General features: G+C 40.6%; 4 protein-coding genes across 9 annotated transcripts; 1 reads left to right on the forward strand and 3 right to left on the reverse strand.

The window, feature by feature from the left end:
* Positions 1–6,072: 6,072 nt before the first annotated feature.
* Positions 6,073–10,445, reverse strand: si:ch211-229d2.5 (zona pellucida-like domain-containing protein 1). The gene is made up of 10 exons (XM_061072527.1): positions 10,349–10,445; positions 9,734–9,954; positions 9,163–9,347; positions 8,990–9,060; positions 8,747–8,846; positions 7,590–7,670; positions 7,099–7,267; positions 6,901–7,003; positions 6,381–6,401; positions 6,073–6,209 (listed from the first exon to the last, which is right to left on the reverse strand). Exons 1-10 carry the CDS (start codon positions 10,443–10,445, stop codon positions 6,073–6,075), a joined length of 1,185 nt encoding a protein of 394 aa, XP_060928510.1.
* Positions 10,446–13,565: 3,120 nt separating this feature from the next.
* On the reverse strand, positions 13,566–19,555 carry zpld1b (zona pellucida-like domain containing 1b). Its single transcript, XM_061072528.1, has 10 exons — positions 19,450–19,555; positions 17,531–17,751; positions 17,252–17,433; positions 16,812–16,884; positions 15,457–15,554; positions 15,035–15,115; positions 14,649–14,820; positions 14,463–14,568; positions 13,957–13,986; positions 13,566–13,741 (listed from the first exon to the last, which is right to left on the reverse strand). Exons 1-10 carry the CDS (start codon positions 19,553–19,555, stop codon positions 13,566–13,568), a joined length of 1,245 nt encoding a protein of 414 aa, XP_060928511.1.
* An 8,179-nt stretch (positions 19,556–27,734) lies between these two features.
* Positions 27,735–44,725, forward strand: picalmb (phosphatidylinositol binding clathrin assembly protein b). Of its 6 annotated transcripts, XM_061072736.1 has the most exons (23): positions 27,735–28,255; positions 31,856–31,998; positions 32,159–32,234; positions 32,351–32,453; positions 32,773–32,866; positions 32,984–33,095; positions 33,214–33,320; positions 33,941–33,982; positions 35,635–35,720; positions 35,893–36,016; positions 36,113–36,246; positions 36,887–36,987; positions 37,131–37,283; positions 37,629–37,712; positions 38,943–39,035; positions 39,241–39,351; positions 39,730–39,846; positions 39,949–39,979; positions 40,083–40,182; positions 40,318–40,377; positions 41,508–41,612; positions 41,986–42,091; positions 43,246–44,725. In XM_061072736.1, exons 1-22 carry the CDS (start codon positions 28,126–28,128, stop codon positions 42,076–42,078), a joined length of 2,199 nt encoding a protein of 732 aa, XP_060928719.1. In that variant the 5' UTR covers positions 27,735–28,125; the 3' UTR covers positions 42,079–42,091; positions 43,246–44,725. The 6 variants fall into 6 exon arrangements, with proteins under 6 accessions (XP_060928719.1, XP_060928713.1, XP_060928714.1 ...); XM_061072730.1 differs by lacking the exons at positions 37,629–37,712; positions 38,943–39,035; positions 41,986–42,091 and having other exon boundaries at positions 32,773–32,878; positions 41,508–41,660; XM_061072731.1 differs by lacking the exons at positions 37,629–37,712; positions 38,943–39,035; positions 41,986–42,091 and having other exon boundaries at positions 41,508–41,660.
* Positions 44,726–66,645: 21,920 nt separating this feature from the next.
* On the reverse strand, positions 66,646–70,901 carry LOC133002940 (zona pellucida-like domain-containing protein 1). The gene is made up of 10 exons (XM_061072529.1): positions 70,852–70,901; positions 70,261–70,376; positions 69,940–70,166; positions 69,124–69,308; positions 68,958–69,030; positions 68,759–68,856; positions 68,590–68,670; positions 68,328–68,499; positions 68,122–68,230; positions 66,646–66,776 (listed from the first exon to the last, which is right to left on the reverse strand). Exons 1-10 carry the CDS (start codon positions 70,899–70,901, stop codon positions 66,646–66,648), a joined length of 1,242 nt encoding a protein of 413 aa, XP_060928512.1.
* Between the last annotated feature and the right edge of the window lie 325 nt (positions 70,902–71,226).

Below are 71,226 nucleotides of genomic sequence, written 5' to 3' on the forward strand. Positions count from 1 at the left end.
TGTCATGGGTTTAAAGGAGTCTCTGGGAAGTGACATACTGATTGACAGCTGAGGATGACTTGTGATTGGTTGGGCGGGGGGCATCAGCAGGACCTTGGTAGTGTGGCTCAAGTCCATGATCACGGCTCAGAATATGGCTATAAAATGACGTCACCAGTGTTAAATGGCTCATTTGTGACAACAGATCATTTACAGTATGGGACCAGTGTATGTGGAATTGAATTAATCAAACTGCAGTGCCCATGCTAGGGCAATTAATGTCAACCAGTACAACAGAAGGACTCGATATGCTTTTCTAATGGCTTTAGAAGAAAATTAAGCAGTAAAGCACAGAAGAATTAATTACATAAATTTGTTACAAAACACAGAAAATACATAATCTTTTCATTGTATTGGTGCAGCATGAAAAAGTGGAGAATATCAGGAGACTTATCCTTTCAGTATTTATACAGCCAATATTTCCAAACAGAAGATGACCATGAGGCTATTAGAGTCTGGTCTAGCATAAAAAAATTGTCAAAATTGTCATACAGAACGCTTTTTGATGACCTCAAAGATATTTCTAAATTAAAAGTGACTTTCAATATATTGCTCAGACAAAATCTGTGCTTTGTGTTATGACCATTTTTCTGTTACAACATTTTCCATCTCACTTTGGCAATCAGAGTTCCTGATTGCGTTCATTTAGAGCCAAAGAGCTTGTCACATTTCACATTTCAAAATCCCCGTACTTATTTTAATAATAATAATCCAAACTTTTGTCACTCTCATTCAAATGTTTCATCACAATTAATTACATTGTTGGCATTTAGCTGAACTCGCTGGGATCTGATTGGCTCCAAGTTTTATTCTCTTTAAACTAAATTTATTGCAGTCCAGTTTTTTTTCTCTTTCTGGAGTGGAATGCCTGACTCTGAATCTCCACAGCAACTGACTTATTTTAGAAAAATCTATGCTTATCACAGGATTAAGCTCTCGTACTCACACATCACAAGTTTTGCTTCAAGCCACACGCCAATCAAACTGTTTTCATGATCAGCTCAAACTGTCTTCCCTTCTTTTGAGTTGTCTGCTTCCCTTAGATTCTGCAGTGATCAATGAGTGGAAATAATCTTCCCTTGTAAGACATTCTCGGTCAAGTGGGCACCGGCACAGTTTGCTGAAACGGCCCCTGAAGGCTCAACAGTGTGTTCTGGTGTCCTACATTCACCCTTGTCCACTCCCACTTTCCACACTAATTGGTCCAACACTGCAACCCCTTCACATACACAGCGCTGATACTACACTTTGGACATATGCTGCCTTCATTCACATGCTGCGTCTACATGTAACACATAAATACCAGCTGCTGACTGAAAAGACCTTGTCAAGGCCTGATGGAATTGCCAGAATGATGAGATTGAGGACGAGAATGAAGTTGTGATTTAATCTATTTAATTTATCTTTGCAGTCCAACACTACCAAACATTTCCTCCAGGCTAGTTCATCCACGTCTGTTGTTCTTTCTTTAAAATAGACACAATACATTTCTGGTAGTTACGGTAATGTAGTGCTGATGTGACAAAAGATGTATGATTTTCGTTATTTGTGTGACCTGCACTCAGGTTTAACTTTAAAAGATGCTCAACATTTCGTATTTAAACCCGGCGACAGGCTTCTTCTAATATTCTCCATTAAAATGACACATAACCTATAATTATGACTTTATTCTCCACCAGCCTTTGAACCCCCCCCCCCCAACCATCTTTATTTCCTGTAATATTACAACTTTATTCTTGTGATATTATATCTTAACCCATACAATCTCGTTTTCCCTTTAAGTAACCAGTATACTTAATTTTAACATAGTCACTTTAAACAGGGAAATCATATCCTGGTTTTTGCTATGCTGGTGTCGTGTAGAAATGTTGGGAACATATAAGTTAAATGCCTTTTTTTTATTCAATTAATTAGTCCTGCTTGTCCCAACCTGATGCCGAATGACCCCGTCTGCACCTCCACCGCCCCCAGTGGAGATTTGTGTGTGTTAGTAGTAACTCATGTAGCCTGGAGCAATAAGCCTCAAGCAGACATGACAAGCACAGGTCTGCTAAACTCACTTCTTGGTAACTGCACACCAACAGATCTTTTACCTTTTTCAGACATGTAATCTTCCACACCTTTCTATTTACTGTCCGTGTAATGGCTGCTGACTCAAGTGACATCATATAGGGTAATTTTTTAGACAGCTAGCTTTCACATGCAGTACAAAACTGTCAACATGTGCTCTATCAATGCAGTTTTCCTTAAAATCTTAAGGTTGAACAAAAGTTGCTGATATAAAACATTCAGTTCAGCTTGCAGTCCTTATTGCTGAGTTCAAACTCAGAGTTTTTATAAAAGTCTGACTTTACACGATGAAAAGATCAACACAGTGCTCATATGTCCGTTAGCTGAAGCTAGGAGACAGTTAGGTAAAAGCTAAAAGCTAAACGCCCAATGGAAATGGAGACTGGGAGAAAACTTGCCAAACTCTGTCCAAAGGTAAGAAAATCTTCTCCCTCTGAAGCCCCACGAAAAACTTGAAGGAAAGTAAAGTTAGAATTTAGCTAGATTATTTTACTTTATCTTAGCTTAACTTCACATTAAGGGGAAATGGGGGAGCACCTAGCCTGGCTCACTCTATACCCAACTCTGACAACCAGTAGCCTACCTCTGAAACTGCCAAATAAATGTATTTAATATTTTACAGTGAGCTTAAGTTAGTATAAAGCTTAGCTTGGCATGTTTGAACATAAGTAGTAGACATGGGGAAACAGCCTGGATGAAGGGTGGCCACCCACCAGTATCTCTGAAGCCCCTTAATACAACAACAACAACAACAACATATTTGATTTCTCAAAGAGAGCTAAAGTGAGGATTTACCAAAGTTATCTTGGCTTAGTTTGGCTAAACGTAACTTAAGGAGGAGAAACCACTCGTCTGGCTGGATTTGTACAACACAGATGTCAACAAATGCCCCTTGAGTAACTAAAGGACTAATTTGCTGATTTAAAAATTCAGAAACTTTGTGTATTTACACGATTTTGTGTTCTGTGGAATGTTCAAGAAATATCCAAACACAAAATATTTGTGAGCTTTAAGTGTGTTGTATATTGGTACCTTGAGACAGAGCCAGACTATTTTCCAGCCAGACGCTCTAGTGTTCAGATTGGTTGTCAGTTCGGCTAACAGATAAGAAAGTGTCGTCAATCTTTTCATCTAAGAAACCAATATTCACAAATCCTGGGATGTGTAAAACATGTGCAAGGAGGTAACAAAGAAAAGCTGCCCTATAGGTCCCTCATTCTCCTGGCTCTGATGTGACGTGATTATGACATTACACTTTGCACAGCTTCCCAGCTACATTCATTACAGAAGGTTAATGGAACAGCTGGACCTTCCTGCATGACTTTGCCCGCTCAGCAGTCCAGCAGATTGAGTCTTACCTTTATAAAGTTTTTCACATTTGCCTGCCTTGAACCCATCCCCGGCTTGTTTGCCTTTGTATCACACTGGAACATCACATCAGCTCGTTAGCAGGACTGTCACTGTTTATTCAAAGCCGTCATATTCCAGGAGTCTTCTCATTCATATGCCCGCCCTGAATTACAGCTGGTCCATCAATTTTTCATGATTTTGCTGTCTACTAAACCGTATGTATAGCCTTAAGACAGCCTCATATGCATATTAATTAGAATGGAAATGACAGGACAATTATTCTTTCCGCTGAGGACAAAACAAAACGTTAGGCTGATAAAAAGGAAGAGCAATTTCATCCTCAGAGACAGAATTCATGTCTTCTGCCGAAAATAGTCTTAAATAAACACAGTTTCGGTGGCAGCAATACAAATGCCGCTTACAAAAACACGTCTTACGACATGACTTGATTTAAATGTGATAAGATACAATAAAATATGCATAGTCAGGAGCAGCAAGTGCAATACACAGATTTTTGACTCTGTTTTCCCCGCAGCTATTCACATTTTAGAGGGCAACACAGCTGGCTCCAAAGGTTAATGTCCACGCCATTAGAGAGCGACAGAGCGTGCGTTTATCCCTGTTTTTTAATTAAATTACAGACAACTCACAAAGGGTGATTTATCCTGAACATACAGTCACTGCAGTTCTAATGGAGCGCCAGTTCCCAGCTCAGCTGATTTATTCCCCTTATGTTTCAAAGTGGGTCGTCTTGTCATGGAGTTTGTCATGGCCTACTTAACAGAACAGGAACTCATGATTAGATCATTTGTCTGGCCAGCTGATTGCTTTGCTCGTTGTGTTTTATGGTGTACATGAGATGACATCTGGCTTTTCACCGTCCAATGACCACATAAATATGAGAGGTAGCGGCGACTTGTGAACTTTCCATCCCTTCACGGAGCTGATATATAACTGACGTTGGAAGAGAAATACGCTTGTGGTAATGTCAGAGCAAAATATTCATTTAATCCTGATTGATTCAAAACATTTAAAAATTAATAAAGGCAGTTTTTATGATAATTTCTCGATGCATAACAATCTACAGTACTAATTAAATTAATTAAGTAATGGCACTCTGCAGGTGCTTATTAGTGAAAGTCCCTGTAAATATGAAATTAAAGAAATGGTGATTAGACACCCTCTAGTGGAGGATCATTACAAAAACATGACTCCACAAACCCCAGCTCAAATTTTTCTTTTATCCTTTGGCTTCAAGGCTCAAAGGGAAGGAGCCTTGTGAAAACATGAATTTGAAATACAACTATTCATATTGAACAGCTCCCATTTTTGTACGATATTCATTCCTCCAGTCATAAAACAACACAGGGGGTTCATGTGTCAGATATTCTAACTCTTGTTAACTCAACTGAAGATGAGGAAAGTCTTCTTGTGTCTGCGTAATCGTTTCATGTGGACTGTGAAACACTCTCTGTGACATTGGCGCTCACAGCACGCACAGTTTAGAGTTTTGAGTGTCTTGTGTTAGAAGACACAACTTCTTGTTTCGTATCCTCCAAGCTTTAATAGTAATAATGCATGCGCGACAAAAACAAATGGCACAAATATACACAGCAGACATCATTGACTCTGTGGAAATGGACATAGTTTCTCAGATCAGTTGCCACAGTACATGAAACATTACTACAAGCATTACAACTAAGTAAATCCCCCATTATATTATGCAGGCTTGCTTACATCATCCAAACAAGCAATATCTGCAAATAAATAACTAATTGCGCCTTCTCATTCTGTTGTTATCGATCCTTTTGTTATGATCCCCTTTTAATTCAGCCATGCAATCTGTATGAGCAGCAGGATGCAGAGTAATGTTTCTAAAATGCAATCCATTAAACATGCATTTCCACATGCAACATGCAACATGCAACACGTCCGCTCTGGCTCGGCCAACAATAAAAAAAAAATCTATGCTGCTTGTCAAACCATCAGAAGAAGGAATGTGTAATCCACTCTCTGTGTCATTCAGCTTCAGGATTCATACACAGGCTACGTGAGTACGTGAATCAAAGAATATTTACATACTGACAATAAATCTAATTTTATGTGAGACAGAAATGTAAAGATTCACATTTTTCACCATACACATATTATATTCTTTTTCACTGCAGCTGCTAGAGGAAAAGTCAAATATGGTAAAATGTTCTTGACAAGAAGATTGATGCCTCACTCATGTCTGTTTCTTATCACTGTGCATTAAGACAGACCCTGGCTCGCCAAGTAATATCTTGTATTTCAAATTATTACTGAAAACAAATCTGAAGTCTGACAGCTTGCTGTCAATGAGGAGTTTCATATTCTCTCTTTTATTCCTGTCTCTTCTTTTCTTTTCTTCTCTTTCATCTCCGTAATGGGTGCATTATACAGACGTCACCTTCCATAACTTGTGGCAGTCTGTGAAAGGTCGGACAGAAACATTAAGTGCTCCAATCAATAGTTTGATTCAGTACATCAGAGTCCTATATACATACATTAATGCACCTCCACCAGCTTGTGAATGTCACCCTGTCAAACTCATTATGTCATTTAGCCTCTCATCAGCATCATGGGCGGCTGCTAGCTTAGCCGCTTCAACTTTTTATAAAAAGATGCTGCCATGAAACTGGCCGTCACCCCTATCACAATAATGACGGCCACGGCAATTCCCAGGCCGACCGACGCGCCCCTGCCATCGGTCAGGGCACCGGAGAGCGCTGTGCACAAATGAGAGTGATACCATTACGGGATGCTTAATTCCAGCAGGATAAAAATATAATGTTATGACTGCAGATAAGAAGTGATTTCATTTCTGGAGGAATCTAATTAGTAGACAATTTGTGAATGGCTGTTCTCATGGCAATCAGTTCCATAAATCAAATACTTACCCTCGTCTTTGGGGAGAAAGGCTGCAAGGAAGACAAAAAAAAGGTCAGCATTTCATTATGAGGGACCATTTCATTTCATATTTTTCCAAAATATTATGTTTCCCAAAGATATTTGAGAAATAAACTAATTATAGTGAGAAACAGATTAAAAACCAAGGAGAGCAGACAAACTGCACTTAGCTGAGTTTTTCAGGGTCTGGTCGATTAAAAACAGATTAAAAGCAGTAGTCAGACTTTTTTTCTATTGATTAATTTTCCCGTGAAGTAGTTCCTATGATTACTCCCCCATCTGTGTGTTAAGGTGCTCATGTTTTGGCTATGTACATGTTCACAATTTCCGACTGCCGATCATGGCCACCTGATGTTTTCCTCTCTCTAAGTGACTTGCTCTGCTTTTGGGAGTTCACTTGATGTTGTACGTGAAGTATCTCAAGGGAACTGTTTATACTGACTGTGGATCTTTTGTCTGGCTCGTTTAAGACCTAATTTGCACAGAGATAAGGACACATGGAGGACTTACAGCTCTCCGTCTTGGCCCTTATAGCCACTGTGAGCACGGACGGCTCAGTGATGCTGTCCTGGACGACCGAGGTCTCCACGCTCCTCTTCCTCCTGCTGCATCTCTGTAGATCAGAGCGGACGGACAGACTTTGAGTTAAGGAGGATCTGGCTGGAACTGGACACTTCTGCTTGAAATGCATGTGGTGCCGTCCTGTACCTTGAAGGAGCTGCAGGTACTGCGCTCACAGAGCCGGGTAATGCAGTGCAGATAGTAGCTGGAGATGGTCTGGTTCTGTTGCTCGATGAAGCGGAACGCCGGGAAGTAGAAGCGGGCCTTTTGGCTATCGCCGTTCTCTAGCACGGTGGTCAGCTGATCTACGGAGCACCTTTTAATAAAAGGTGTACCTCACAAGTGCCCAATTTGCACATCACACGGATAAATACAATCAGTGTATTAATGATAGAAAGGCAGGGAGTGGAAATCAAGAGTAGGGCTCCCATTGAATCTATGGGTAGCTGTGGTTTACTCATTACACGGACGACAGGGAAACCTGCAGGTATGTGTGAAAGGTTTAAATTTAAAGCTGGACTGCTGGACCGGGAGACAGAACTCATTATCTGGCCTTGACAGACTGGAAGAAACGTACAAGCTGCGAAGACAGCTCACACTTTTTACACAAAATGTTTTAAGGTGTTTTTGTGACTTACGAGACAAACAGATTAAAGGAGGTGTCGTTGGAGGGCAGCGGAGACACTGAGGCGTAGCACCGGTCCAGAAGCACAAAGTACCTGTGGAGAAACAAGTAGGTCCCCAGTCAGAGACTCCAGGTCACAGGTGGAATCCTCAGATTTACAGTCTATTAACACAGTCCAGTGGTTGGAGACTAGAGGAGATGGAAAACGTGTTTTTATGAAGCTATCAATCAGCTGTCAGTGCCCATGGATTAATCAAACTGCTAAGAATTACATCTTCGAATTTAGAGAAAGAATAAAGTAAAGACATTAGATTGAAAGTGCTTTTCATATTTAGCCTTACAACAACTAAAATACTATGTTGGTTAAGGGTAGCTCATAAATGACTGCAGTGCAGAAACAGCTCAGATTTTAGTGTGAATTTACAAAAAATGAAAGTTGTAAGTTATAGTTAAAGTGATATAGGATTATGGGTTAATTGTTGTGTGGGAGTGAGTCCACAAAGAACTTTTTAACTCCTGAGTTTTCTCTTTATAGAAGTTGTGGCAGAAGTGACTTTAAACTTATGATAATCTAAAAATAAGTACAAAATACTTTTACTTTGATAAGTGTATCAAAGTATAAAAATATATTACATAAATAGGTCATTAAAACTAATTCATTTTCATTTTAGAATCATATACTACTGTGACTGCTCTTGGTGGAATTTTTATGGATTTTAATAGTTGAATATCAAACTAGATTCTTTTCATTATACAACATCTGTATATATTGCTTGTTTTTAAACGTGGAGGTCGGGTCTCTTTAAATACCACAAGAAAAATCTGAGGGGTCGTGAGATGATACGTTTCTATACATTTTTCTAACTGTAATTCTTAATTTTCTCCATTTAACAAAATATGTAATGATTCGGCCTGAACCTTTTTTGTTCATGAATCCCCATGAAATGTTTCTTTTGTAGAATTGTTAACAACTGAAACACGAATTTAGTGTTTAAAACTTCTGTTTGTATGTTTATATGTTTTTAATGTAAAATCATACTCTGAAAAGCTGTAGTCCCTATGTAATTTGAATATTTGGAGTAAAAATAGCAATACTACATCAAAAGAGATTGCTCAGGTCTGAACCAGACGCAGAGCAGGCTGGTGTGATCTAATGTTAACGGATCTTACTGAGATGTCAGGTTGGATGCAACAACCTCCACATAGATGTTTGTCCTCAGTTCCAGACCCAGAGGAGGCATAGCAAGGGGCTCGGTGTAATTATCATCTTAGGAAAGGAAGAGAGGGATGATATTTAAGAAAACAAATTATAAAAGCTGTTTCATAAGATTAATCTTCTACAGTTACACATTAAACAAAAGTGTTGAGATGGGGGAATCTATAGTGTGTGAGAAGTGGTGTAAGGTGGCACCTTGTACAAGGCCATGCTCAGAGTACTGATGAAGCTCCCATTGTTGTCCTTCAGAGCCGTGGTGGAGAAAGAGCTGCGAGGTGAAGGAAAGAATGAGATCACTCTTGTCACGCAAGCGAAACCTGAGTGGTGCTAATGTATGTTTTCAACCTACACACCATCATTGTACACTTACACGTCCACCTGGGTGTTGTTGATGAGATACTCCAGAGGATAAGCACACGAGTAGTAGTACTTGAGCTCTGCGTTGTAGGTGATGGTCCCCATGGTTGGGTCGAAGGATCGCACCACCCCGCTGACATTCACCGTCTGGATGTTGGAGAAGTTGGAGAAGATTCCCGTCCCTGGCGCGCTCGTGGTCTTAGGAATAATTCAGGAGGATCTTGATTATTAAAGAAATGGTTAAAAATAAATGGTGGCCATCGTCTTACAGCACAGCATGCAGCAGTGATGAAATCACATGAAGAAAAGTGGAACAGCTTTCTAAAGTTTTTTCCTTTCCAAAGAGAGGATTGCATCCATCTTTGTTACATTAAGTCAAGAGCAGTCTGATTCATCTCCTCTGAAAATCCTCTTATTTCTCCCCTCTCTTCTCTTGCCTCCTCCTCGTGCTCGGCCCAAAACACAGCTTCCCTTTCGGTTTCCTAACTCTGCTCTAATTCTCTTTAGCTGAAGACGAACAAGCCCCATGATCACCTCCAGCATCAAGAGTTGAATTCAGGATACTTTACTGATGCAACACTCACCAAGAAATTACTTCCGCAGGCGTTTCCCTCGCTGATAGGGAAGCTAAACCTCATCACTGGAGGAGCCACCGAGGTGTCCAGCGTCCCCTTGCAGGCCACATTGTCCCGGATGCGGTTCAGGATCAGTAAGCTCCCGTTGTATCCGGTGTAGATCGCCGGGCAGATTTGAATCACTAGTTCGATGGCAGACGTGCCACACATCACCCCGATATCAGTATATTCTGATGACGATAAAAAAGCATTATCATGAAAGACTGAATTGACACGAATTTCATTAGTTTGAGTAGGACCGTACCAAAGAGGACAACTTTGCGTCTTAAAATGGAGGAAATGTGTCAAATATTTCTGAAAAATATCGTGCATACATAGGCATACGAACATTTTTTTTATAAAAGAGTAAAGTCAAAATGTATTTCAAATTTTAAGAAAAAGACACTCCACCACCAGCACAGTAAATGAAATCAGAAAAATCTAAATCTAAAATTTCTCCACCCTGTTTGTGTGCAAATAAATATTTGAACTAAAATCCTTGTTGCTTCCCTAAAGTTCTATATCTGAAAAAATCCATACTACCCCTCGTGTCTGAAACCAAAATGTGAGAACAAAGGTCTTTACCTGGTCTCCTGGCGTAAACTCCACAGTCTGATAAACTGAGGGCCTCTCGGCCCACAATACACAGGGAGGTCAGGATAAGGAAGCTGAATAAAGCCATGTCCCCACTCTGCCCTCTGTGAAAAAGCTGAGGCAAACACAACAGATGTCAGACACCGAAAATTCGAAAGAAATCATCTGTAAATCCACTGAGGTGATTGCTACAAGAAGAAAAAAACACTTTTGGATGCTTAATCCAGAACTGTCAATCAAGGAATCATAGTCAGATGTGATCTTACCTCCGCGGTCTCTTTGCTGGTTTAGGATGAGAGAGCAGTGGGCTGTTGTGATGTATAAATATGCTGAACCCGACCTTGTGTTGTCACAGCACTGTTTTAGGATTGGATGGAAACAAGGTCAATCCCACTTTGCCCGGGGTCTGCCTCAGTTTGCACGCGAACAATTCAGTTGTTGTGGCTGAGGTGCCGTAGTCCTCTCCTGGAGGCAAATGATGAAACCCAACACAGTCGCCTCCAAAGTTACATGTCTTTGTGACTTTGTGTGTGAAACGCAGCCCCTGTTTCCTTAATATGAAACTTAATAAACTGAGGGTTTGTTGTCACCTGGGACCTCACTCATAATAGACAGAGAAGGAGCTGTTGTCTTGTGAGGTGTTAATGTTAATGTCAACTCGATGACCTTTAATATAAACATTATCACCAAAAAAAATTATATGATTTTTGAAAAAAATATTCTTTCATTAGTGACATGTTGTTATCAACTAACAGTTTAGTCAGACTGACAGCATGAAGGACATTTAACATGTTTTTATTTAACTTGGACAAGTTTTTCGTTAGAATATTTGTCTTTGACGCGTCAGACTTTGAAGAAAGTAAAAAACTCACATATATTTGAGATGGAGAATTGTTTTTTATTTTGGTTGATGTTGGAGTTCAACTCAAACAAAAAACAATCGCGTGACCCTTGGAAACCCGATCCTGTCAGGTGAGCCACCTGGGAAGAGAAAACTCTGCTCGGGGTCTAGTTGGAGGATGGGTGCCTCTGTCAATCTCTTGTAACCCACGCAGACAAATGCTGGACAAATTGTTATTGTCATGACGTGTGTACTAACATGCTAAGCCTTTCTGTTTTCTCACCCACACACAAACACCCTCATGTATATTACTCACAGTGGGTCTACGTGTTCTTTGGCGTCAACATCCAAAGTGAAGTCCCAGTCTCATTTCCATCGTGGGAGGAGAGTTTAATCAATTACAACAGATAGTAAACTGAGAGAAAGAGATACGATCGCATTTATTCCTCTCCTTTCAGTTATCTGTGGTCATTGTGGACCCTGAATACATCCCAAAATGGCTGTTGAAATGAGGGATTAGGGTGATAAAGAGCAGTGAACACAGCAGAGCCGTGTGGGTCACAAAAACACCTGCAGAGTCAGACATGTGAGACGCAGCGGCCGCCCAGCAGACGTTTATATAGGTCATCGTAAAAGGAAATCAATAAAGGCAAAATTGAAAGATTAATTCTGGCGGTCATCAAATGAGCTCTGGTGTTTTGTTCGTTTCCCTGGAGATTGGACACTCACAAGGCCGTGACGCTGTAAAAGAACTTCACTGATCGTAGTCGGATAAAGCACTGAAGAAATGCCATGAAAGTTTTTACCCACATAACAAATATGTGCCATTAAAGTGCCACAAGTTCAGAGATGGTTTCTTTTAGCTGATATTCAAACGATTTGCCTAGCTGACCTTTACTGCAGCCAGCCACCAGGGGGCGATCAACATACTTAGAGGATTTTTCGACCGATCTTGATTCCTATTAAAATACCTGTTTAAAGTGAAAGTTTAAAGTGACAATTTATGATATGTGTGAGGATATTAGTTTAGCTTTGCATAGACTGAAAAAAAGAGAAAGTTAGTGAATAGGTAAAAAATAAATGTACATATTTTACACCCTTAAACATACTGGTACTGCAGCAGCAGCTGAATTGAAAAATGCAACAACACATCCACTTTCTTCATCTCAAAACACTGAATGTTTATTTGTATATTTTAATAGTATACATGGTTAGAAACGCTACACATTTTGACAGTTTACAGCTTGAATATAGAATAAGATAAAATGTCTTCACATACACACTAAATATATCTATTGTTTGTTTGATGAGGTATCAAAGGCAATAAATACACAAGACCTAAAACAATACAGTACAAATTGTATTAATATATATTGAGGAACACACACATGCAAACACATCAGTATTGTTTTGTTTAAATCAGTGGCCTCAACATACTGTCAGTACAAAGAGGGGTACGAGTTTATAATACAGTCAATGATTTACAGAGTGATTTTGTTGTATGACTAAAAACTTACTAGTTCCTAAAAATGTAGGGCAGCGGAAGAAAAGTATGGAAAAGAAAGGTAATGAATTGGGCATTTGACAGAAATAAGATATCAAGTGTTTCTGTAAATTTGGGGTACCTACAGAGTAAGACTGTAATTGGAGAAATAACGTTGGTATGGTAACAATGATATACAAACAATGAAATATAATTAAAAAGTGGTAAAAGGGTAACAGCTTCACATTGTACTGCAACCCACAGACCGTATCTTATACAAATACTTTATCAAAAACCTATATATAGTTTCTACTGTTTGTTGGGTCAAAAATAGGTAATCTTCATTACTTAGAAACTAAATAATTAAGTTAACAACATAATTCTGTTGATGGACACATTAAGAACCATTTTCTTGCCAAACATCAACATTTCCCAGCACTGTAACTCATTATCTCATACGGTTTTATTTGATTTTGATCAATTGAACATCACATCTGGTTTTATAGTTTAAACGATTTGAGCTATGTGCTGCTCTTTGTGTTTTATCCTTTAGGGATATTGAATGTACTATGGGCACAATCACACGTGTGTCTTGTGTGTGTGTCTCTTCTATGTTATGTACTTAAGGTACTTATATTGTATCTACTTTGTATGTATTCAGCCGTTTTCATATACGGGTACACACTAGGGTCCTAATGCCAGTTTTTCAATGCGACTTTTGGACCATATTGTCATGTTTCTTTAACTTAACTTACAAATAAGTACTAGTGTGAACTAACAAGTATGTTTTAAGAACCTGACATTTAATCTGATACCACAAAACCACTCTGTAAACTAGTGGCTGTATTAGAAAGTATTACTCAATAATGGGATATACAGTATATTTATTTGAAGCTGTGGTTCCAAACACCTGAGGCTGAGGTCGTTGGGAGGCGGGACTTCTGCAGGAGGCGGAGCGACAGTAGGAGGAGGCCCACGCTGACTCCACCCAGGACGACCACGCCTGAGATCAGAGCACTGGTCCCCTGGTTCATCGGCTGGGAGGAGCCTCCAGAGGCTGCTGGGTGGGAAGATGAACAAAAGCAGGAGGATGAAGGTGACGTGTTTTTGACGTGATGACCTGTCGTTCTTTTTTTATTTTTTTCAGAAAGAGAAGGTGGAACCTTTGTGTCTATGCTGTAAATCATCAATTTCCATCGGTATCTGTTATCTCCAGTCACAGGTGACTATAAAACCTTTTTTTTACATTGTGTAACATGGGATGAGGGAGCTTACCGAGCTGGGAGTTGTTGACAGGAGTCTCATCTGAAAAATGATTTTCAAAGTGTTTATCAGAGTCATTTTTACAGATTATTTAATCTCCACTGTGGATTCACTGATTTATCTAAATACTAATACATATCGGCTCTATTGCTGAGAGCTGAACGATGAGATAGATGTCACTTTCATCTTTGTCTGTTAAATTTGTAGCTGCAGCAACCTGCTGGTTAGCTTAGCTTAACATAAAGACTTGAAATACAGGGGAGGAGTTGGTGGGGCTGTCTCTTAAGACAAGAAAATCCTGTTACTATTTGTAAAGCTTATTAACATATTCAAAATAATTGGTTTAATCCTTAGAACAGATTTAAGTGCAGCAATTTCAATGTTACTGTACCTGCCATTCACACAGGTAGAGGCTGTTGAAATGTGTGACTAGTTTTAATGTGTCAGATTTTGTGCCTCTGCATTCCTAACCAAGGCTTTCGAGTCTAATCTACTAAGAGACACTGTTTTCTTTATACCACTCCTGGTGATGATCGGTCCAGCAGTGATGACTGCGTTCCCAGACGCTGATGGTAGGGAATCATGACTCTCCTCTGCATCCCGCCTCCGCCGACGCCCACAGATCTGCCAATCACATCATCAGATTCCATTTCTCATGGGGGTCAGGGCACACACGAACTGAGATGCTTGGCTTTTACACTTACTGGCATGAGCATGATGCAGTCGTCGGCCCGGCAAAGCTTGGTGACGCAGTGCAAAAACACAGTGGACATCTTCTGGTGTGTGTGTTTAACGAAGCGGAAAACCTCGAAGGAAAACCGTCCCATCTGACTCATCCCGTTCTCGAAAACCGTCGTCTGTGGGTCTTTAGAGCAGCTGCGTCAAAGAGGACACAGATATGCACATACATGATGATATCCACTGCTTCATGCACACTGTGAACATGACAGATTCGATGTATGCTTAAGCACTTAGAGAAGAAAAAAGTAGCATTCATGAGCATGACCCATTTTGAGGACCTGAATAGGTAATGACTCTCTTTTTGTGGTTCATTAAGTCATCATCTTGAGTGGGAAAAAAGCAAGATTACCCAAAGAAAAGGTCATAGCGGAGTTCATCATTAGGATTCCCTGAGGGGGTTGTGTAACAGTAGTCCATCAAGATGTTCCACCTGCACAAGGACAAAAGTGCGAGATGGGATGAGGGATAGAGATCTAACTGCACATGGGAAAATACAACTCGGGCTTTCTCTGCTGCAGGCTGGCGCCTTCCCTTAGAATAATAACATAATGGCATAATGAATGAATGAAGGCAAAGCAAAGAAAAATACTAATTCATGGCTTCATTCAAAAAATGATGGTGGGAAAGATGTTGTGATTGACAGAAATATCATATGCGATTCACTGAAGTTGTGGTTGTTGTTCATGATAAGATATCTGCTCCTTTATAAGATTTCGGACATTTTAAAATGAGGGAATATCCAATAGTAAAAGATCGGGTATTATCTGGAACCTTTTGTCTAAGTTTGTGGCTTTCACAGCAGCAAATACTCTGGTTTTCAGAGCCAGTCCAGCCATTGGAATAGAAAGAGGTTGATTGTACGTTGAATCCTGTGAAGGAGAAAAAAAAACAGCATGACATTAGAAACAAATAAAGAAAACAGTCACATAGTGAATATATTACAAGGCTTGTGATACTCTATTTATGATGTTGTCTACAAATCCAGGGAAAGGACATAAACCAAAAATACATAGGTCCAAAACTTTCCTCTTATAAAATGTAAAAGAAAAGTTACATGTTATTTAGTAGTCACATTTTATTGTTATGTGACCTCTAGTGGCCGCTGCCAAGTCAGTGGCACTCTAAACTCATTGATTCACAGTCTGGACACAAACATTTAAAATAGGTAAAAACATTTGAAACTGTGTTGAAACTGATTTTCAAACAATCTGACTCGAATAACTCAATGTGTGTCCATAGCCAGTTAAAACTCTTCATCTAAGAAAGACAGGCGTTCCTCTAGAATCTATCTTAGGACAAAATTTTTTTTCTAAATAAATGGTTTAGTTCAGGATTAGAAAAAGCAAACATGAGCTTTTATGCAGATGACATTATTATTTATTCCATGGCCTTGTCTTTAAAAGTAGCAAAACTCAGAAGTTAGGTTTATATTTTCAATTAAAAAGGCTTTTTATTTACTGTTGGAAAAAGTCCAAATTACTATTTTGTGAGTATAAGATAATGGTGATGTAATTTATATACCTGCATCTCAATTGCTTTCTGGGACCAACCTGGTTAAATATAGGATAAATAAAAATAGCTACAAATTAAAATATGAAAATGAAGGTTCAAAAACAGTTATTAAATATTATATTCTTTTATATCTATCAGGAAACTGTCATTTTTTTGGCAAAGTTTAATCAAACATTGGAAATATTTTTTCTTATTTTGTGCTCTGGTGAGTTTTTTATGGCAGTTTTCTGGTGAGTGGCATCGAGGGTTAGCCAATGTTCATTGTAGGTTTTGAGTTTTTCATTGGATTTGTTAACAAGAAGACAAATATACCTATAATTTTAGTTTCAAGCATGAATAGGTTTTCTTTAGTTGACGGATTCATTGGAAGAAAGCACCAACATGATTCAAAGCTCATGAACTCAATCTTTAGACATTATTTGAGAGGGATATTTACAATAAGAATGCGACATCACCAGTTGTATAAAGATGGATCTATTGAAATGATGATTCAGAGATCATGAACTCAACATTCATCAAAAGTATTTCTGATACATATAATTAAAAGCTTTATGAATTACAGAAATTTTTTATTGATTGTATACAATAAAAGGTTCTTATGGCTGTGAACTCACATTATACAGGATCATACTCAACGTGCTCACGAAGGTACCGTTGCCGTCCTTGACAGAAACAGCAGCAGAGGAGCTGTGAAGAGTTCAACACCGTTATTATAATTCTATTTTTCATCTTTTTGGAGAGGCACTTAAAAAAATAACACTTTGATAGCAGATGGTGTGATGGGATTTAATCACAAAGTTAGAGTATATTTATTTATTTACATGACTGGAAGACGAAAGTTTAGAGGAACTATATTAGCATCTCAAACATTATAAGAACTGCCTCTCAAAATATTACGAGACACAAACCCATTCAGGCTTTTAAAGTGAAAGGCTTATCATTGCCACCATTAAGGAAAACACATGTCTTCATTAAATAAATAAAGTAATATCTAATCCACTCATGAGGGTCAAGCTTCTTTTGGTGCTGAAGGAGTTTTTTGGTTGCAACTTACGATGCCAGCTGTGAGTTGTTGACCAGGTACTCCAGTGGATAGCTGCAGCTGAATTTATACAACAAGCCAGGTAGGTAGCTGATTATAGCTGGCGGGTCAGGGGTGTCGATATAGCCTGAGATGTTACCAATTTGTACCAGAGACATGTTCCCATAGGCATTGGGCCCGTAGGCTGTGCTGACCTGCAGAGAGAGACAACCCACACACTTTGCTTTCTCCCAGGTCAGTAAACAGCATTATGACGTTGCCTATGCATCTTAGTGTTTGTGTATTCTTTACCACCAGGCTGTTGCCGCAGGCCTCCAGACTGCTGAGGCTGATGCTGAACAGGACCGCTGTGGGGAAGGTGTTGTTGTTGATGAAGCCACGGCACTGCATGTCACCATGGTGACCGTTCAGGGCCAAGTCTGCGTCAGTGTAGCCGGAGAAAAGCACCGGGCAGAAGTTGATCTTTAACGTGATGGTCTGGACGCCGCAGTACACGCTGACGTCCCGCTCTCCTGCAGGAACACAGAGGAAGAGGGTTCAGGAAGAAAAGGAGGAAGGAAGTTTTCGATCGTCTGCAGCCAGAGCTCGTTCACCACCACACTGATACCAACCTGGAATCTCAGGGATGAAACAGTGTCTGATTAGATGGTAGGAATCAATTCCCCATATTGAAAGGTCCATATTGATCAAACTCAGCTGCTCACCGAGTGTGAACAACGTTACCGGAGCAACTCACTGGGACTCAGAGCAACACGTTAAAGAGCAACTTTCAACTGACAACATGATTGTAACATCGATGCAAAAAGAACTATCAAAAGAATACAATCTACATCTACCATATCGTTCATTATTTATTCATTATTATTTAAAATATAATAATTTTACTGACATATATATATATATATGTGTAGGTAAAATATGTTTGTTTAGTTGTTTTTTGTATTTTTTACACCAATTAATACACATTTATGAAAATGATGTTTAATATCTGCAAATAGACACCTCTAAATGCTACACACTTGAACTGTAAAATAGTTAAAGTAGAAACAGAAGAAATTCACACTGGAGCAGTTAAGTAATTTGCCAGCTGGTTTTCATCATTAAAAAATGACTATAATTTAGTCACACACAGTCAAGATGCACAAAGAGTGATTAACACAACTAATATCAGTTTTATTAATTTGTGCTGCAGCCATCTGTGATCTGCTCCAAACCAACATAATAGCCCTAAATCTGTCTCTTTGATCTACGACTATTGTTAAATACTTAAGAGTTTAATTAAGAATAATTTATTCTGAAGTTTGTGATTAGTTAAAAAGTATTTTAATTCAATTTTTTTACTTCAGCAGTTTTTAGATAAATACAGACCCAGGCTGACACCTTTAAAACAAGACTTTACATCTGTAGTATAAAGATACTGCAAATGTGCTATGACAATCAACACTTTAAAAAGCTAAATAAGAAAACAATCATCAGGAGTTCAAAGAAGCCGAGTTAGGCACATTCAAAGAGAAGATGCATTTGACAAAAAAAGGTCATTCTCAAACATTATCTTTGTAGTAGCTGTCAACTTGATATTATACTGTATCTTCACCCGTAAGATTTTATTTTTAGTCAGGTACATGTAGCTAAAAATAATATAGTTTAGTAAAACAAGGCTGGAATTAACCCTGCCTTTATTAGGGTTGTAATGTTTAAAAAAAGAGGCTTTAATTTGATGTGCTTTTGTCTTGTATTGTGTAAAACTAAGAAATGTTTGTATGTAACGTCGGGAGACAAGATAAGATCAATTAAAAAGTAAATATATAAACAAAAAAGCCTTTCAAAAGACATGAAAGCCATAATGTAGAGATTCAAAGAAAAGTATAAAAATTATCAAAAATAGAAGAACTCAATATACACAATCTACAATGTATTGGTATATATATATATATATATATATATATGAATAACTTTGATAGGGTAAATTATTAAATACATATAAATACAGTGTCACATTTAGTGGACTTGTGTTTTGAGGTAAATAGTTGAATGCATCACATCACACAGGGAGGTGATAGAACGGCACAGTGTGTTGAGAAACACTCAATTAATTAAAAGTAGACTCGCCGAAGGAAAAAACCTCTGACAGAATCATTATCTTGTGTTCAATATCTGCAGTCGGAATCAAAGAAGGACAGAGCGCTTGAGTCTGTCTGCATTATTCTCACCAGGAAACCTGCTGTGGTGGCTGGCGTCACAGTTGTATCCGTTAAACTGCGTGGAGACTGACGCAGCGTTACTCATCAGCAGGAAAATAAAGCACATTCGTGTCATCGCAGCACCTTGGAGGGGTTCGCCCAGCGTCATCTTCAAAAGGTCAACATTGCATTAACCGCATTCCTCAGGCTCAGGTATGTGTTTTTGAAAAAAGACTACACTCAAAATTAGATGTCGAAAAACAGCACTCCCCTGTTTCCTTGACTCCTTCTCGCACTCTGACCTCTATCAAAGTAGTACAACCTTCTTTCACCAGGTCCCCTAATCCTTTTTATCCTGCTCCCTCTGACCTCTGCTGCTCATGTTGGCCGAAAAACCTCTATTACCCAACTCCTTTTAAACCGAGGTCACCCCTTCTTTCCAGCTCATTTCATCCCACTCCCCTCGCTCTACCCCCACACACCCGCTCACCTGCTTCCTGCCTTTTTCAGAGGTAATTGTTTGGAACCCCTCATCCCCCCGGATTGTGTCGAGAGAAAGGTTCAACATGTGGCATGCCGTTGAAGTTGGTGGCATTAAAGGCCCCAAACCAAACACAATGTCCATGTCGTGAGTCTGTTGTGTTTGCACAGATGAAAAAGATAGAGCGTCTCTTTATCCAAACACTTAAACAAAACCCCAGTGCAGTGCAGAACATGGGAAACTCTGTCAGATCTGAATGGCTCGGACAAATCTTTTCATATTGCCCAGAAACCTGAGCGCACTCGGAGGGTTCCCACTCATCTTTCCTCAGTCTGATCTCTGTCTGTCAGCTCGCACAAACGCTGGGCCCCAGCAGGGGGGGGGCCGGCCCGGGAATTAAGCTGTCATCGACTGCCGCTGCAGCCCACATTCACATGAACATAAAAGTCAACTCACGGTCTGATGCGGGGCTGTGTGTGGGTAATTGTGATGCACAAGGCAACACTTAGAGTGAAGGTATTTACTGGTGTATACAGATACAGTGTGCAGTGTGGCAGAAGGTAAACGTGGAGACTTGGGTCTTTTTTTCTTCTGACTGAATAAAAACTTCTTCTGCTTCTACAGTTCTTTTAAGTTCTTTGACCTTTAACGGATGTGGAACGTTAAAGATTGCTGCTGGAGCTTTAATGGATACATCTTTTACTGTCAATACACTGAGGTATCAGTTTATTAGGTACACCTTGCTAAAAATAACACAATCTAATACAGCAGTCTTGTTTAAATCTTACCGTCATGAAGGTTTAGGAGCCGCCCTGATTCTAATGTATGATTATTCCTGTGTTTTTTATATTTACCTGCAGTCATTGATATAAAAAGAGTGGACAAAATAATAGAAACACCTGTTAATATAATGTAAAAAGATTCAACAGCACCCCAAACTACATCCTCAGAAATTACATTTGATTTGAATCAGCTCTATAAAAAAGTTAGAACACAAACCTAACTATAATCTTAATTTATTATTTATCTTCAGGATTTATCACAGCGGTATGTATTAGTTCTAGCTAGGTGCAGGTTTACCTAATATTTTGAGTGTTAATCCCATAAGAAGACCAAAGTCAATCTCCTCCACTGACCCATCAATCCAAGCCCATTATTTATATGTTCACTGAATAAAACAATCTTGAAAAACAGAGCGACAAGATTAAGTTTTTTCTTTAAAAGGGAAAGAGGTTAAGAATAACAATGTTGAGGATTATTTTTATTTTCCCTAGTGTGTATTTACAGCAGCAGGGTGTCATATGTGGAACCGAGTCAAAATAAACTGCAGAGCCCATGTTCATTATAATGGAGGAACATTCAGTTCCGTGTTGGTTGTGCTCTTTTCAGCAGATTTCTTGACAGTTAGAAAAGTATGAAATATTACCAGAGGTGTGAAACTGGTTTAAAAGAATGTAACCGTATAAATCTTTATAATAAACCTTAGAAATAGGTGACAAATCTAAAGTTTATTTTTGGTATAACTATTTATAGCCTGATCTAACTTTGGGCATGTTACGGTCCACATACGTCATTGCTGACTTGTCTTTGCATTACGTAAGATGATTTAAAGAGGTCAAGGTCGATGTTAGCAGACAGAAGCTGTACTATAAGTTCTAAGCTTCCTTGGGGATGTGTGTCCCTATAAGAAACCATTCAAACTATAAGTAACAGATTATATTTTTGCCACATCAACGTCATGGAATAAATACTGTGTGCTGCTCTTTCTCTGTCATCTAAAGATCCAGCGCTGTCATTGTAAGTGCCTCAGCAGCAAACCATCTGTCTCTCATGTCTGCATTCAACCTTCCTCATCAGAACGCGTCTCCTCCATCATCTCAACAGATAACTCTGTTTTATTTCCTAAAGAAAAAGATCCAAGAACACTGTGGTTTTTGGTGTTAATACATGTGTAAATAGACTATTTCCTTTGATGCATCAGTACACATATGATGCTCCTAATATTTGCAGTATATGGAATTGTCAATTCATCACAATGAGGGAACATATCGCTCAGTGCTACAACGGGCGGCTCATTGATCCGAGTGTAGACAGAGAATCACACTAACGGTGATCAGGCTTCAGCTGCAAAGGCAATACTTCACTGTAAAATCAATTTGTGGTTTGTTGTTGATGTTTTCATGGAATTTGCTAATGTTAATACAAATGATCGTTGAAGGCACGGTGGGTTTTTTCGAGTCAAACCTGCTGTTAGAAAATAATGAGATGATTATGAGTAACACAGCCCGAAGAAATAACTGTAAACTAATCCAATTTCTGTATAATTTTTCTGGTGGTTTCGATCAATAAAAAGTCTGTGTTTCTGTTTTTTTGGGGAATAATTTCCTCTTTCTCTTGTTGTCTTCCTTTACCAGAAACACAACAGAATACCTACAGTCAATACGGCTTGTGTTCAGTCTATTTAAATGGTTCTGGAGCTTTCAGCAGTATCGCATGATATTCCGCAGCAGATGCTGTTTGCAAAGTTTAAAATGTTTCAGTGCTCAACTGTTTTCATGTATATACTGTGTAGGTCATTGTAGATTTGGAGTAAAGTGTGTATGAGTTGTTGGGGGGTGGGGAGGAGGCACAAGTGTCGGACCCTGTGCCTCCTCAGTCCGGCCCTGTGCAGCTGTCATCTTCAGTTTGAGGTTGGCTCACACACTTGACATTGCTTTTTACAGCCCCTCATATGCAAATACTTGTATTTTATAGTTTCCAGTTTTAAATCAACATTTTATAGACTGATAAATAAATGACTAAAGAACATAACTGTTAGATTTATGATAGTCAAGATCGTTATCGGTCTCAACATTACTCTTGTGATGAATTTTTACTTCCTCGCTCAAGGTTTTCTGAGTGTCCCTTGATTTCATAAAATACTACAACAAAAAGATGTAAACTCAAATAACTCAGATCTTTTGACGAGGCCTCCAGATGACCTGGTCGTTTGTGATTCATCAAATTGTTTAGAGAAGAAATTAATCATGTTTCACATCTAATTGGTGTCAACACGTTTTTCTTCACAGCACTTTACTCCTCACAAATCCCAGATAAGAACATTTAGATTTATGTTTGTTCCTCAGAGGTCTCATGTGTATTAAAACTAACCCGTGTTAACTAAACCAGGACATGCGGGAAAACATATCGTACATTTCATTGTTTGCAAATGACTTTTTGGCAAATAAAATGAATACATGCTCCTATGCTGACATACACAGTCAGTTCTTATTTGGTGTAATGACAATGCCTTATTGTCATCGCTGAATTGTTGCCTTCATCAAATGTGCAGACCTACTTTGTGGCAATGAGAAGGATTGTCTGAAAAAGTTAACTCTGCAATCATCATTATTACAGTGGTGACATCTGGAGCTTAACTTAACCTCTAACTTTATTAAACACATTCTAAACCATTGTATATCAACACATACTGTTCTTAGATTGATTCTGTCTTTCAGAAAAAAAACATCCAAAACATTTTTTACATCCAGACAACACAACGTTTCTGTGTATAAGCACATAGGAACATGATATACTGAATTGTTGCTTCCTCCTCAACCATGACACAGTTGCCATCCTCTAACTCATCTCCTGTGCTTCACACCGTTCACACTCATCCTGACCGTTGGCCTCACATGTCAGTCTCAGATCCGGGCTCCGTGCTGTGCAGGCACCCGCTGGCCCCGCAGAGCCCTGAGAAACACAGCCAGCTGCAGGTGTTTGAGATCCACTCTGCGCTCACCTGCCCCTGCTGATGAGGTAGAGCTGAAATCAAATATGAAGCTCTCACAGGCAGACAACACTCACCCGGCACAAACAGGATCAGATGAAATGTAATGAATACATATGCTGAACCCGTTTACCCTCCTGCTTGTTTTGCAAATCCCACCTAGCAAATGACCTATATAAACTCATGTGCTTGTGTTTCAGTCACATGACTTCCTTCAAAATAAGACTGGATAACACTGTTGATTTTCTTTATAATAATCTTTAGTCGACAAAGTGTGTTGATTTGGCATTAAAATGATAGAAAATGCACTTTAAGGTTCTTTATGTTACAGGAAAATACGTCTTTGTTCATATATCCCCACGATTAACTCTCTGTGCATCTCTCCAGAGCTTTGTGAAGGTTTCCCGCTGGTGGTCGTGCTCAGACTCAAAATGGCACAGGTGCAACCGCCACTCTCAGATCTGACCTGATACAGCCGACTCTATCTGATCAACCTGAAGCATCTAGACTCAACAAACACACAACTCAATCACACAATCAGGGCTGCATCACAAAACCCGTGAGAGTGCGGCTGTAATCCGACGCTCCAGTTTTAACACAGGCGGAAAAGTGAAGCTCTCTTCAAAGGCTCCTGCTGCGATTTGATCCTCACTGAGTGAAGCTGTCAAAAGTCAGAACCCTCTTTTTTTATACCACAGAGCAAATTGATAATTTATTTGGGAAAAAAATGTAAATGTTTTAATTATGTTACATTTTTGCCACATATGTTTGTAATAAAGTCTTAAAAAGGATGCGCATAAGCCTGAATTTAAAGAAAGTAGAGTATATGAGAACTTCATTATAACGCACTACTCATGCAGGTTATTAAAATGTCTCAAGGTGATTTATTCTGGAATTGAAAATAAATGAACTAGTTGTGTTTTTGTGTTTGTATATCTGCAGAGACCTGTGCCTGTGCTTGTTGTTGCGTTTGAAAACCTGTGAAATTCCCAGGTGGGAAGAGAAAACAACAGACCCGCATATTGTTTGTGTATGAAACCCAACCCTGCATTAACAGAACTGCATGTGAGGAGCACTGTCTTCCCATCCCGTGACCTTGCCAAGGATGTGACTCAGAGGAACTCACAGCTATTTTTGTTCCTGTTACTGTACTGACAAATCCAGGATTAGATACAGAATGAGGCAGATTATTTTAGTGTACACACTGATACAAACTCAAAAATCCCATCACTTTTTTTGTTTTTGTTATATGACTCGAGAATCAGACCTGAGATCTGATGTGTCGCTTCTTGAAAACCACAGATTCGGGCAAATAAGGTTCCAGGTAATACTGAGGGAAAGAAATAAGTTTGGTGTGAATCAGTAGTGAGATAAAGCCTATGATCTATGTTGTTGTGAAAAACTGTGAGGAAACAATCTGGAGTCATTCTTCAGATTCCACTTCTGATTAGAAGAAGATGTTCAGAGAAGCAAATAAAAACTTCAGCTTCTTTATAACACAGATTATCATAATGTGGTCTGATGGCAAATTCTCCTGAGACGAATGTGGTGGTTGACTTCAGGTTTGGAGATAATTGTGGCATTGTGCTGCCCCCCTGTGGTCGTTGTCCATGACTGAGACTGACTACGATTAACATAGAGTCTGACAAGTCTCCATGTTGTTTTGCTATCGAGTCATGAAGCGTTTCAACTTCCACACATATTTCAAAAAAAGATTGGGAAATATGTGAAGTAATGAGGTACATATATCTTGTTATAGTACTTAAGTCGATTTTTCAGATATCTGTACTTTACTTGAGTATTAATTTTTCTGATTTAAAACTTTTTTTACTCCCTACAGTTAAACACAAATATCTGTACTTTGTACTCCTTCAATTTTCAAAACAGGGGTATTACTTTTATTTAAATGCCTTTGAGGGGACTCAGCGAGCGCCGCCTTCCCAACATCAAGACAGATTTCAACCTCAAAGGAAAATAACACAGAAAGAGGATTCCTTGTGTTGTATCTATCAGTGCATATCAAGCTAAACATACATAACAAAGCATAAAGGTTCAGGGAAAAGAAATTATCTGAAAGGGATTTAAAAAAAAAAATCCTATTGATTCATGTGTTTCATCTAAATTGTACAACTTGTTGTTAACTTTACCCTAGAATGGGCCCTTTCTATTTAAATACTTTATATTTACATCCGGAGTGGTTCCTCTTTACGGAGGCGGCCATGTTTTTCACAGGAGCCCAAACTGGACAAACTAAACACCTTTTGAGTTTTTATGACAACCAAACATTCAAGGCTCAGATCTGGGCCTCCTTCTTTTCTCTACCTACATGTACCGCCCTCTCTTTCCAATCCCACAACAAATCAGTCACCAAAGCCGCCTTCTTCCATCTCAAAAATGGACTTCACTCCCCGACTCCGTGGCAGAAACCCTCATTCATGCCTCCATCACCTCCCAACTGGATTACTGTGATGGAGTTCTGTCCGTTGTACCAGACAAGGTCCGGAACAGACTCCAGTATGTGCAGAACTCTGCCGGCAACGGTCCTCACCCACACTAAGCCCTGGCAGCACATCACCCTGACCCTCATTCACCTCCTTCCGATCAAGGCCCGCATTCACTACAGACTCCTCCTCCTTGCCTATAAATCCCTCCACGCCCTAACCCCACCGTATCTAACTGACCTCTCCATCCCCAACAACAAACTGTGAACCTTTGGAGACAGAGCCTTCTGTGTCACAGCCCACAACCTCTGGAACTCTCTCCCGCCTCTGGCCTCAGTAAACGCTCCACCTGACATTTGTGATGTTTATTTCTATCCTATTTTGTGTGATGTGCTTTCTTTTCTTTCCACTTTTGTCCCCATGGACACATGTAAAGCGTCCTTGGGTCTCTATGATCATGATTATTATTAACTGAAGGCTACCAAAGGTTCTCCTTCATGTTTGGAAGGGAAAAGTGAGTTGAAGGGTATTCAGCTGCAACATGCAACTTCACCACTAGATGTCACTAAATTATACACACTGAACCTTTAAAAGACCTATCGAGACAAAGCAGACAAAAGATATTTATATGGATTACTCCATTAAAAACGTTATACACAGTTGTTGTTTTTAAATCTGAGTGTTTTAACCCAACTAGTGTAAACACCACTAGGATTATTTTATATTCCCTTTCTGCCAATAAATCTTAGACGCTGAACATTTAAGTTAAATTGTCTATGAACTACATTGTGACATGACTCAGTTTCCTTTGCACAGATACAGCCTGAAGAAAAATGTTTTACTGTTATACTTTAAGTACATTTCATACACTGTAGTTTTATACTATAGTAGTAGTACAGGTAGTTTATCATACCTGTAGTTTTAATCACTTTGGGAGAGGCGATGAAACTTGAAGTGGCAGAAACTTGGACTATGGGCAGAAAAGGTTCATCTCTGGTTCGACTCCACGGAGAAACAACAAAAAGACGAACCTGGATTGATCTGTCCAAAAATCCAAGAGGATTCTCCCTACCCTGTCTAGTGCCCCTGAGCAAGGCACCGTACTCCCCTAACTCCCCGGTTAAATTCCCTCCTTGCATGAGTGTGCTTGTGCATGTGTTTGGGACAAATAAATGTATCTTAATCTTAATCTTAATCAGTACTTGAGTAAAGAATGTGTGAACTTGTACCACCTCTTGTTTGACAGTGGGACACAGAGACTTTTCCTCTGTGTGTGTTTCAGGCCTGTTGGTCTCCATCCTCCACGGTAACAGGGGTGCAGGTTAGAAACCCTCCAGCTGCCGTCAGCCCGTGAGCACCTGCACCGCAGCGGCTACAGGAAGTGCATCCACCTCGGGGTCTGCTGGATTTGTTGTGTGTGTGAAATAAAACAGAGAGACCCGCCATTTCCCCTGCTCGGTGGTGATCTGCTATCTTCCATAGAAGCTTTGGCGGCGGCGGAGCACGGCAGGCGGGGAGGAGGAGGACGACTGGCGGGGAGGGGAGCACGGCAGGCGGGGAGGGGAGCACGGCAGGCGGGGAGGGGAGAGCAGGGATCCGGTGTTGCCACATCGGGAGGAGAGCGAGCCGGGGCCGGGTCGGATGAGTCAGCGAGTGGACCGAGCGGCCGCTGCAGCCCCGAAACCTGAATGAACCACACCGGAACCAGCAGAAGGAGGAAAGAAACCGAGGCTTGTTTGTGTGACTGTTGTTAGTTTCCGGTTCTTTTATTCATTCCTCCGCTGACAGACACGCAGGCTAGTCCTGATCCTACCGGGGGGGAGAAGGTGGTGGTCCGGCCAGGCTACTACTACAGCTGCTGCTGCTGCGGAGGTGGAGGAGGTAGCGGAGGAGGAGGAGGAGGTTTCTCCCGGTTTCTGGTTTCCTTCCGAGGGTCACGTTTAAAAGACTGAGGCGGGCGGGGGACACACACGGTTTTTGATTTTTAAAAAAGCTCTTTTGTTGGCACCACCAAGATGTCGGGGCAGAGCATCACGGACCGGATCACCGCAGCCCAGCACAGTGTGACGGGATCCGCCGTGTCCAAGACGGTGTGCAAGGCCACCACACACGAAATCATGGGCCCGAAGAAGAAGCATCTGGACTGTGAGTATCAGAACTATGAGACATCATTGGCTCCTTCATTGAATCACACACAACAGGCTGAGTTATGGCGACGGTGGAAGCTAGCAGGCCGCAAAGCCTCGGCACAGGCTACATGCTACATGCTAATGGCTGCTCATGTCAGGGAGATTATATCGTTTTTAACATCCAGGTCAGGCCTTGTTGACACAGCTACACGTACTGAGGAAGTTTTAAAGCACCGTACATTCATTATCAATGGTTATAGTTGTTATTTTGTGTGGTTTTCTCCCCAGTTGGGACCAAACTAGCTTGTCTAGCTGTCTGGTTTTGTCCAGTCCACCCTCTTGTCTGTCTTTCCCCCCCTCATAGCCACTCTCTGACTTCCAGCTTGACTCCTTACATGTCAGGAAACAATCACACACATGCAATGAAAAGCCTTTTTATAAGGACATTTACACCACTAGGCCCTGATCCATCAACATGTACTGGGATGCTTTCAACCCCAGTCCCCATCTTGGTGGTGCACCTGCAAGCCGGGGCAAGTGTCTGTCCCCAGCCCGGCTCCCCTGCCCCTCACTGTGGGGACAGTAACGTGATACCTGCTGCTGTTTCACCTGGAAGGGACACCATGCTCCAGAGAACACAGCCAGGGCCAAACAGAGGCAGGATTATGGGAATGAGGGTATGAAACAGCTCCATCCATACACTGACGTAAGCACGAGGGCTTAAATCCCCATCTGATGCACTCATACTGAGGGAAAGTCAGTGTCTGGCTCTACTTAGAGATGCAGTGGTGGATCTTCTTCATATCGATCCGCACTTGGAAATGCATGATGGCAGTAATGAAAACGGGTTTTATGAAGGTTCTGCACGAGTCGAGTAACGTTTCCAGGAAAACAGTTCCAGTTTACTCTGCCCTCGGGCCTGTGTTAATGGTCCGTGTGAGGGATTACAACCAACACTGTGATTTGTTCTTTTGGGGCTGCTTGTGGTGATGTTGGAGTTGCCGGCTCCGCACCTGTTGTGCTGCTCCGGTGGCTCCCCCGAGGTGAGATGAGTGGAAGCCACCCCGGCAGAGTGACACCTCCAGTTGTCTCATCCTGGGGACGGAGGTGTCTCGGCCTCCCGGCTCCCAGAGGGTGACACATGCCGGGTCCTCGGGTTTCATGTTGCAGCATCAGGGAGGCTTCCTGGCTGGAGTGACGGGCAGGAGGAGGCAGCAAGACTGTGCTTTCTAAGTTTAGCTGGAATCTTTTAGTGTTTTTTTTCTCCACGACCCATTCTGAAAGAGCAGAAGTGGTTATTTTTATATTGTTCCGTATTATCTTGCAGTATTTGTATGTATTTATAATACAGAGGACGATACTGTGAATACAGGAAGGCAGAGGGAAAGGTCAGGTGCGTCCATTTCACAAAAAGAATCAGGACTGCAACGATTTTTCATGTGGTTTTCTATAAAACCTTTTTTATTACATTAACAGAAGAAACTAATGTCCTCAAGTGTTCGTCTGTTTGAGTACAATCAGTAACACAAGAAATGTATCTAAAAATACTTCTTAGTAAAAGAAGGAACTATGAAAGTTGAGCCAACAATTACTTACTACTAGTTACTAAGTAAGTAAGTAAAGTATACGTCTTAAGACTAAAACAAACATATTCAAATTGAAAACACAGAATGATGGAGAAGTAAAACAAACTAATAAGTTTAATTTAAAACAAAACGCATCTAAAAAATACTGGAGTTGTCAAGCGAAAAACGTGAATGACAATATCATCAAACTGCAACATGTTGTCATGTTGTCTCCAAATTTAGTTTTGTGTGTTGTAATTAATCACAGTGACAAAACAACCAAAAGAAAGAAAATAAGTAACATTTTCAGAGCAAATTCTTAACTGAGGCATACACCTTAAGGATTTCCTGCTTTGAGTCACATGAGGAAATAGAGTTGTTAAACAGAAGTGCACACATGATTCATATACACACACAAGAGTTGACCTGCTGACAATGGTTTCTCCATCGTCAACACTATCATATGTTTACTGTGGCTGTTACATGATTTAACAACCCTCCTGCCCCACCCCAGCTTCTACCTCCTCTTCCTCCTCCCCCTGCTTTTGTCCTCTCCCCTCCATCGACGTCTTCCCTTGGAAGTTCAGCCACTCGTGCTGCCGCTGCTCTGGAAGGTTATCCTGTCCTACTTAGAGCCCCCCCGCCTTTTGAAAAGTCAAATATAGGACAGAAAGGGATGCCCAATTACCCCGTCTGTCTGATCACTGCTGTGAATGGCAGGGTCGTTAGGGGGCTGATGTGCTCGACCGCTTTGACGAACATCATCCGACCAGCACATGGATGAACGTATGAGCTGAGGAAGTGGGAAGAACATGAGTGGACAGCATCTTCCTGCACCTCATGTCTGGCTGTTTCAAGGATGTTTTGTTGAACATTACCAATTACAATGACCAGGATCAGTTCATGTTGATTTCAATTGATAAGTTGGATTAAGTTGTAGCTGAACTTTTTGTTCAGATGATAAAATATCGCAATCAGAAAAGATTGCCATCACGCATTCCAGAGCCAGGGCTCCAACTACCGGTGACCAATTTTTTAGGCATTGACTGTAAATATAAGTGGATGAGGTGTCTCCACTTCCTCCTGTTGAGGAAATGAAGCTAAATGATCCCGGATACAGGTGCAACCATTGTGTGCTTTTGACGTCATTTGAAACTGAAGTCTGCCCAGTAGGGATTTCTGTAAATTATGACCTTTCACCCCTTTTTTAAAGGTTCATATAACACTTGAACATACAAAAATTTATTTGATGGCTTTTATTTGGTCAATATCCTATCTACTAACATGGAAATGTCTAAATGTCAATAATAAATAACGTATGCAATTACTATGCTATCAAAACAGTTGCAGAACGATTTCAGCTCCGAATTAGTGAAGTTTTAAGTTTTCCACTGAATGGATTTTGTCATGTGTTGCATTACGCTGAAGGTTTTCAGCTTTTCTTGGAGGTATGAGGATCATTTGGGGAATTCATTTTTTTTAAAGTAGCCGAAACAGGTTTTCCATTCAGCATCTCCCTTTGATTTGATGGAACACTGCTTTGAAAAACCCACTAATGAGAAGTAGTGTGCGAATAACAAACAATAACCTCCATGTATGTGACCTGCTGCCGAGCACTTAAGCATGATTCATATCAGAGACTGTTTTTTCTCTTAAAACTGAACAATAGTAGCAGCAGCGGCAGGTGTTTATCTGCTCAGCAGCTCAACATGAAGCCTGTCTGAGCGACTGTGAATTCACAGTATGTTACGTTATCCATGTCTGATAATGAAAATAATTCTCTGAAAGCTTAAAATGTTATGAATTGAAGATTCATCAGAGCTATCAGCAAGCTCTGTTAGTCAGTCAGACACCAGCTCAGTCCAAACCAAGCATACAGACAAATATGTGACGCAAATATCATCAGATATTGTCAAACACATCCACGTCTATTATATATTTGATCATGGCAGCACAATATTACTTTGTTTATTATTAATCTACTTTCTTTATTCATTTCCTTGATACTATTTCAACCTCATGATCTCATGAATTGGCCCTTTTTGTTTCAGACTTGATCCACTGCACCAACGAGATGAACGTGAACATTCCACAACTGGCCGACTCGCTGTTTGAGCGGACCACCAACACCAGCTGGGTGGTCGTATTCAAGTCACTTATCACCACACAGCACCTCATGGTCTATGGCAACGAGGTGAGGCTTCAGACTCTCTGACACAAGCAGCTAGACGTATTACAAACAATCAGAAATTACAAGAAAAGTTGAATAATGTAACAGCAGAGTATGTGACCTTAAAAAATGTATAATTAATGCCTTGGTCTTATTTTAAGTAACAAATGTCTCCCTCATGCAGCGTTTCGTCCAGTACTTGGCTTCAAGGAATACACTTTTCAACCTCAGTAATTTTTTGGATAAAAGTGGGTTACAAGGTAACAATTTTGATTCTGTCTGTTGTTGTTTTCAGTGCTGATTTTTAATTTTACCATTTTATAAAGAGATTGTTCTTTCAAATCATAAAAGGCTCCATCTGCTCTTTTCTTCCAAGGCTATGACATGTCCACGTTTATCAGGAGGTACAGTCGATACCTGAACGAGAAAGCTGTTTCATACAGACAGGTTGCCTTTGACTTCACAAAAGTAAAACGCGGGTAAGGACTTCTGTCTATTTTCAATTTATCGTACAATTTTGCCATTTCCCTGGTGACCTACACAGTGTGTGACTTAAAACTAATGAAAATTTGTGAGTAAGGGCAATATCTTTGTGTTTTGTACAACGGGTCGCATGAAACAAGCCATGTGACCGTGGGTTGTGGAAAATTATAAAGCAAATTTACCCATTTAAAAACAAAAACAGTTGATTGAGAAAATAAATGTTGGATTATTCTGTAAACATCTGTAGCTGCAGTGCTACAGTCAGCGTTAGTCTGTTGTCATGCTGAATCTCTGAATCTCCATGTGTCCACACAGAGTGGACGGTGTTATGAGGATGATGAATACAGAGAAGCTGCTCAAGACTATCCCCATAATTCAGAACCAGATGGACGCCCTCCTTGATTTCAATGTGAGTTTGAGTGTGAGTAGCTGCAATCAATCTATTTATCTGAGCTCACAAACACAGGCTTTTTATTTTTGCTTGTCAACATTAAGATAATTATCTTGACTGATTGCTTTCCCTCAGGTTAACGCCAACGAGCTGACTAATGGAGTCATCAATGCAGCCTTCATGCTCCTCTTTAAAGACTCCATCAGGCTCTTTGCTGCTTACAATGAAGGCATCATCAACCTGCTTGGTAAGACCTTCAATGATCACTGTGTGTTCTGAACCGTCTCTGTCTCCTCTGGTTAATTTTGTCCCGATATGATTTCTCTGTCCATTTAAAATTAATTAAAATCTTTGTCCTCAAACAGAGAAATACTTTGACATGAAGAAGATTCAGTGTAAAGAAGGTTTGGACATTTACAAGAAGTTTCTCACCCGAATGACCCGGATATCAGAGTTCCTCAAAGTAGCAGAGGTAATTTCCACCTAATATTTCTGTTTTTGGGTTGTCCCATCTTCTTTTCCATTCTTTTGAACATATCTCACTAGCGCCTTGAAGGAATTTCTTCAAATTGTTGGCATGAACTTTAAGATGAACTGATAATTGAACTGATTTAAGTGTCTCAACGTAAAAGGTTACCGTCAAGGTGGCCTCATATTCTTGTGAATATGATATATCAGAGGGAATTTCCTCTGGCGCAAAAATGATCTGATTTAAAATTTGTTCAAGTTTTTTGCCTCGTCACTTCGTTATCCTAAGAACCCCTCGAGAGAATCCTTTTGAATTTGGCACAAATATTCACTTAGACTGCAAGGTCTAAAGTGCAAGGTCAAAGCAGCCTCACATAACAGGTTTTTAGCCTCTTGAACATGATATGTCAAGTCTGCCTTTTGGGAATTTCTTCACAGTTGGATCAGTTCTCAAAGAGTAACTGTGACTTCATATGAGTATAGACTGAAACTGCACCGGTTGTTGTATTAGCTGTGCAGTAATTCTAGTTTTACAGATGCTGTTGTGAATGAGAGATTTCAGTAATTTCTGTCTAAACGCAGCAAAGACAAAAACTTAATTTTGTTTGTTTTTCTTTCTAACAGCAGGTGGGCATTGATCGAGGTGACATTCCAGACCTTTCACAGGTAAGCTAAGAGATCTGCAGACACCGGAACTTTGCCCTCAATAGGAAGTATGTCCTTTCTCTCTTTTTCTTACTTCCAGCTATAACTCCTTTTCTTTTCATCTGCGTTGTCTCTGTCCAGCCAGTTTATATTATATCCAAGACAGATATGTTTTTAAAATTTAGACAAGTTGCATGATTTCCTTCTCGAGTGCATGTTTGCCAGAGGAGGTGGTCGTCTTCTCCTGTTTCTTCTTCTTCTGCTACTCCTCCTTTTCTTCCTAGCCTTACCTTCTTCTTCTTCTCCTTTCTACAGTAAATAAAGGTGTAAAGTCCACATTTAGTGTTTAAAATTGCAACAAATCTGCACAGTGACAGTTAGATGTCACATACAGCTGCACATACTGTTGTGCTGGTCTGTAGGGACCAATTTTACATTAGTGTTTTACCCCCTGAGAGCTGCGGATAAAATGCCTCCCCCTCCCTAACTATCACCACCTTTATATTCTGTATTTTCCCTTTATCTTTCCACTTTAGTTCACAGTTTGTGTAAGTACTATCATTTCACTCTTCTTCTATATCCGTGACTTGGCTCAGTGTTGTCTTTTTGCATGCCTCTGCTTTGAATCTGTCTCCTAACATCGTGGTGAAAAAACAGTTGAAGGACAAAACGCTCGCTGTGGTAAAATCCTGTTCATATTAACGTTGGTCATGTTTTTGAGGTGTGTAATTGTAGACTGTTTATAAAGATGGAGCTACTTCCTCCCTTTGTACGAAAATGAAGCCAAAACATCTCAAACATTGGTGCCGACATCTTGCTTTGTCGATTTCATTCGAAGCCAGAGGTCCTGCTCAGACCTGGTATTAAAATGCTGATGTGTCTCCTGTGATTGGATCTCACTTCATCGCTCTATATGCAAATAATCATAATCATAATCACTTGTGTTTGTGAAGACCAAATTATGTTGTTTTAACCAAGTCTGAGTTGACAGATGTGTCCAATGGCAATGTGTGTGTTGGTGAGAGAAGGAGAGCGAGTGGAGTCAGGAGGGAGTGAATGAATTAATGAATCTTGTGCAGCTGTTCTTTAAACAAAGACTGTACCATATATTAAAAAAAAATCATTGATCATTATGTAATTATCAGTGTTCTTTGTATGGACACTGAGAATCACCTAAACCCTTTTTGAGACCTGGGAGGGGGAGGAGCTACGTGGGGTGATCCAGATGTTTTGGCTTCACCTTTGGGCAGCTGTCATGGCAACCATTTTTATATTCAGTCTATGTGTAAGATCCAGTGTAGCTCATTTAATGTGAAATGGCTGCCCTTTTGTGTTTAGACATGACTAATTCAACAACAGACAGGTTGTTGAAAGTGATGTGGTGCAGTACGTCATCCCACACAGATGTCGCTCTCATCCGAAGTAGCTTCTCGGCTGGAATGGAGTCACTGATCAGTGGTGGGAAACTCGAGCACAAAGCTGCTAGTTCTCCTTTTGTGGAGCAAAATTAAACAACCGGGAGAAAGACATGAATTTGACACTAGTGATTTTGGCAGCAGTGTTTTCTGCTGTATCTTGGCTGCCCACCACTGTCCATCTTGGTCTTGATGTCCATAAAGACTGCGTTTTGTGAGTCTCAGGAACTCGCTTATTTATGTTTTCTGTCCCGACAGGCTCCCAGTAGCCTCCTCGAAGCTCTGGAGCAGCACTTGGCCTCTTTAGAGGGCAAGAAAGTCAAAGACTCCACCGCAGCCAGCAGGTTCGTTAATCTGCCCGTCACTATTTTTGAATCCCCATCATCTTCTTCCCTCAGAGAGTCTCAGGCTCTGTCTTGTGTTTCCGTCTATATTGCTGTATGATATGAAGTGTTATTAGATCAGTAAGAGCTTTGCCTGTGCTGCATCGAGTGTGAATTTGTTTTTGCCCTGCAGGGCCAGCACTCTGTCAAATGCAGTGTCATCACTGGCCAGCACGGGGATGTCATTCACTAAAGTGGATGAGCGGGAGAAGCAGGCAGCTCTCGAAGAGGAACAGTCTCGACTCAAAGCTCTGAAGGTCAGCGTGCAATTTAACAAAAAAAGCATTTAAAACGTTTAATTTAAATTAAAGAAACGTGTTGCCTGTATATTTAATCTTGACTTCCTTACTTAGGAACAAAGGCTTAAAGAGCTCTCTAAGAGGCCGTCCTTTGCCACCACTGATACGTCGCCTATCTCCACCACCGGGGGCACAATCAGCTCAGCAACGGCCATCGACCTCTTCTCTACACCCGGCTGCTCAAATGGGTACATCTTACTTTTACAAAATACCTAATGTCCACTTCTTTTGATGTATTTCCATTCCTTTAAGATTAGAAAAATCATGTTTTTCCACACTGTATTTTCTATGTCGGTAGGACCTAGTTGATTAATCACTTAGTTGCTTTAAAATTAATAGGCAATCATTTTAATATCTTGTTGGACCTTCTCAAATGTGAGTAGAGATTGTTTTTTTTAGTCTTACATTATATTAAACTGGGTTTTGGTCTGACAGTCATTCAGAACAAGCAATTTAAGGATTTCAGTTTGAGCTCAGGGAAATCACGACACCCTTTCCTGACATTTTATAGACTCAAAGATTTAGTTGTTTGATCCTAACACAAATTTGATAAACTGTATTTAACTCCTGTGATGCTCTGTTTATGTCCATTTCTCCTCACAATTTAGTATAAGAAATAAATAAATTTTTTAAAAAAGGAATAAAGTTTGTAATGACAATATCTGCAAATCTGATAAAATACACTACATGTCTACTGAAAAGAAAAGCCTTAATTTTGACCATAACTCTAAACGATGACGTTTTTCAAGCTTGTGCACAAACAGATATATTATGTAAAATTCCTAAAAAATATCTTTTTGACCTTTTTTATATATTTTCTGTCTGCAGGGCCGTGAAGATGGAGAGTGACCTGTTTGACCTGCAGTCGACCTTCCAGCCCTCCATGCAGTCCTCTTCAACAGGGCTTCCGGTGGCCACAGCATGGGCAGGTGAGCAGCAGCTTCTTCTTCAGCTCCTGTGGTTTCTGCATGCTCTCCTACTCTTGTTGTTGTCTGACTCTGACGCCCACCTCTTCCTCTCCACTCTCTTCTCTTCTTCTTCTTTTCTTTTTCTCTTTGCTCCACCTGCCTAGATCCTTTCACCTCTGCTGAAGCTGGAGATGATTCCATGCCAAACCTCAACCCTTTCCTCTCAAAACTCGTTGTCGATGCCTCTCACTTACCTGTCGTGTCTTCAGACGGTGTTAGCTTTTCCTCTATGACGTCTGGTCATGAAATGTTTGGTGGTAATGACTCATTTTTGTTTCTCTCCCTAATGTCTCGTCACTCTCGTTAATTTCTCTGTAGTCGTGTATGCTCATGTTTAGTTTGCATGTTTCTGTGCTGCTGTAGTTTGAATGTTGATTATCTGTCTCTGCACAAAGTATCCTTTTTTTTACCTTTCTATAGTAAAAACAAACCGTATCTCTTCTCCTCCATGCCCCACTGTAGAGACCATAAGCTCATGTTGCTTTACAGTGATTCTTCATCCTCTCTTTCCATGAACAGTTTGGTGTTGTACTTTAAAGACAAATAGAACTTTTAATGTGAAATCTGTTTTTCTTTTACCAACACTATCTTTGATTCTCCAGATCGTTACAATCCCTTTACTGACACAAACTCAACCGTTTCAAGCAATTACAAACGCACAGTGCGGATAGAACCCTCCGCTTCAGGTACTATGATGGCTCACCATCGCAGCCTATGTTTACCGAACCCTGGTAAACATAGGGTCCAATGAAAAAATCCCCCACGGCCATTATTTTTGATGATAGAAATGTTGATGTAAACTAAGATTAATAGATTAACAGTTTGACATTTCCTGGGAAATACTGCTTTGATTAATTGATACCACTTTGATGTCTTGTGGAAATAGTTTGTCTGGCTCTGTCCTAAGGTAAAATAAATATTTTCCTACCAGCACCTCTAAAGCTTGGTAATTATAGCCCTATGTTTTAAAATCTAACTGTAGAAGTATAAAAATACCATGCTGCAGTAGAACAGTGGGTTGTGCACAGGATCAGAGTACAAATAAAGATGGACGATGAGTCTCTACTTCCTCCCACCATCCTGAAATGGAGCAGCAATATCCTGGATACAGTTACTGCAAACATTTGTAGCCAGAGTTTGTGCAGCTGTGATTGGGGAATTAGTAGAGGTAGCAATGTCCTACTGATACACCTGATAGTCTCAGCTGTCAATGATGACATTCTACCCTGTTGTTATAGCATTAAATAACTATTAAAACCAAATGTACTGTAAAAAAAAATATACTTAAACCAACATGAATGTGATTAGAATTGCCTAAAATGACAGAAACATCTAAAAAAAACTACCAGACCTCAACATGATACTATCCTGTCCGACAGCAAAGTCCTCCTTCCAATTAAATGATTCCCAGTGCACAAATGGCTGTTTACCTCAACACAGAGTCACTGTGTTTTTGACGACAAGCCTTCAAATTTATGGATCTTAAGGATCTCACTCCTCCACCAGTGCAGCTCATGCGTTTTAACGCAGGACTGTTTTCCCATTATTTCTACTTCACCTAGCCTCATGTTTATTTCACTGACAGCACAGTGGTATCAATAAATACTTTTTTGGCAAGTAAGCTAATAAGCGTATGTCCCAAAATGTTATGTTCACAAATGTTCCTAAAGTATCCCTGCCTCAGGATAACTACAAGTTTAACTTACAAGCACTATTTTTATCATTTTACAACTTCAACTGTGTTAAACTTTTACTACTTAACAGCTACAAAGTTTTATATTTTAGTTGGCTTCTTCCTATCTGTCATTTCCAACCTGTCTCTCTGGCCTTGCCTTGAAATACCTTCTCCTTTTGCTCTCTTTCTTCCTCTCTCTCTCTTCGTTGTCTTCCACTTCCTGCTTCCTGTGGCCTGTCAGACTCCTTCTGTGGTCCAGTGTCCATTGCCCAGCACCTCCCACACCAGGCTCCCTTCCCCTCTGAGCCCTCTACTGTAGCAAGTCTATTCAGAGGTAGAGTACTGAAGCACATTCAGCTGTAGATCAATACTTCTGTAGAGACGCTTGTGGCATTCGGCAGAAGCATCCAGAGCTTTCTATATAGACTCTGTACCAACACAGGCCAGTGCAGAGACTACTGAGCAATGATGCTTTCCAGTAATTTCATATTTTCTGATTATTTACCTGCATCCGTCCTTTTTCCTCTTCTCTTATGAAGGATATTCAACACCACAGGCGCCTGCACAGCAGCCAGCAGGGGGACTCCAAGTGGACTTTGAGTCAGTTTTTGGAGCCAAAGCCTCAGGCAGCAACAGTGTCATTTCTGATGGTGAGAATTTATATAATAAGTGCTGATGGAATACCTGCTCCAGAAGGTATATACCTCCTAGATTATACCTCTGCCAAGGATTTTGTGTTTTCACTCCTGTACATTTGTTGGTTGGTTTGTGAGCAAATTTAAACCTAAACTGTTATGTTTGGTTGTCAGAGTTTTTTTACAGAGCACAAATACACATTTTATTGTTTAGACACCTGAAGCTATTTTTTTATTTCTCCATCCAAAGACCAAAGATACTCGATTTACTATTGTTTACTATAAAAAAAATAGCTGAAAAAATGACCAACACCATTTTTCAGTTAAAAAAAAGGGTTCACAATTAGTTTTCTGTCAGTTGATGATTCATCGTGGCTCTAATTGTCTTGTCAGATATTACCGGGGGCATCCTGAAACCGACCCTGGCCGGTTCCAACCAGCCGTGCAGTCAGCAGCCAGATAGGCTGGTGTCAGACGACCTTGACTCCTCCCTGGCTAACCTTGTCGGCAGTGAGTTTGCTGCTTTGCTTTAAGCTGCCCTAATTAACTTGTGTTCATTAAGGGTAAAAAAAAAACGACATTCAACACCTCCTGTTTGAATTTTCTTTGCAGACCTCGGCATTGGAAACGGCTCAATGAAAAAGTAAGTGGTGGATCGACGCTCTGTGTCCAGAACCTGAAGCAGCATCTCTGTGTTTTCAGGCCTCTCACACGCTGGTGCTAACATCATCTGTGTTAATTTGCAGTGACATGCACTGGAGCCAGCCAGGAGAGAGGAGGATGACCGGCGGCAACAACTGGCAGCCAAAGGCGGCCCCATCCATGATCTGGAACCCCGTCTCCATGGTGATACACACTGTTCTTTCACTCTCGAGCTGTTCTTGTTTCTTGTTGTAATTTCATGCTGTTTTGCACACATTTGTTGTTTTTTTGTGGTCATTTGTGTTATTACTTCTGAATCTATTTGTTGTGTCTCCTTAGCCACAGTCAGTCATGACCTTCCCTGCCACCACACCCACAGGCATGATGGGATATGGCATGGTCAGTATTTCAGCTGAAATACAGTTTGTGTAGATTTAGTAGCATTGTGGCTTCTGTCCACTCCTCTATTTTGAAGTAAAAAAAAAAACAATCAGATTTTGTTAAGCACTTGATACCGACACAGGTCAAATGTGGCTAAATCACAGCACATGTGAAGGGGGAACCCAGTCAGGGGCTCCGAAAACCCACATGGTCCCCAGAAGCCCATGTTTACTGTGAGCCACTTGAGTTTTGGCAGAACAATCCAAACTCTGGTCTTGAGTTTTTTACCCGTCTTCATCAGTGGATCGACTGTCTGTGCAGTTGTCACGGAGAAGCTGTTATTATTTCGATTCATTTCTTGCAGTACAGTTGAAAGCATAATGGGATTGTTTTCCCAAACAATATGTTCAATGTCAAGAATGATCTTACATGATGTTTTTAAATATAATTAAGTTTATATTGTCCTCATGTTCCATGTATCTGGGGTTTCGGGTCTGTAGGTGACAAACGGCAAGTTGTTGCCTTGAGACCTCATGATATTTAATTTATGCAGCCAGGCTTTATGGTCTTACCTGCTTCTTATCATTAAGATAATTATTTAAATGCACTTTCAGAATTATGAACACAGTTTTATAAATATAATGAGCACTGGAGAATTCTAAGTCGTTTTCATCTTAAGCTAACTCGCCGTCAAATCTTTAGAAAATCTTTTGTGACATTTTTATTTAGAAACTACAATAAGAAACTAATGTTTTTCATTCAGCACTGTTGTATTGTTGCTCCATCCATGATTAGATAATAGATAATTACATCCTGCTAAAGTTTAAGAGACGTCATAGTTCATTCAGCGGCAGTTCTGGAGCTTGAGATCACACATGAACTCATGAGCCTCATCAGTAGATCAAGTTTATCATATTGTTATGAAATGTCAACATGAAAGAGATGTCCTGAACCACTGTGGTGGAGGAAGTACTCAAACATTTCACAAAATAAAAGACGAAATATACAGGTAAACTTTTCGACATAAAGTAAAAAATAGAAAATGAACCTGAATTTTACTCCGTCATGTGTTTTTGAACCCACACATTTAACAGCTGCACTCTAACTGATTCACTGAAGAAACTTCTCTGATCTCTGTGTCACTGCAGCCTCCGCAAATGGGCTCTATGGGCATGATGAATCCACCCACCATGATGTACAGCCAGCCTGTGATGAGGCCACCCAACCCCTTTGGCTCTGTGTCCAGTGCTCAGGTGGGTGCACGGCAGACTGACTACTGCACAGAGCCAATGCCCAGTGAAGTCAGTATCTATTTACGCAATTATCAGGTTGAGTAAATAGGTGTGTCCATTGTACTGTGGCGTGTCCCCTAGTTAGTCAGTGTGACTACTGCAGCCGATGATGACAGTTTGAACTATGGACTCTTCACTCTCCGGAGCTGAAAGGAACCAAACTGTGAATCATCTTCCTCGTTCTCTGACTCCCTAGTTTTCCCCTTACTACTTTTTATTAACCCGTCTTTCATACATCACAGCTTTTCCAAACTAATCTCATCCCCCTGCAGTCTCTGTACTAACTCTCTGACTTCTCTGGTCCTCCTACTTCCTGTATTTCTTCCTGAAATAGCCCTCCGCAGCCTCTAGTCCTTCCAGCCAGAGTCCTCTCCGAGCCCCTGGACAGGACCCGTTTGCACACCTCTCTCTCAAGGATTTCTTGTAGAGCATCTCCTTAGGTACAGCATGCTCGTTGCTTGCGCATGCACCTGCATGCATTGCATGCCCAGTCCTACTGCCCCTTGTTTTTTACATGCTGATGTCTTAGTGTAATGATTAGATGCTCTTTGTATTATTTATGATGCTTTTATTAATCTGGGCATTAGTTGCTTGGATTTCTTGCTTGTTTTGAAAGATGTATCATCGTTATCATAGCCAGACTCATTCTGAGCCCTTGTTCTTCCACTGTCATCACATGTTGCTCAACCACGTTTTCTCAAAAGCTTGTGGCCATTGTCGAATTTAACTAAATCTGCCGTTCGTTAAGCTAAAGTTATTTTTGAAGGGGAAAACCACGGTTGTGTTGTAATTTATTTCTGAACAAATTTTACTAGCTGAAACGACAAGTGTAGTAGCTTTACTAACAGTGATGCAGGGAAGCTGGGCTCAGACAACAAGAGTTTGGGGCAGATTTAACCCTGATTCTGTCCCCGAGACTCAGAGGTCAGATCTGTTCTGGAACCTGGGTCGGTATCGCTCCTGATTTTCTGATTAGTGTGAGGTTACATTGGTACTTTCTCAGCCAACAGAGTGGGGAGCCGCTGACAGTTTTTCTCATCTAGACTCATTTAACCTTCTACTTTTGCTTATTAACAATAGAGAAGTTGCACGCCATTCTCCATTTGTTTACATCTGCTTCCTCGTGAGGTCACGTGGTGCATCGCTGCCTCCGGACCAATAATCCTATTGAGATGCTGTAGTGTGTGATGTGCTGTTATTTCCTAATTTTTTTGTCTGGGTTTGTTTAAACAAATATTCACAGATTCTACTTATGTTTGTGAAATCCGTTTCAAAGCAACCGGTAGCCCGAGCTCAGCATCGGCCAAACTCACAATAAACAGTTTCTGCTTGTGGATCACTGCATGTAGGTCAAATCATTTGAGACTGAAGACAATTTAAAAAACATCATGATTTTCAGGCAATTTGTGCAGTTATAAGAAGAGAAAAATGTGAGATTTTTTTTTTTGTAGTGTAATTACGGACTACAGGTGCTGAATCCAAACCAAAAGTTAAATTGGACAATCTGTTCAGAGGAGGAGTTACATGCACAGTCAACTGATATATTTTTTAATGTTAACTTTTGCTATCATTTGTCTGTTGCTCCTCTTTGCAGATGCAGTTCATGTAATTTTGAAGAAAAGTGTCTCTCGGAAGATGAAGCAACTAGCAGCAAAGCTTTGTACTCGTTGCAGTCTAACTCTTCAAAGAAAAACTCCACACACACACACTCACGCACCCAAATACAGACATGTCAAGAACACCATGGTGCAACGACTTGTCAGAAACCATGGTAACCAAGTCCAATTGACGTTTGGCGATAGCTCACACCCATTAATCTGTAACTTGTCCAAGACGTCGAGTGATGCTGCTGTCTAACCCCCATTAAGAGGATTCTTAATCAATTTTACAGTGTAATCTGTAAAGATAGTGAATGGGTGCTGAGAAACTTTGATGTTATGTATTTGGAAACACTGTGGTTGGATGTAAAGGCTCGATGTTCAGCGGGGAAGGCGGCGGAAGTGAAGGGAGAGCGCTCCTTCCCTTTCTTGATCCGATCATCAGTCATCCATCCCCTACAGTTATTTAACTGTCACTAAGTAGTGATGCTAATGACGTTTACACCTGTTAAGTTCTTGTCTTTTTTACCGTGTTTACAGTAGACATTCCTTGTGTGTTGTTTGTATTTATTTATGATTATTGGTTTAAGATTGGGGAAAATAATGATAATAATGTAAAATCGACAGTACATTGAACACCTGTGGGAGTGCTTCAGCATTAAACAAGGATCTCTGACTATCATCGAGAGGTAGAGTTAAAATAAAAAAATAGCTATTATATAAATTACACCTATTAAGCGGAATCATAGAGCACTAAATATTCTGAGTTTTGTGTTTAAGTTTTTTCTTTTTCTTTTACTAGATGAAAGATTTCACAATCTCCATTGTACTTCAAGTGCAGGGGTTAGAGTATGAGTCAGTTAATGTGATATAGTCGGTTCTGTGCCTAGGGTTTTTTGCAATGGATCAGTTTCCTGAAACACTTCATCCACGAATCTGAAGCGTCGCACTGGGCGCCGGGCTCCATTTGCTTTAAGCTTGGCATGCCGTTGACTCACTGACCGTATTCAAGGCTGCCTTTACTCTGAATGTGAACGAGTTGTCTTCATGTTGCACACATCTTTCAACACTACAGTTCCTCAGCAGGAGATGGGGAGAGGGCAGGGAATGATGGACTGAGTGTGTCTGCTGGCTGGAGAGCTTGTCGCCACGCCAACGGGTGGGGAATAGGGGGTCACGGATTTGATGTAAATTAATTGTATAAAAAAGATCCAGAGGAGCGGCTGTGGAGTGGAGGAGCGCTGTTGATCGGCGCTCTATGTATATAAAAAAAAAACCTGACTGTTCTTTGAGTGCTAAAGTGAAAGATGTATGAAATATGAAATCAATTCAATCAAATTTGACTCTACCTAAGTTTGATTCAGGATATTCTCTGCGTTTGTCTCCGCAGATATTTTCTTTATGTAATTAGAACGTGTAGCAGACAATGACTGAAGTCTTTTCTTTCTTTTACAAATAAAGAGCAGCTTCCACAAACTGTTGTGTTTTGGGTTTTTTGTAAAGGTGAATATGTTTAGTTGATTGTAGTAGTGAAATTGTGAGCTGAAGCTCATGGTTTGGAGTTGCTGATGCTCATGGGAACGTCAACAAAACAAATTTAGCGATTGTATCAGGGGCAGTTTGGTTTCAGCTCTCGCTAATGGATCCTGAACAGGGAACTTGGTTACCCATAGCACAAGGTTCAATGGTAATTTGATTATAGACAAATTAAGCAGGAATTTTGCATTTTCAAACAATATCTTAAATAATGCAGGCTGTGAGATGTCAATACAAAACTCATTTGCAGATTATGTCATCTGATATTTAATCTTAGTTATATCACATTTGATACAGTTACGATTAATTAATCCAATGACTGTTCCCTGTGGGTTCCATCAATGGCCACAAAAAAACAACAAATTTAATCTTGTGTTTTCTGTTTTTTTTTTAACATTTATAACAAATAAAAGCTGGTTACATAAAAGGATAAGTGAAAAAGGGACAAAATACAAACACCTATCAGCGGCTCAGATTCATACAGTGACAGAAGTTGGAGTGATAATCTGGAAGACCGAAATAAAGAGGGCAAAAAACATAAATATACATAAATAGGTAAAATAAAAACAAGAATAAATCAAGAAACACCTTTTACTTTCTTTTGCCCCTGGGTGTTTTTTCTCCTGATCCGCCTCTGGTGGTTGTTAATAGTCACCTGAGGATCACACCCTTTGTTCAAACACTGATATCAACATGTGGAAACTACGGACACCTGCTGGACGCTCCCTGTTATTACATCACGGACCATCGACACATGCAACTTTTGGCGAAGTGTGTTTGATGCACATGTCGGTTCCTCCCTGAGGCCCGCCCTCCTCTTCCTCCTTTCGTCTCCTCTTCCTCCTCTCCTGTCTGGAGTCTCCACCAGCGGCAGCAGCAGGAGCAGCGGATCTGTAGAGTAGGTAAAACAAACCTTTTATATGATCTTTATTTATCATTTATTTATCACTGCAGCAAGACTAGAATTAAACAAGTGTCAACAACATAACTCAAGGAAACCTGAGGACAGTTTTCTCTGAGGCTGCAGAGAAGCGGTTGTCAGGAGTGGAAACCATTCAGGATTTAATTCAGAGTTTGCTTATAAAGTTAATCTATCAGTTAATAAGAACTGTTTCTACCATATCACTCATTAACCTTCTTTTTTGACAAGCTGTTGTCTCCAGAGAGATTTTCTAACTTCTTCACAATTAAGTCAGAAACATGAACCACTTCAGTGCGAATCCTCCAAAGCCAAATTCTAATGAATCCGTTTTAATTAAGTTTGCTGAACAGAGAAAAACAACTCGGGAGTCGAGGGAACATCTTCATTCCTCACTTGTCTTCACTTCAGAGTCTGCAGCTGCACAGGGACCTCACATGTCTTCACTTTACTGTTAAAGGTAAAGTGCTGCATCTTGAATAATAACAATATTCAAGGTGATAATAAAGAATGCTCAGCCAGACAGTTGACAAGTCTGTCAAGAAGAGTTTGTATCTGTTGTGTCAGTATAACCAGTTTCCTGAATAAACATGGAAAAGGAGCAAACAAGACACATTTTCATAGTTCCTGGAGAAGAACTAGATCCTGGACTCAACTGAACTGTTACTGTTTCTTCTTATTGTTTGTTGTTTTGTGACTTAGTGCAAACTAACACAAAAGCTTATGGACGGATTACTACCAAACTTGGTGGAAGGATGTGTTGTTGGACAAGGAAGGACACATTAAGTTCTGGTGTTGATCCAGGATTGTTTCTTTAAGTCTATTTAACATGGTGAGATATAGGGTGTGTGCGATTTAGTGTAGATCCAAGTAAAAAGCTGCATCTAGTGAATTAAAAGTTGGTTTCATGAGTTTGAAGTCGAACTCTACTGAGGGCCATGTGTTTTGAAATAATTGAAACATTAAAAATAATGTCCCGTATGAAATATAAAGCAGTAGAAGTTCAAATCAACTTAGAATGGATGTGTTCAGTTTTTAGCTTAAAGGTTTTGGTACATTTACTGAGTGAATCCACTCTCACACAGACAAATTCACTTTTCGCTTCACAACAATTAATGGAATGATCGGAGCTGCTTTTCAGTGTTTCTGGTGTAAATGGAGCTGAGGGCTGCTGCTGCGTTCATTGTCCGTAATCAGAGGCAAGTTGTATGGAGGCAGTGGCTCAGTGGTTGTGTAAGAGTTGCATGTTGTGTTTGTCGGTCACATATTTTGGGAAACCACCGACCAATCAACAGATTGGTATTGTCAGATGCTCTGCCCACTTTTAAAAGGATGGAGTTCTTCAAAAAGCCCAGTTAACTTCGTTTTGTCCTTTTACCGAGAACTTGGATGTGAAATGTGGGAACTTGTGAGCAAAATGTGTATTTTTGAAAGATGCAAAATTATATTGATATCTTAATATTGTGTGAAAAACTTGAATACAAAATATCAAAGACTACAAACCAAATCATACAGACCATAAAACTTCATTTAGAAACAAAGACAGCGAATTATATGACACAAAATAGTCCAACATCATTTAAAAGTATAGGCAAAAGAAAAGGATAAAGAAAAAATAGGTTAAGAGGAACCATTGAGGACTTTGTGAGGGACTGGTTTCCAATAGCAACATACCTGTTGTTTAGTCAATTTACCTGATGTGTTTGTTTGACAGTAACCACAGAAACATCTGGTGGATGATTCCTGCTGCCGAGCTGAACGAAGCAGGAGGCGTAGCCATGATCGACCTGAGCCACCTGACGGAGGAGGAGCAGGGGAAGATCATGAAGGTGCTGAGGCGGGACGCCGACCTGAAGCAGGCCGAGGAGGAAAGAATCAGGTGAGAAAATACGTGTCTCCTGCAGTTCACCATCACATTCTGAAACCTCATCAATCGTTACTTTACATGAGCTGAAATTTGATGTGCCAACATTAAAGCTAATGTTATGTTATTCGGCAAATGTCATTGTAGTGATTCAATAAGAGCTCTGAAGTCTTTCCGTTGCTCGTTCTGTGAGAGGACGCCTTTGTTGGACAGTAAACATGCAGCTGAAAATTACGCTTGTTCGGCCCTAATGGAATAACGGGATAACAGCATTGCAGGATACACAGTTTGCCTCCAGTCGCTGGGAAGCCTCAGTGTGAGCTGTGCAATTAGATTTGAGCCAAGTTGAAGTCCACACACTGAGAGGAGGATCATGCTGCTGTGACGGACAGGAATAGAAACGCTGAGAGGCGTGATGGCGAGACACCTCACCTGAGCAGAGAGAGAGGCAGAGAGAGGACATAAGGTCTCTAATGAAACCACGCTTACTTCGACTACCTCCAGATTTTGAATCATTTGGATCAAAATTGCACACACCGATAAATACCACTCTCCAAAAGATCCAAGATCCATTAATTATTGTCTGAGAATCTCAGTCCTGACCTTTACCCAGATAGAAAGCCGATGTGGGACACTTTTTTTGGGAGCTGGATAAAATGAATGTGAGCTAAAGTCACCCACTTATGAAACAGCAAATCTGTCCCGAGTAGCACAAACAAATTCAGGCCACCCAGATCTGGCAAAGAGGAGCAGACCACCCAAGTGCCAACAAACCACGTAGCATGTGGGCTGGCTGATGGGTGTTGGCGAAATCTGTGGGGGGGAACTGCGTGGTGCGTGGTCACTATGTGGGCGCCGCATCCTTCTTCCAAGTTTCATGGAAATCCGTCAAGTAGTTTTTGCGTATCCTGCGAAAATATAAACTTGCTTGAAGTTTATGTTAAAAACCTTAATGTCAAACACTTACTGTGAGTATTGGAGCTTACAGTTAAAATGAAGCTGCTCCTGAGCTTTTCATTGAACCTGTGGGAGGAGTCAGACATTCCTCACGCTGTATGTTCAGGGCACAGAAACAAACAAACAGATCTTTTCTGACTTCTCTCCATCGAGCTTCACGTCTTCGTTCCTGATCACAAGGCATTTCAATGAACAAAAAACGAAACGAAACGTTCTCTTTGAAGATGTTTTAAATTTCACTTGGAATAGTCCAGAATATCGTGAAACAATGTGCTTTTCATTGTGACTTTAATAGAATTGGCCGAGCAGACTCTTTATCAGCGGGAGGCTGAATGCTCGCTGTGTCCCGGCCGCTCTACAGTAAAAGGATTAAATCCAGCAGCCTGTAATAATGTGCTGCCCTTTATTCACATGACCATTGTGGAGCAACGTCGAGAGGGAAGATGAGCCGACGTGATCATCTCACAGGATTTTTTTGTTTTCCTCCCTGATTCAATTTGAACTTGATGGAAATGTTTTCCGAATTCCTTCCTTCAGATGGATCATGTGCAAGTGTTTCATGAATAAAGTGGTGGAGTAATGAACATTGTAAGAGAAGAAGAGAGAATCGGGAAAATAATAACAACAAGCATTGAACAGAGTAAGACTGAATATCGTCGGCTCGTCCATCTGTCTCGTTCATGTCTGAGGGATGTTCTTCAAATTTGGTAAAAAACTTTCACTTTGACTCATGGAGGAACTGATAAGTGGTCAAAGGTCAAAGGTGAAGGTCACAGGTTTTTGGCCTATTGAAGATTGTATCTCAAGTCTGCCTTTAGTGAATTGTCCGTCTGTAAGTCTCTTTCTCTTGAACACGATATCTATAGAAGACCTGTAGGGAATTTACAAGTACCAATATTCATTTGGACTCTCAGATTAATTGATTTGATCAGGGTGGTCAAAGGTCAAGGTCAATTTCTTCAGATTTTAAGCCGTGGTCACACAAAGTCAAAAATGAATTTAGTAGATTTCATATGAGTCTGGAAAAAGAACATGCATAGACTGAAACTGCTCTGGTTGAGGGAGCTGACAACCACCAGGCCATAATTCAGCTTCAAACCAACAAGTATTTGAGAAGAAAACAATTTGCCCTTGTGGCGTGAACTTCAAAACACCCTAGTGGAAGCTCGTCTCCTCTTTGTTTGACCCTGGATTTAAATTTCACCTCAGTCTGATTTGAAATGCTGTCAGGTTCTCCATTCAGTGCAGTTTAAAGCATTGTGTTGTACTTGTTCCCTGACAATATAGCGCGTCCTTGTGTCTGCAGGGACAGAGGAGCAATGACCCTTTGTGTTTTTTTACAAGTTTCATTCAGAAGGAAGTGACACTAAGCTGGGATAAACCTGGTGCATGAAAGAACAATAAATTACTCTGTAGAAAAATGTTTCCTATGTGTTTCTCCAACAGGAAGCTGGAGAAGATCCTGAGCAGCGGGTCGCAGTCAGAGGGGGAGATGAAGTACCTGACCGGAGAGTGGTTCTACGAGGCCAAGAGCCGCAGACACATGGACAAGATCCATGGCTCGGAAATCATCCTGGCCTCCATGAAACAGAGGAGAGGTGTGTTTATTTTTTTATTTTTCTGATCAAGGAAATAATCTACAGCTCCGTGTGTGACCTCAGCGCTCGCGGCTCAGTTACAAACATGGTTTTCTCCCTGTTCTCCTGCAGCAGGTAATATTTTCTTGATCCCACAGAGGTTTGGTTTGGGCTCAGAGGGATAAAGTGTTGCCTGTGGAAAAAACAAAGCTTAAATTTGACCTTCTCTGAGACTGAACTGGAGCCCAGACAGTGGCCTTTCAGCAGAGAATAAAAGAAAACACTAGATTTGAATGCTGGTTTCATCCATGCTTCTACATTTTACCCTTTTGCAGCAGAACGTTTTCATCAGTGGGATCATAAAATCAACCCAGTGCCGGATAACAGGTGAAAAACAACAACATTTCATATTTCATCGTTCTGTCTGTTGCAGACGGGTCTCTCAGATCTGATAAATCCAGAACTCCCAGCAGTCGAGGCTCCTCCGTCGCTCCACCTAAACCCAGCAGGTGTTTGGAGGCGTTGCAGCCAAAGGAGATAAAGTAAACAATCATTTCTGTCTCGTACATTCGTAGATTCACTGTCTGATTATAAGCTTCTAATTTTTCCATTTGCATGTTCAAGTTTAGCCGCAGTTTAGACTTTGCCCACAGAAATGTCAGGTTCGGAGACTTCATTTGGAGGCGAGTGACATTTGTCTTTTGGACCGACATATATCCAACCACGTTTTATTAACTCTTGAATGTGGTTTTATGCTTTTGAATCTGTAAAAGAAGAATGTCCATATATTGCCGAATGCAGGGGCGTTTCTAGGATTGAAAGAAAGGGGGGGCTTAGCCCCTAAGGAAGGTAAATGTTTGCGCGCGCAGCGCGCGCCAATTTTTTTTGGGCTCCTTTGGGGCTGCGGATATCCATTGTTTCAGACAGTTCATAGATTGGTTCAATCAGAAAGAGTGTGATTTTTCTCTGTATCTTTGCTTGCATTCATTCAGTATAAGATAACAGAAGTTATCTGTCACCTCTGCTAAAGAATCTTCTTATATCCATCTGCTCAATGAATTGGATGATATACCGCTACAATAGCGTTATGAGGGACACTATGACATTTAGTTTTCACTAGCATTAACTGATTATAAACAACAACATGCACTGATATTATTGTTTTAAAATACTAGAGATAGATATTAATGCAAAGAATACAGAGCTGTCGGTAGTTATTTCTTACATTTCAAATTTGCTCGTTCAAACTCTTGCTCACTGGAGACATTTTCTAACAAAATAGCTAGCTAGCTAGCTTAGTGTTAACATAGCTCATTACAATATTCCCTTTCATTTGCCTCAGGTAAACCTAAATTTAAGCAGGTAACAATCATTAACAACTACAGATAGCCACATTCTGTAACCACCTGTACTTACAATTTCACTCTGTGCATCATTTACTATGAGCTAAACTCCTTGGCTGTAATCCTGCTGTCTTGATGAGAGACGTTACTTGGCAGAGTGAGAAAGCCAGCGCAGCAGCGATGCAGACTCCCCAAGGTCCTAGTGCCCTGTCTTGTATTGTTAAGTATGATGAGAGGCTATTGGATTGTAATTTGAAGTGGGAGAAAACATACAAAGCAGAAACGCAGTCACATATGTAGCATGTTACAACTTGTTAACTTGTCCATGTGTAAAACAATAGTTTAATTTTTTTTAAAAATTAAAAAAAAAAAAATTAAAAAAAATCCCAAAAATTATTTGGGGGGGCTGAAGAACATTTTAGGGGGGCTTCAGCCCCCCTAAAACAGGCCTAACAACGCCCCTAGCCGAATGTAGCAGGAGATTGCTCGGGTACTTCTGGAAAATGTTCAGGAAAACGTCCGGACTATGGAAAGCAGCGTTAGTGAACACCTGAATCACAAGTTGTTCTTTGACCGAGCTTTTAAAATACCATAGTCTCACGCAGACTTTATCCATTTCCTGTCCGTTGACCTTAAAACTTCCACTACACAGCACCAGCTCCCAGCACGTTGAATAATTCAGTTTGAGATACAGGAGCAGCTCCCTCGCTCTCTTCCTCCTCGGTCTTCAAGTGTGTGTTTGTGTGCAGTGTCTTGTGACTCAGCCTGTGTAAACATAGGTGGTGCTCACTGGGAATATGTCTGTTTTATTGCCCAGCAGCTGCAGCTCCAGTTGTGTGTGTGCAGGACACACACTGACACATGAAGGGAAAACAAATCGACAGTTTAATTCCACAGCTCCTGGCTTAATTACTCTGAGTGAGAAGTGACTACTGATGTCAGTGTTGAGTTAGAAGTATCAGGGTATTATTATCTTCTGGATACTTTTAATGACATTTATGATGTTTTATATTATGACCAGAGACATTATGTTTTTTCCATCTGTTGCAATCTTGTGAACACGTAAGGAAATGTCTTCAAATTAGGTACAAATCTTTAGTGCTCAGAGGTCAAAGTAACTGTAACCTTTCAAAACATGTCTTTGGTTTTATGAATCCAGCATCCCAGGAACACCTTGAGATTCCTTTCAAGGATCAAGGTCGCTGGGACCACAAAACCCTTTTTGCCTTGTGAACATGTTATTTTAAGAACGCCTCAAGATGATTCTTTCAAATTTGGTGCAAGTGTTCTCTGAGACTCACATATTCACTGATTAGATTTTTGTGGTCAAGGATCAAGGATCAAAAAAACATGTTTCTGGCCTCTTGAACATGAAATCTCAAGTCTGCGTTTAGGGAATATCTTCAAATTCCGACCCCTTGACTCAAAGGTGAACTGATTAGATTACAGAGGTCAAATCAATCACTGTGACCTGATAACATGTATTTAGACTGGAACTGTACTGGTTAGTGCAGGCAATAAATTCTAGTTTATCTGTAATTCTAGTTTAAGAGTGACTTGACTTACACAGAGGAGGATGTTCTCTCTCTACTGAGACTAAAACTTGGCAAACAACACACAATGTATGTATCTGTGTTCAGTGACTTAGTGCCATACCTGGAACACAGTTAATACCCTTCTTTAACAGTATGGTCAATATTAGCTTTGGCCGAGCTTCTGTACTTTGTGGGGAGGTCTGTAAATCCTAAACACACAAAAGACCCAAGAATGTCGTTGCATAAACTGTGTTTGCAGTCAGATAACGAGAGATTTCACCATGAAATTCCTGTGTTTTATCATTGCATCAAATGTTTTAAATGCAACCCACAAATATATGTTTTAAATCTTGTTATTCGTCCACTACACATAAAGTATTGTGACTTTAGTTTTCTCTCTTGCCCTTTGAGTTGATTGGATTGATGCAGTTATTTCCGGGCGAGCAGGCTTCAGTCATGCACGTGGTGTACATCAGAGCAGCAGACACATACCATTACAATGATCTTTATCTGTGTGACCTCACCTGATCATCACTCGTGTCTGTTTTTTTTTTTAAATCTACTTTTATCCTCCAAACATTTCATCTTTTCCTCCAGTGATGCTGAAAAGGAGAATCTGAATTCAGCTCTCCGCTCCCCGAGAACAGTAGGTGTTTGTAGTACTAAGCAGATTTTCTCAGTTCATTTTTCCTTTTCAATGATTCAGTCAGATATTTCAGCAGTTGTAATATAAAACGATGACTATATACATTTTCCTTCCAGCCAAGGCACAACCCTTTCAACTCTACGTCTCTTATCGTTGTTGAGCCACCTGAAAGTAATAATGACAAGTCGAGTAGTCGGGACTTGGACTCGTCTGAGACAGGTTGAGTTTTACAACAGATGAACACATTTGTTAGGCTGCAACATTTTGAATATACTAAAAATGAATCTATGATGGCACAAAGCCTCTGTTATCTTTCTGCTATGTTTCCCTCAGAGCTCACATCTCCTCGGAAGAGTCGCCCTGGGGACGAGGCCAGTCAGACTTCAGGGGGCTCCATCATATCAGAGAGCTCCTCTGCAGGTTTCAAACCGGTGCCAAAGAAGAGGACGTTTCTCTCGAGACGTTCCAGCGGCCAGTTAGAGAGCACTGGCCCTGGTGTGGATGCTCAGGGAGGGTTTCCAGGGATCGTTCCTGCTCCAAGACGAAGCCTCCAGCGCGGGTCCAGCGGGAGCTCGAACCAGTCGTACCGGAAGAGTCAAGAGGAGATGCCTCCGAGAAAAGCAGTTCCAGTGTTGAACCAGGTGTCTCAGCAATCCAGCTCTGCAGATGAGACTTCCCAGCAGCCACTGAGTGACGTTTCTCAGGTTTTCACTAATTCCAGCCTAGACAGGGACAGACGCGCACCATCTATAACCAGAGACAGGTCCGTGGATGAATCCTTCACCTTTTACAACTTTTACCCAAATCTTTAATCAGAACTCATTAAAAGTGCCTGTGTGATTTCAGACTGACCACATTCACCAGAGATGATGTGGCCCCTGAGAGAGAAACCCCACAGAGGAGCGATGACGGAGACCATCAGACCCGTAGAGAACTTGCGGGGGGGGATTCTGTCGTCCTGCCCACCAGCAGCATCCAGGGCTCAGACAGAGAAATCAACAGCAGCCAGGGAACCAGGCCGGAGGAGCTGAGTTTTACCCGAAGTATTGCGGGTAAGTCCAGTGAAATAATCCGATTTTATTTACTATAGTAATGAAAGACAATTATATAGGAATGTATATGATCATAATTTGTGTAGTGCATTTTTGTGTTGTTATTCATTTGATTATCTGGAATAAAATCCCCCTGAGAAAAAATCAGCAAGACTTTTGTTGGACCCTAACCCGCAAGTGAAAAAGATAAAACGAACATGTGTGTGTATTGTCATATTGTGCATGAATATCTGAGTGGAAAGGACAAGGTTTTATTCTCCAAAAGTGCAAAAACATTGGAAAACTAATTTGAACACAAAATCCTGCGTATTAGGCCCGAGAAGATGGCTCATGGAAACAAGGGAAACTATGACACTGTGAAACACTGAGGAGCAGTAATATAAGGTTGCTCATAAGGTAATAGTAGTGGAAACACTGACTAATATATTACACTTTTATAAGGGTAGAGCTGTATTCACTGCATCCAAAGTAGATCCAGAGCTGAAGGTGTAATATTCATTGGGTGTAGACAGATGCAGCCAAGATTACGTTTGTGTGCCAGTTTGTCTATGAGCTGCTACTTGTGTTTTTTTGATAAAATGAGTCACCAAACTGATTGTGTTCACCTGACAGAACTTTCTGATTATAATCAGACATTCCATTTTCTTTCCACACCTTCCTTTTTCCAGATGCAGAGCCTCCTATATCTTATGATCTCAACTTCATCGATAAAAGCGATGAGCAATCAATGAAGAAATCCGGTCAAAAACACGCGTTCAAGTTATCCACTCAGGCGACCAGTCCCATCAGCGATGAGGACTCCATTGCGAAGGTGCTGGACTGGTTCAGTCGCAGCGTTGATTTGCTGAGTGCAGACGACCGCACAGAGGCTACAAAGAGCTCAGACAAACAAGTAGAAAGCATAAAATTGGGAAGTGAAGATACAACAGAGAGAATGAAGGACTCTCTTGAAACGCAGAGAGGTCATTTACAAAGGCAGATTAGTGAGGCCAAAGAGGTTCGAGCCACAGACAGAGAAGGCAAGACGGAGTTGAGTGAAACACAAGAGGAGGTGCAGAGGGACACCAGGGAAAGAATGCGGTCAAAGGAAGCGAAACATAATGAGGATGAAAGCCAACCACTAAAAATCTCTCATCTGAAGTCATTCTGGGAGAAAAGCAACATGGGCCCGAAAATACTTTCAATCACGCCAAGCGACGAAGGACAAAAACTTGCTTATCTCTCGGCGGAGAAGGAGGAGGAGAACGTGAACAAACCCACGGCGTCCGACACGCCATCTGCTCCTGGAATACACAACGGGAGGGGGCTTTATGATAAGTACGCCTCGAAGCATGAGGATGAGAGCAAAAAGAAAGATGTTGCAGACAATGTTTACTTGAATAATAACCAGCAGGACCCTTCTTTATCTCAAAGGAATAATAATGACCCAACATATAACTCAGATTATTTTAAGTTGCTATCCAGCCCACAAGCGGCTGAGAGAGGAGGCTCAGACACTGAGATTTTAACCCGACTCAGTCCCCAGCCAGAGTCCAGACTGAGTCCAGAGTCTGAGAGCATCTCTTCAGTCAAACTTAATTCACAACTCAACAGTTTATTCCAATCAAGAGAAACCCCTCTGCAGGAAGAGCTGTCGAAACCCGACTACAAGCAAGGTGGCAGTGATTATAAAGCACCACTTCGAAGAGACTCGAGTGAAGAAGTGAAAAGGAGGGAAAGTGAAGATAAGAACATGCAATGGAGCATGTCTTCAAAGAGAAAAGAGGACGTGTCCAATAAAGACAAAACTACCAGTCCTCATTCACACAGACAAGGTTTATCACATCAGGAAAGTACAGCAGAGAGGATCAAGCAGCTCAAATCTTTCTGGGAGCAGGAGAGGAACAAGCCCATCTTCTACACCGGCATGTCTAAATCTCCTGGGGAAGGTAAAGTCACTCGTGGTGCCAATCAGCTAAATAAAAGATTTACAAAGTCCGAGTATGATCTGAGGTTAGTTGGAAGTGATTCAGGCAGCGATGACGAAGACTCCAATAGACAGAATTTGACCTTGCCTTCTTTGAATCAAAGGATAGATAAGTTGTCGCCGAGCCTCAGCGCGAGCCGATCGCAGTTTAACAATCTCCGCGATTTCTGGGGTGATGCCGCGTTAGATACAAAAGGATCGATTACCGTCGACAAACCCAAAAGCCCCAAAAAGAAAGAGGAGTTTAAGAGCAGCGAGGCCGAGATTTACCGTTTGTCTGCAGCTGTCGAGAAAACAAGACTGGCTGCCATGAAGCCATCTCCGCAGTATCGATCCATGTCGCCACATGATAGACAGATGGGGTCTGGGGCAAGAGCTCTGATCGACAGCAAAAACAACCTGTCCAATTATACGACAGCTGAGTCCAAAAGAGGCTCCAAGGACTCTGGTCGAGAGGAGAAATCCTCGAAACCACAAAGCAGCACAGGAAAAGAGCCTCGGTCTCCAAAGAGCAGACAAGACACCTTTAGCAAGTCCAGCAGTCGTGGAAGTTCTATGCGCCGCGCCACAAGCATGTTCACGCTGAGTGCTCCTGACCAGAAAGATCACATCCAGAGGAAAATGGATGTAAGCCCAGTCCACTCCCAGAGCAGGAAGCAAAGGCAGAGCACTGAAAAAGGGGCCATGCCGAGGAGACTGTCGGAGGGAATCGACACTATGACTACACGTGCACGGGCGTTTGTTCCAAGTGACTACCGGCACTACCTGGGCATGACGGACAAGACCAGCGTCCACACCTCGCTCGACCCGGCTGTGAAGAGCGAGGGCTCAGAGGGAAAGTCCGGGTATGACTTTGACCTGAGCGATGCAGTGAGAACCAGCACCCCGGTGAGTTCAGAGGAGCGCTACGGCAGGAAGGGCAGCAAGACGAGTCAGCGCCCCCCCTGGGCAAACAGCAGCTCGGATACCGGCCCAGAGTCGTCTATGAGCAGCACGTCCGAATCCTGGTCCAGGAACAGTTCAAACCGTGAGCACCATCTTCTTTTTTTACAGTGTAAAATGAATAATGATTATAGAAAAATATTTATTTTTAAGTTAAAATTCTACATTTACCAGCTAATATCGGAATATCACCAGTTCATCACGAAGTAGGAAAGTTCCTCTGCTCAATGTGTTTATCATAAAATTCAATCTTGACCTTTAATACAAGACATTAAAAAAAATTATTTGAAAGAGAACCTTGTGTCTTGTGTCCAAAACTATTTCATTTGGTTATTTTTAAGTCATTTAAATTTAGAACAACAATAAATCTGATAACCCTGAAATTAAGTAAAAGCAAATCAGGAGTAAATGTCAAAAGAAGATGACGTCAAACACCAAAGACCATTCAGAGATTGTTTTGGGATTTACATAATCCTCTAAATGCACAGTCACAGAAAGATCCTTATCACATTGGATCGTATCCAGCTGTATCCGTCATATCACGTCCGCGTCAGTGTCAGTGTTGGCAGGAGTCGATTTCTGTAAACAGTGTGTGTGCCTGCAGTCAACTGCCTATGTTTGGTTTGTGGGCTGGGCTCTTGGCTTTCCTACACCACAGAGAAATATAAACATTTCACCAAAACTTCAGCAGTTTCACGACAGCTTTCTTTCAGAGTTGTTGAAGTGTTTTGAAGAGTATTTATTTTGTGCAGCATTTTATGCCGTGGTGGCTGTTGCTTTTTTCATTTCATTTTTATCAAAATCCAAAATGTACAGATGATATCTGGCATGATTTATATATTCAGCTGAAGATGTGTCATGACCATAACTAATTAATAACAAATGTATCTGAAACATGAAGATTTCAACATACAACTGCCTAAAAATCTTTGATTTTGAAATTTGGGTAACTGTATGTCCCATTCACTAACATGGAGGCGGCAGGGTTTATGACCTATACTACAGCCAGCCACCAGGGGGAGATAGAGATGCTTTGGCTTCACTTTTGGGTAGAAGTGAAGCCAAGATGTCATCCATCTTTATATACATTCTATCATAACGACCTATGATCACAACCCAGCTGCATTATCTGCTACCATATGTCTCAATTCTTCTGCTGCATCCCTCTGCTGCCACCTGTTGGGTGGTGGTGTGTAATGTACAACCTCCCATTGCTTAAATTTGATAAAATGTACATGTACAAATTTTAATGAGTCTATGAGCAAAGATTCTTTTGATCCAGGCCGGAGGGGGTCTAGTGCCCTCTACTGTCCATCTGCTACTCATTTCATGTTGGCAAATGTAGACACGTCAGTAAAACAATATATAACCTTGCCCCTCTGTCAAAAACACTGTCAATCATTGGTTTTTACATCAGCTAATTGTAGAATGAAAATCCAGCAAACAAACCCAGTTAATCCAGCCTGTTTCTTCCCGCAGGTGAGAATGACGATGAAACCCAAGACCCTGTCAGGAAAGCGTTGAGGCGAGCAGAAGCACGGCCGAAGAATCTGGCTAAAAGTATAGAGGACATGACGTCATGTTTATCTCCACGTGAGCTCATCTTCCAAATCGATAATTTCCCCAAATGCGCTGATGAATCTCAAGTAACATAGATTTACGTGTTTCTTACAGGGCAAGATTCAGCTGCTGACCACAGACGCATCAGTGATGGTGAAAAATGGTCCTAAATGATTTCATGACTGAAATGTTTTCTCCCGGCATTCTGGTCAAGATACTTTATATTTCTCTCTTTTCAGTTTCGACCCTCCCGTCACCGTCCTCGTCCTTATACGCGGATCCTGACCACCTGAAGAAGATGAGCAAATCGGTTCCTTCGTTCTTACAGAAGGAGGTAAAACCACCCGTTCATCTTTCAGTCCTGTAGGTCAAAGCCCGCTCTGCCTCCCTGTGCACGCAGCTTTCTGTGCCTGCTGTGTGTGTTGCAGGACGCTGACAGGGACGCTGACTCCACCTGTGAGGACAGCTACCAGCGAGGAAGACTAATGAAGGGCAGCTCGATGACTAACCTCACCGACTCCTCTGGCATGACGTCTATGTCGTCTGTATGTTCACACCCGGCAGTATGCTTCACTAATCCATTAGCAAGCTTCACATTAAGACACTCCCCCTTTAACCTGCTCTGCTTGTTGTCTTTTCATCGTAAATTGTTACTGACGTCAACCTGCTACTAATTTTACATTTGCAGAACCAGACAGTTTGTTCTTTTCTCTTTCTCAAAACCAAAGAAATTCAGCTTGAAAACCCTTCAGTTAAAGACATATTACTAATACAGACTATTAAGAAATATGGACGACATTTGGGGCCAGAGTTTGCACAGTACAGATCAAGGAATGGAGCCGCTGTATTAAGGTCCCGCCCATACATGTGCTCGACCAAAAACAAGTCAGTCTCAGTTGTCAATCATGAACATTTGGACAAACTTTGATAGAAAAAATATTTATCAGTATCGTCCATGTCCCATCCACTAACTTTGGGGACACAGATTTATGACCTGCACTGCAGCCAGCCACCAGGGGGCAATGCATATGTTTTGGTTTCACTTTTGGGGCGCTCACATGTCCTCCATAATTATATTCAATCTATGGCTAAAACAAATCTTCTCTTGAATGTCTTTTCATTTCATTTTCATTTTATTTAAAAGAAAGGGACAGTGCACATTGTTTGGTATGAGCACAATGGTTCATATAAATATATCAGAGTCAGCCAAGTTTTAGGCAAATTTTCTTCTGCTGGTTGATGTTGAAAAGAGAACAGACAACAAATAATCAAACAAGCAGACAACAAATTAACAGCTAGCACATAGACATGTGGACAAAACACATAAGCACATATTCAAACACAAAGCAGAGCGAGTTAATAGAACAATAATAGACTATGAACAGACTGTGATGTGTATAATTGGTGGAGTTTCACAAATTTGTAGATAAAAAGTATTTCCACAGTGATTCCACTTATTGTAGATAACAAACCAAAATTTCGGGTTGCTTGATTGTGTGTGCTCCAGCTGAGCGGCAGCGTTATGACCATGTACAACGCAGACTTCGGGAATGTGGAGGTTCAGGGAAATATCCAGTTTTCCATCAACTACGTTCAGAAGCTCCGAGAGTTTCACATCTTCGTGGCCGAGTGCAGAGATCTGGCTGCCGTCGACCCGAAGAGGGGGCGCTCGGATCCGTGAGTAATTCAGTTACAATTCATTGAGAGCAAGTTCTCCAATAAATGTTTTCATATAAGTTAATTTTCTTTAAACCAACAACCTGAAGGCAAAAACAGAATTCAAACACAGCTGCACACTCATAACTCCACCACAGTCACCACCTCTGCATTTCTTTTTAAGGATCTAATGTTTACATATGATGCTTTGATGATGTTGTATTATAACTGAGCCACACATCATATGCATCATTGCAATATTTGATGTATTTGGATGTACTTGCTGATAAATTACAAAACAGAAAGGAGGTTTACATTATATTCAGATAATAATCTTTCTGTCATATTTATATATCTACTACATAACTGAAACCATGTTGTGAAAAGTGTACAGACTATTGAATAGGATGTTAGAAATAATAAGTAATTTATTTTAGTTTACCAGTTTTTGGCACTTGAAAAATAAAATATAATTTTGGCTTCTAACTCTTAATTATGCTGTATATCTCTGGTGTATTTTAGTTTTTTAGTTTTAAGTTTTTGTCTTTAAGGTACGTCAAAAGCTACCTGGTACCTGACAAATCAAATCTGGGAAAGAGGAAAACATCTGTGAAAAAGAAGACGTTAAATCCGACGTTCAACGAGATCCTTAGAGTAAGAATCAGAGAGGATTCGATGCCACTTGTACTAAACAGACACTGAGACTTTCTCACGCTGTCATTTTTAATACTTGGCACAGACGACAGTCAGCAAACAAAAAGCTTCTCCCTCTTCTCTGTCCTCACAGTATCGGGTTCGCATGGAGTACCTCAGGATTCAGACGCTCATTCTCTCTGTTTGGCATAACGACACGTTTGGCAGAAACAGTTTCCTCGGCGAGGTCGACCTCGACCTCTCCAAGTGGGACTTTGACCACACCCAGATGAACGACTTAGTCCTCAAACCCAGGGTAAGAAGAAACACACATACACACACACAGGGCCCGTTTTCCACTGTACTTGTTTTATGATCAAATATCAGCAGTTTATCTTAGACTGTGGTTTGTCAGCTGAGCTGGATCACATGCCCTGTATTTGTTTAATAATCTGTGGACAGAGGACTTAAGCAACTGATGGAGTTTTTAATACGCTATTTATTTAACAGACTACGCCCACTCTACCACCAGCAAATGGGAAAGGAGAGATGAGACTAGCCATACGGTTCCTGCCCCAGGTCACCCACAGTGAAGGTCTGTAAACAGTCTCATGCGACTCTCAGACGTGCACTGAACTCCGGACATTCTCATTAAATTATCCGGAGAGGCTGAATGTGCAAACCCAAATGTCCGAATTCGTTGCTCCAGACGTTCTGCGGTGTTTTCCAGTCAGCCCCCCTAGTAAAATGTTTGAAAAATCCAGTTGGTCTGTTGATGATGTTTCTAACAACGGAAAACAGAATGTAACAAAAAGCCCAAAAAATGATCATTGTTATTCGTATATAAAAGTCAAAGATCACGTCTGAAAATTCTCTACTATTTAAAAAAGTTATTAAGTTATTAAAAGTTGTCACAGATTTTTTACTAAGATTATCCCATGAATCACAAATGTCTGTGATTTACCTATTTATTCCATAAAATAGTTGTTGGTGATCGGATATGAATAGTTTTAGCTTCTCAGGACTGAAAGATGGCAAGTTCATAAACATTTTGTGTCATTTCTTCTTTAAAGGCGTAAGTAAAGACGGCCCCAACACTGGAGAGATTCACATTTGGGTGAAAGAATGCAAGAACCTGCCTCTGATCAGGGCGACCATTGACCCATACGTTAAGTGGTAAGTTCACATTCTTCACAAGTAAGAATATGACTTCTAGTTTCCTGCTGTGTCAACCATCGTATTTCCTTTTCCCCATCATCTCAAGCTTCATGCTGCCAGACACGAGCAGGAAGAGTCGGCAGAAGACGCGCGTGCTGCGGAGGACCGCGGATCCGGTGTTTAACCACACGATGGTGTACGACGGCATCAGTGAGACCGACCTTTCAGACGCCTGCGTGGAGCTCACTGTGTGGGACCGAGACCGGCTGGCAAGCCACCTGCTCGGGGGAATGAGGCTCGGAGTCGGCTCAGGTATCGGTGGGAAAGGTCCATCCAGTTCTCAAGCATGACATTGTTTTATGTACATCAACTAAAACACAGACTATCAAAGTAGTTAAGGGCCAAACTCTATATCAAACGCCCTGTAATAAAAACCACGTTATCTCTAAACGTACATGTATTTTTCTTTGTCTCCGTAGGGAAAAGCTATGGGGCAGCGGTGGATTGGATGGACTCAACCCCCTATGAGTCGGCCCTGTGGGAGCGCATGATGGCGTCCCCTGATGAGTGGGTGGAGGATGTACTCCCGCTGCGCATGGTGAACTCTGCAAAGGCGGCTTTCAAATAAGCCACAGCGCAAAGACAGTGTATCTGACAAAGATAAAAAAAACTGTAAATGAGTTGGTGTAAAAGACTGATTTAAGATGCAGCCAGAAAAGTCTGATGGAATAATGATTGGACTGACAATTTGGGAAACAACCACGTGGCTATAATGTAACCTGTGGTGCCACCACCAGCCCTGCGGTTCCAAGTGCTTTCATATCTTTGTTCATGCTCTAGTTGTTCCAAGAAAACACATATTGATACATGTTGTGACCTTTTTAAATGTTTTAGAGCATGAATGTCACTGGTCAAAAAAACAACCTGGAGGGGAAATGTAATGGAGAAACCTAATATTGATAATACCGCAATAAAACCCATTAAAACGTTTAATAACTGACTTAAGTCTAACAAAGGTGACAAATGACCACAAACAAATATCTTTAAAGCCAATATAAGGACTCTTAGTGGTCGCAGTTTGCTTTTTGTAATTTAAGAAATATAAAGTAAGTTAACAAATGTGATGGCAAACAATAAAAAACATTATTTATTGAGACTTCTCAAGGAAAAACCCTCAAAATCCACATTAATGAGGATTAAAAATATTCAGCTCATTTCAGTTGAGTTTTCATACATTTAAATCAATTCAGTCTTTACATTTCAGAACTCAGTATTTATTTTCTCTAATATTTCTTATTGTTTTAATCCCAGCTCTGCGTAATATCGGTCTATTAAGCTGTAAATCTCCTAAATTTTCACATGTCCTTTGTTAATTAATACTAAACCACTGGGTCATGTATTTTTGTCACACTGGACCTTTAAGAAATCAACCCTCAGAGTATATGGTTTATCTGTCACCACTCACAGCATCTGCTCATTGAAAAGTCTTCATCTTCTTATTTCTCACACTAACACATACACTATTGTTCTAAATGTAATTTGTATTTGACAGCATATCTGACACATGATGAGTTATCGCACTTAAATGTATGAACCATTAAATAAATTCAACACAGGACGACTTTCACAAAGTCTTTTTTACTGATCGCAAATTCTGATGAGCTCAAATATTTAACAATCATCAATCATATCAACATTTATTTGGCTGGACTGGCACACGGTTGTACACAGACTGGTGAATCCTACTTTATCATTATGAAACCTGACTGTGATGATGCCCTGACTTTCCCTCTAGCACCACCATGAGGCCAAACATCTCGGTGTCCCTAAGTGAAACATCCTCAAACTTGGGCCACAGAATTAACTAAGTGTGACACATGTGTTGGTGATGAAGTGATGTTTTAGAGAGTGTGACAGTTACGAGTCACACTCAGTAAAACTCAGATATACGTCACTGAGTCTCGTAACAAAGTGGAAACTCAGATTGGTGTTCTCCTCAAATCCGGAGGCCATTTATATGAAGTTTTCTTCCCATGAGCTCCACCTGAGTTTGTTCGTCACATGTACAGTGAAGTGAAAGAGAGACGGGTCGTGTTACTGCACACATCAAGGTACAGGAAGCCGGTTTGGAGTTAAGTGTCAGAGTAAGAGGAAGGTATCATATTCTGTGGTTAAATAGGTGAGACTGACGCTTTGAAAAGATCATAATAGGTGTTTATGAACTGATTTGTTCTTGCATAACATCATAACCAGCAGTGAGTTTAACCTACGAGGACACAGGTGGATTCCAAGTGCTTTGTCTTATCAGTGTAAGGATATCACTTAAAACAAATGTGTATACACAACACAGCATATAAAGTAATTATAAATATTTAGAGATCAAAAGGCAAATATAGTCACATTACCTGATTTTCTTCACATATCCTTCAAACTGCATATGAAGCAACTTGGAATGACGATAAGTGAATTACTTACATTCATTCAATATATATTCATTAAAGAAATACTAGTTAAATGTGACAAGTATTTTCATTCAGGCATATTAGTGTTGTGATAAATTATGTTGAGAAATGACCAGTTAGTCTTCATTTTGCATCAGTTTTCCTAATTTCTCTTTTTTATAAAAAGTAGATGCCAGCTGAGTTGTTGGTGAACATTTGAGCAGTGGTCATGACGTCCCAGCTTTGCATTATGAGATGAGAAATATCTCAACCATTTAAATACATACTAAAAAAGTTAAGGTGATGCAAATCAGACAATGTTAAAGTCATGAATTGTATGCTAATTTCAAAAACCTGGTTTGTGGCTTTGCTTCACTGAAAAGACAGATGTTTCTCACGATTCTCATAGATCATTGTTTACAGACTGAGAAAGGCTTGAGTTTGAATTGTCTGTTCTTACTTTATTTTGAGGGGGAAAAGGGTCTTTAGCTGCACATTGTTTGCTGCAGTATTTACAGCAAACTAAATGAGGACACCTTAGCTACAATTCTCAAGCTCCCCATGAGAACATTTCTGATACTCTGCAGGCTGATACTTTGCTGAAAGTAAATATATTTTTGCTTGGTCCTGATGTGGGTCATCGTACACCTCTTTAAATTCAGAAACTACACTTTATCATCATTTTTTTCCATCCTCCAGTGGTCGACACAGCTTGGTTAAAGCCTTTTATTTACAGTCTGTGGTCAAAGCTCAAGAAATTGGAAGTTTTGGAGCTCCCCTGCTGGGTGTGCTCATAGCTGTTTTTCTGTGATAATGTGAATACGCCTCTGTGAGATCATACTCAGACACAGTGGCTCTTCAAACTAAATGCTAATGCAGCCATTGTGACATTTGGATCTTTGACATGTATGACGCCCATGTTTACCGTATTAGTTTAGCATGTTAGCATGATAACACTTGTTAATTAGCAAAAACAAAAATCAAGCTGAGGCCAAAGTGAATAGACTTGTAAGGGGCATTTTATGCCTTTATTAAATAGTGATTATGCAGAGAGGACAACAAAGGAAGGAGAGAGAGACACAAACAGTTGCTGATTTATAGTCTGTGTATTTCACAAATTTAATGACAGCCAAAAAATTGTTACGATATTATAACATTGCAGCCGAGCTGTGTAAATGTCAGTTTGTTGGTGAAATAGTCATAATTCACTTACATTTCCAAACTGTTCACTTCAGCCTGGTATAAGTGTGAGTACTGCTTTCATTCTCTATTAAAAACACTTCGTAAATAAACTACATATAACTGAGGAAATGAGAGTTGTCATACATAAAATACTTCCGCATGAAAACAGGATGAAAACTAATATTTAGTATTAATACAGTATTTAATACAGGTTGTGCGCCCTCATCTCCACCATTAATACACTATGTGATTCATAATGATTATAAAGTTGCATGCTTCTAACTTCTGACCCCGTGTTATGATGAGTGTGAAATGAAAAAGCTATGTCGTCGTATAGTTGTGTAACATGAAGCTATTGTTTCTGGGACTTGTTTTACGTGCAGATGATGAAGTGCTACACTGGCAGTTTAGGAGATAAGTCAGACGATGTTACTGGATAAGTGGTTTTCTTCTGTTGTGCAACACTACGTAGGCGGCCATGGCGGCGACGAAGATGGTTAGGATGACGATGCAGACGATCACAGCCACCACAGGGCTGCTGTAGTTGTCGGACTGAAAACCTGCATGAGGAGGGTGGGAGGAAAGCATTAAGATATCAAACATTAATATGCTTCATGAGCCCAGTAGATAATGTGGCTAGTTACAGTAGGAGCATGTACCAAGAAAGTAGTCCATCAGAGATAGAGTGACCCAGGCCATTCCAGTGGATTCAGAGAGAAACTCACAAACAGCGACAAACACAGCACAGACCCCGTGAAAACTATTGGCACGGCAAGGCCAGTTGCTCTGTTTTCGATGTGCTCTGAAGACACTTATGATGGAAATAAGAAAACGAGATCAGACATCGAACAGGTACAGCAATCCACCGTTTGATGAAGAAAGATCAGAAATACAGAGACTATGATGCAAACCACTGGTGAGCAGTGAGCCAGGTTGAAATTTGTAAGGATGAGATGAATCTCTTTCCAAGTGATGGAAAGGCCAAATGTTTGAGAAAGAAAGGTTCTGTTTGTGATTCAAAACGTGCAGCACAAGAGCATCTGTGAAGTGAAGATTTGAGCTTGTGTGGTGCGTTTACAACAGGATTTCTAATCTAAAAGAGGCTGCAGAAATGGACGGGAAAGACCAGCACAAATGAAGAATTCAACAGTTAGTTGCATGCTTGTTGCGATTAATGAAAGTTGCAGCAGAAGAGTTTAGTAAATGTTCTTACTTTGAGAAGCGTAGGACGCTGGACGAGGCTCCTCTGAAAAGGTAATCCAAACTATCGTCAGTAATTGACAGGGTTCATCTTTTGTTTTTGATAAACATTAACTCAAAGGATCAAAACATTAATTGAGGTCAATATCTGTCAGTTGAATGTAAAGCTACAGCCCATAGCTGGTTAGCTTAGCTTAGCATAAACACTGGAAACAGAGGGATGCAGCTAGCCTGGCTCTGTCAAAAGGTCAAAAAAGCTCATGAGTTAGCATGTTGTAAAACCTCTTGTTTAATCAATGCAAATGTGACCAATTTCATTGTGGTGGTTTATGCTAAGCTAAGCTAATCATCTTGTTGCGCTCACTTCATAATTAATGTACAGATATTAGAGACGTATTGAACATTGTTCTCAGCAATAACATGAAAAGTACATTTCCCCAAATCTCAAACTACTGGTATAAAAGTATAAAGACGTTGTATTGCAAGTAAAGATGGAGATTTTAGCCCTGGTTAGTTTTATCTGTTGTCATTTTATATTAGCTGCACTTGACCCCCTATTTGTTGCATTCTTTTCTATACGTTTTTAAAAAAAAAAAAAAATTGATTTAATGAATCAATCAATCAGCTTGCCTATTTTGAGATAATTCTGGCTTTATAAAATCAAAGACTTATTGTGATAGCAAAGGATATTTGTTGTAGACGTACCACTGCCCTGTTGGCCCACAACAATGGGGGGTGAGGTGACCGTGGCGGCGTCGGACACTTCCTGGATCTCTCTCTTTCTCCTCTGAGATACAGGGGTACTGGTACAGTCCTGTTGGAAGTGAACAAAGACAGAATGAGGCTCAGGGCAATTTAATCTGTGATTTATTAACGGAGCTCTGGACGAGAATAAAAACAAGTTTGCTCACAGGCAGGAAGGAGTTGCACGAGGACACCTCGCAGAGTCTGGTGACGCAGTGCAGGTAGAAAGTGGAAATGCTCTGGTTCTTGTGCTTCACAAATCTGAAGGCCTCAAAGGAGAAGTACGCTTTATGATCCGCCCCGTTGCGGTCAATCTTAGTTTGTGCGTCACGTGTGCACCTGGAGTGAAAGAGAGGCGGGTCGTGTTACCGCACACAGGGACGTTCAGTGGAAGGTATTATGTACTCTGCCTGAATACAGGAGACTCACCCTACAAACAGATCATAAAACTCGTTTACAACGGGATAGGGTTCTGTTGTTGCGTAGCATCTGTCCAGCAGCACGTTGAACCTTCGAGGACAGACATGTGGATTCTAAGGGTTTCTTTCTTATTAATATAACGTGTGGTTTACTGCAAGCTGCCAACAAACCTAAATACCTGTCTGTTAAATTGGTGGCTGTAACTGCGACGTAAATCTTGGTCTTCAGAGTGAGTCCTATTGAAGGGATTACCAGACGGTCCTGGTACTGGTCGTCCTGTTCCACAGAAAAGTACAAACAAAAAACAATATGATATGAAATGCTTCTTTCTTTTTTTAAGTTATCTTTCCACTTCTAAAAACCAAAGGAGGTCTTACATTGTAGAGCTCTAAAGCCAGAGAGCTGATGAAGCTGCCATTGTTTCCCCTCATGGCGACCTTGACTCCTGAACTGTGATGAAAGAAGCAGAATTCACGTGCTGCATTAGAAACTTGGATGTAGTTCGCTGCAGCTGTAACCTTTGGTACCGCGAAGCATACTCACACAGCCACTTCAGTGTTGTTCAGGACATACTGCATCGGGTAACGACAGGAGAACTTGTACATGATCTGTGGCCTGTAGGTGATCATGCCGGTAGACGGGTCTATAGTATTAATCACGCCTGAGATGTTGATGAACTGGACATTTGAGAAGTCGGAAAACTCTCCAGTTCCAACCTCAGTGGTCACCTGATGACAAACAATCATAGGTTTTAGTGAAAATTGTTCAAATCCGGTTTTAAACCTCTCGATGTTTGTTTGTCAGCAAGATTTTGCAAAAACCTACTGAACAAATTTCCACATATACCACCTTGGTGAAGGATGCAGGAACCCTCTACATCTTGGTCATTTTCTTTAACATTGCAAGATAGAATGTTTTTTTTTGGCATTTTAACTGATTTCCCAGGCAAATGTATATATAGGGAAATGATATCTAAGAGTGTGTGCAATTAGGTGCAGATTAATTGAATTAAACGGGACTGTTGGGCCTTGGTGGAGTTCTGTGCCTACTGAGTCTTTCTAGTATTTTAATTTTTTTTTAATTCTAATGCAGGAATTCAAGGTTGGTTTTAATACCAAAAACAGATTTTACCTCGTTGCACTACAGATTCTGCGCTATTATAATATCATTAAGTACTGGAAAATCTTCATAGCTTCCAGTAAATCCAACAGCATTAAGAACAAGATTACATAATATATGCAGACAATAATATTACGTCAACAGAAAACTTAGTTGCACATGAATATGATATCTAGGAAACAGGGTTATTCAATTGACAAGCACTTTGAAAACAATAGGTAAAGCTATTGTTAATAATACCTTAAAGATACTGTTGCAGGCAGCGATGGCACTTTCATTCAAGGGGATTTTGAATTTTAAGACCGGCGGGACAGCTGTCATGTTCGCAGTCCCAAAGCACTCAGGTTTGGTGAACTCATTGTTGAGGACCATCAGAGACTCGTTGTATCGGGCTTGGTAAACCGGACAGATGTAGATGCTCAGGTCCATGTACTCGGTGCCACACACTACATGTATGTCAGAGTCTTCTACAAGAGACAGAGTAAAGGGAGGTTATAAAGCAAACTGCAGTGGAAGTGAGAAAATAACAGAGAAGAACATGTTAATGAAAATGTTACAAACCTGGAGGTCTGTTGGTGTCACTCAAGGAACAAACATCAGGTACCTGAGCCTCTGTTCTCAGAATTAGGACAAGAACGTTCAGAAGAAAGACCGGCGTCATTGTTCCGAGTGTGGACCTGTGAGAAACCAGCAAAACAATGAGCTCTGACATTTTCACTGTCTACTTTCAAGGGAAAGTGCATTTAAAGAAAACATTCCTCAAGTAAATTACAGACCTCCACCTTGTCATGAAACACACAGTAAAAAGTCACTGGAGAATAAAACAAAAGACCTGCTTCAGCCTCGAAAAAAATACATAACATGGAAAAACTCATCCTCAAATTCAGTTGCACCGATTTGAACAGGGAATTAAAGCATTCTCTATTTGTGATGAAGAAGGTAAGAAAAACATGTCGATAAGATAAAGACCCTTAAATTATGTCTAATGTCTTTTGATGTTAAGAACTCGTGATAACATTGAAATTACAGGAAATTAGTCTCCACTGCTAGAAAAAAACACAATAAAATATTTCATCTATAATCTAAAAATATCCCAGAAAATGAATAAAACTACAGTCGAAAAGAGTTTAAAAAGTTATTTTAGGAACTCACTTGTAGGTCTCCATTTTTGCTCTTGTTTGTTGAACATCAGAACTCTTCATTTATACAGTTGGCCCCCCACCGTCACACAACAACCTCGCCCCAAAGGGGCGTGAAAGGGAGCATCTCAGACAATAGTGTAACATGTAACATAAGCTGGGCCTTCACCATCTTAATATTTCAATTACATTTTTATAACAAGTCATGTACAATAAACTTCACGCAGTTCAACACGTCCAGTGGCTCCACCTCGCCCTGTATTGATGGAACTGATATTTTTAGACGTTTCTTTCAAAACACTCTTTGTTCCCTGTTGTGTTGTAAGTAACAGGGTGTAACAGTATCATCGCACATTCATCTATATTCAAATATGCAAAGTGGAATTTT

The sequence above is a fragment of the Limanda limanda genome, chromosome 6 (assembly GCF_963576545.1).
Source record: "Limanda limanda chromosome 6, fLimLim1.1, whole genome shotgun sequence".
NCBI classification, from domain to species: Eukaryota; Metazoa; Chordata; class Actinopteri; order Pleuronectiformes; family Pleuronectidae; genus Limanda; species Limanda limanda.

Excerpts from the sequence above, each read along its gene's own strand:
- picalmb (XM_061072736.1), top strand. The coding sequence starts at position 28,126 with ATGTCGGGGCAGAGCATCACGGACCGGATCACCGCAGCCCAGCACAGT. Across the intron at positions 33,096-33,213 it reads AGGCATCATCAACCTGCTTG|AGAAATACTTTGACATGAAG; the intron begins GTAAGACCTTCA and ends GTCCTCAAACAG. Across the intron at positions 37,713-38,942 it reads GATAGAACCCTCCGCTTCAG|ACTCCTTCTGTGGTCCAGTG; the intron begins GTACTATGATGG and ends GTGGCCTGTCAG.
- LOC133002940 (XM_061072529.1), bottom strand. The coding sequence starts at position 70,901 with ATGAAGAGTTCTGATGTTCAACAAACAAGAGCAAAAATGGAGACCTAC. Across the intron at positions 70,377-70,851 it reads GCAAAAATGGAGACCTACAA|GTCCACACTCGGAACAATGA; the intron begins GTGAGTTCCTAA and ends GGTTTCTCACAG. Across the intron at positions 70,167-70,260 it reads TGACACCAACAGACCTCCAG|AAGACTCTGACATACATGTA; the intron begins GTTTGTAACATT and ends TGTCTCTTGTAG.
- zpld1b (XM_061072528.1), bottom strand. The coding sequence starts at position 19,555 with ATGACACGAATGTGCTTTATTTTCCTGCTGATGAGTAACGCTGCGTCA. Across the intron at positions 14,821-15,034 it reads CGCTATGACCTTTTCTTTGG|CTGCTCTAAAGACCCACAGA; the intron begins GTAATCTTGCTT and ends TCTTTGACGCAG. Across the intron at positions 14,569-14,648 it reads ACTGCATCATGCTCATGCCA|ATCTGTGGGCGTCGGCGGAG; the intron begins GTAAGTGTAAAA and ends TGTGATTGGCAG.
- si:ch211-229d2.5 (XM_061072527.1), bottom strand. The coding sequence starts at position 10,445 with ATGGCTTTATTCAGCTTCCTTATCCTGACCTCCCTGTGTATTGTGGGC. Across the intron at positions 8,847-8,989 it reads TCTGAGCATGGCCTTGTACA|AAGATGATAATTACACCGAG; the intron begins AGGTGCCACCTT and ends TCTTCCTTTCCT. Across the intron at positions 7,671-8,746 it reads GCATCCAACCTGACATCTCA|GTACTTTGTGCTTCTGGACC; the intron begins GTAAGATCCGTT and ends GTTTCTCCACAG.